We start from the raw sequence: 72,089 nt of genomic DNA on the forward strand, positions 1-72,089 counted from the left end.
ATTTCCTGCTCAAATTCTTTTGCCCAACCAGGATAAAAGAAATTTGCTGTCCCCAGGAGCCAGCAAATATGACCAGCAGAGTCTTGGCAACAATGTGTTCTTGCTATTTCCTTCACATTCTCACAAAATCTTACTTGGATGAGATATGTCTGTTACTTTCATTATTTTGATCTTTTCTTTTGTGAAATCTTACATTAAAGGGGGATCTCCAGGCTGGAGCCCCACAACTTTCTTGTCTTCCTTGCCCTTACATTTAACAACATATCTTAAGTACCTGTCAAGTATTTTTGGCAGAAGGGAGAGGGAGTTGTAAGGGGCAGCATCATGAAACTGACCTCTTTGCAGCTAAAATGCCATTACATTGTCCAAAAACACTCAGATGTGGCCACTTGACAATGCAGCAGAATATATATATTCAATATATTTTGCTTTACTCTCACTATCTCCATTGACTCAAGTTTTTAGAGTTATAGAAGAATTGAATATTTTAGTAGAATTCCATTTATCCATTTTCAGATCTGCCAAAGTGGTGTAATTGGTATTTACCTTTATTAGTTTGGATTTCCAGAGGACTTGACAACTAAAATTACTTTCATTATTTATAAAGCTTTGGTGTAAAGAAACATGTTTTCTCTACGGTCAGGAACTGTCTTGAATATTTTCATCGTTAAAAAATAAAGACACTTTGTCAACTCTTTGACAACATTTTGACATTTATCATTTTGGGAATAAATTATATTCAATATACTGGTTCTCCCAGTATTGAAAATTGTCTTTGATAGTCCTCTTTGGTGGGAATCAGAACTTCTACAAAGTGTCCATTTTAACTTAAGCACTTTTTTGAAGGTGACCCGGGAGTGCTGTCATTTTCAAAACCTTGGGCAGTTCAGACAATGAAGAACCAAGAAAGGAAATCTGAGACTGAATGTACTGGCAAGGAATCAATAATGAAAATATAAGGTGTTTTTATCAGCATTGAAAAGTATATTAAGGTATATTATAAGGTTACTAACTTTTTTCACTTCGAAGGATAGATTCTAAATGTAATTTCTTTTTACAGAAGCTCTTTAAATAAATGTCCATGCATCCATTTTCCAACATGCTGAATCCGAACACAAGATCACGGGGGTCTGCTGGAGCCAATCCCAGCCAACACAGGAATCAATCCCGGGCAGGGTGCCAACCCACCGCAGGACACACACACACAACAAGCACACACTAGGGACAATCCACCTAACCTGCATGTCTTTGGACTGTGGGAGAAAACCGGAGCACCCGGAGGAAACCCACGCAGATATGGGGAGAACATGCAAACTCCACGCAGGGAGGACCCGGGAAGCGAACCCGGGTCTCCTTACTGCGAGGCAGCAGCGCTACCACTGCGCCACCATGCCGCCCCTCTTTAAATGAATAAATACATAAATAGGTAAATAAGTAATAAATAAATATACGCACACACTTTGGCCTTAACACACACCAGAATGACTATAAAGTAAAAAAATCAAAGCAATAACCAAATGATTTGTTTGGAGTTGAACCCAAGAACTTATGAACTTGTTTACATTAGCATGTGAATAGTTTTTGGTATAAACCATGTAGAGGATTAAATGGCTCAGATTCATCTGATGTCACTTGAACAAACTGCATTTATTTTAAGAAATTAATACAGTAATCTTTAGAAAACAAAACTGGTGGCACTTCTATGCCCATCTGTTTGAAAATATTTATATGACCCAACAACTGTGTTTTAATTAAAATAAAAATCAAATACAACTCAATAGTTATAAAATGATACTTCTTCAGTGCCTTTTTTTAGATTTTGTTTTTATCTCTAATTTTTCAGTGGTGTATCAGGAGCTATTAATCGCTGCCCTCCTCTCAGCTGCTCATTTTTACTAAGTATGACTAAGTTCTTTTTCTTTCCAGTCTAGCTCAGCTGGCATTTATCAATCACTGTGATGACTCATTTTGTACGGAAATCCTGTTGTTACTGAAAACACATTGTTTAGACAGATCACCAAAACAACAGGTACCCTATTTCGATTTAATGTTTTTTAGTTTAATACAATATGACATTGCATGTAAAACTTAAAACATTTCCAAGAAGTAGGACAATTGAGGCCCAAGCAAATATTTCTGCTCAGACGTTCAATGTGAAATCTACATTTAAACTTAGATGTAAATGAAATTTAAATGAAGATAAAAAGCTACTGTACTACAACACATAATAAGAGATAGTGAAACATGGATTCCTCACATAACATCAACAATGTGTTACTGAGAACAATGACTTACTGTAAAAATGTTAAACAAAGCTATTATTTCCTTAAAAGTCCATTATGACAATAAAAATATCCTTTCAAAACAAATTATAATGATGATATATTGTTCATTAAGACCTCTGATTATAAACATACTTGTATAACAACACTGCAAAACATCATATACTGTATGACTGTAGTAATGTGCTTAAATCTGCTGTTAACTAACTGCATTATAATTATGCAATAAACATACTTTTGTAGTGCAATAGTTACTGCTGCTGCTTCACAACTACAGGGGCTTGGGTTTAGGTTTGGGTTTATCTGGGCCCTTCATATTCTAAACACTGACAGTTCTAAATTGATCAGACATGATCGAGTACAGATGTGTGTGCTTTGAGATAGAATGCCATCCAAACTGTATGGAGAATATTTAAGATAAATTGAAATAAATAAATTCAATAATAAATAAAAGTACTTTGAAATGTTACAATAAATACATATTAAGAACATGAAATGTGAGTATAAATAACTGACTGTTTTCACAAAATATATTTTTTGTTTATTTCTTTCTGTCCTGATTTTTTCATTTATTTATTTCAGTGACACAACAAACAACATGAAAAAAGTCGTGAAATAAAAACTGTCACTATCACTTGCCATGTCGAGAGGGCGGGTTTGGGCGAGTATTGCTCTCGATAGAGTGGATGTAAACGTTATGTCATCAAAGGCCACATTTACAGCAAACACTTAAGATACAAACTCCTAAAGATGAATTCTGAGTTTCTTGAAATTAAGCAGTCACTTCACACAGTAATTCTGGACAGCATTTTCTTGCACTACATGCCCGTCACAACTTTGATTATGCACATGAGACATAGGATTTCTAAATTAGGCAACACATATTGATCCATTGCGAACAATTTACCAATCAAAAAATACTACTTGCTAAAGAAAGTTTATCTCTTTAACTGCTGCTTTATTGTATTTCATCTTCTATTCAATAAAGCAGCATGCAAAGACAAACTACGGACAGACAAAAGATTAAAATACAAGGGAAAGTCAGAAATACTAATCATCAGAGCTAGAAAAACAAGTACTAAATATGTTTATTTTCTCCAGCATTTTGCTAAATTGTTTTTTTTCCTTTCCTTCTTGGCCATTTAGCCATAGGTTTTGTTATTAAGCTAGAAATTTTGGTTCTGTACTGTTTTATGTAACCTGTTATAAATAACTGTTCTATTGCTTTTACTTTTCTTTTGTAACTCTGTTTGGCCATTATTATTGTAAAGCACTTTGAGATACTTTCTAATATGAAAATTAGCCTGACGTAAAAAGTGAAAATTCACTGCAATAAGTCCCAATCCTAATTGATTGCCTTTCTATAACTAAATCACTATCCGCACAATGCGTTTAAACTAATGAGCTGTCCTCTTTCATGCTATTGATGGGACTATTATGATTTGTTCTCAATGCAAAAGGAAAAGTCCAAGACCCCAAAACATTAAATGTTTATGAAAATATTTATTTAAAAATAATGCTGAAATATGTAATAAATCATTTCAATCAAATCATCAAAAAAAGAATTCATCATAAAAAAGAATTCATCAGAAGAACAAAACAAGGACAAAAACCCAGAAGCAAAATGTCATTCCAAAATACTTAAAGACCCTTAAAGAAATGAGCTAAACTAAAAATATTTTCAAAAGTTAAATAACTTCAAGCTTTAATTTTATATACTGTATACATAAAAAAGATTTGAAAACCTCAGAAAGCTCCTTCAATGGAGGCTCAGATAATAGCCTGGTTAGCAGCTCACCTGCAATGTTACCAGGCCCCACCCCCTTGGGCTTAACAAAAAAAGGAAATAATAAAAGAAAAAGTCGAAAATGAAAGATGATAGGAAAATTTTTAATAAAAAAGAAGCTAATAAATTGAAAAATAAATGCTAAAATAAACTAACACAAGCAATGAATGAAAAGAACAAAAAAATTATAAATGAATAAATAAGTAAATAAATAAATAATAAACATGGAGGCACAGCCAGCACCTGACAATGTCGATGTCACATGCCCCAGCATCAGTACACATGACCGCTGGCAATGAATATCATTGTCAGTAAACAAAAAGTCTTTGTCCATGAATCCAGGCTGCAAAATAACATCACTTATGTTAAAAACAGATATCCAAAATGTCGACAGAATTGCAAAAAAGTAAATTCTTGCAACAAAAGAGTTAGATTTTTTAGAGTTAGAACTTGCACCTCATGAAGATGGAAAAAGGTCTAACTCTTTACAATCTTGTAAACTTTTCACATAGTGCAGCTACAACTTTGCAATGAAAAAAATGGTCACGAAAATTAATGTATAGAAGAATGTATGTAGGAATGTTTATATCAAAAATATCAAAGAAACAAAATTAATAAATTACTTTTCCCATTAGACGTTGTGAAAGCCAGCCCGGCACAGACAGACAGTGACCAACACTTCACCAAACACACTTTTATTTTGTAAATAAAGTCCGCCCAACACACAGTGCTCCTTTACCAATCACCCTCCACAGGCCTTTTTTCCAGTGTCCGTGGGCTGCCTTTCCTCTCCTCACGTGAGCTTCGTCCTGCTCCCGCTCCCGACTCTAGCTCCCTGATTGTAGGAAGGCGGCCCCTTTTATTTCCACCCAGATGTGCTCCAGGTGCTTCTTCCGGCAACACTTCCTGGTGTGGCGGAAGTGTTGCCCTTGTACCTGGAAGCAATCCGGGCATTCCTGGGGCCCGGTGGGCTTGAGCCTCCTTGCTCCTTTCCCATGGTCCCCTCAACATCCAGGACGGTTGCCCCCTCATGGCCTGGAGGACATATAGACCACCTTCCGGTCCTTCCAGGCGTCCCAGCTGGGTCTGACCCCCAGCCTCCTGTGACAATGTGCATTTTTAAGTTATGCTGAATTTTTAAAAGTGGATAAGGTTAACGGTAGTTTTTGGTTATTGTTTTGTTACATACCACAAACACATATACAGTATTCTTGAAACGTTAAAGGTACTGTTTCCTAAAACTATTGCCAGCTCAAATATATTATGCACATGAGTCTCAAAAATGGCAAAAGGGGCATGAAGCCTCCAAAACAATCACAAAAGCATGCCAGAACTTTCACTGGTCATCTCAGAAGAGGCACACCCTAACACGGAAATGCCCAAACTGCTATTTGCAGGCTGCATCCTACACATCTCCAATAATGGAGTCCTTTCTTTTACATTTCAAAAATGCATTAAAGTCTTAGAATTCTCACAAATTCCATACAAGTGAGAAACTGTAAAAAATCTGGCTTGTAACCAAAGGGGCAACAGGAATTTTGATAAATTAATATATTTATTGAAAGAGGGAAAATAATAGACAAATATTACAAAAATATTTTCAAAAGAGCAGAAAGGAATTGCCACAAAAGTCATTCTAAAGTAAAAAATCTAAATACATAATCTGAAAAGCAGACTCCAGAGATAGAGAAGAAATATAATCACAAAAATCCAAACAAAACAGTGATACTTAAAATAAACTCTTCACAAAACCTAATGAAGCACTGCTGGTTCCTTCTCTCTGTGTGACTTATAAATCAAGAGGGAGGACAGTGGCAACAGGGTGGCCCCGCCTCTTGGTGCTCCACCGACTAAGAACAAGGAATGGACACCACTTTAACCAAATATTACATAATAAACAAATAATAGACACAACTAACAGAAATAACACAAAGTATGAAAGATAATAAAAATGAAGAAAAACAGAAAAGAAATGCAAGCCAGAGAAAAATATGTAACAGTAACATAACAGAATACTGTTACAAGCAAATACAGTACATTAATGTATCTTACTAATGTATACGTCACCAAATCAAACACTGAAGCAATTCTCAAGAATGTTAAAAGTCGTGTTAATTAAAATATTAAAATTTGCATAAATAAGGCATCAGACAATAAGATACTGTATGAACATTTCAGATATAAACAGAAATCCTTAAAACTAAGCATTGTTTGGCTCACTACCCCCTTGAACTTCACAGTGCTGGATGATGTACAGGTCATCAGAGGGGCTTCTATTAGAGTGAATCCTACTGGCTGCCTTAACGTTTGAAGCTCATTAGTCTGGTGTTAATCATACAAGTAACAGGCAGCATATGGTTATTGCCGTAAACAGTTTTATGCTCCCTAAAGACATCCTTATGTCAATAACATGCCGAGAATGATTGAATAGCATGGGGAAGATCTATTTTCACGGATATTCCTTTTCAGGGAACACTAAAAAAAAACAAATACCTTTGACAGCAAAGGGAACATGCTTTATTACTAAGGACTCTGAAAATTACCTCTTCATGTGCATGGCCTTGAGCATGGGGACATGTGTTTAATTTATTTGCTTTATTTACTGCAATAGACATTTCTGCATTTTTTTTTTGTCTGTTTTGACTTTTTTATTGACTAGTAAGGAAGGATTTTTTGGGGCTTTGAGTGTTTTAGCATTGTGACAAGCACAATATAGAAATAAAATTTTTTGTGGCTAGCTAAAATTAGAAACTTACAGGATGGCACAGTGGTCGAGCTTTAGCCTCTGAGGACTGCAGACCTGTGATTGCAGTCTGGCAGGTTACTTTCTGTATGGACTTCTCTCCCAGGTATGTGTGGGTATTCTGGTTTTCCCCAAAACAGAGGAAATTAGTTTATAAATAAATGTATGCCAAATCTTATTTTGTTTCTATTTTATATATTTTACTAATCTCATCTTTGTGAAAACTACGATGTGACAGAGGCCACACTGAATTCTTTAATAACTTGGTGGTCACCAGAGGCAAGGGACATTGTCATGCTCCAGGCAGTTATGTAATGTGCCAGCTTTGCCAGGCACTATGGATAAAGCTACTTGCAGGCTCTCAGCAGACCTACAAGACTGATGACTGTCCAAGATCTTGGAGTCCTCCTAGACATCTAACCCTACAGCAGGACAATGCCACGCAGCAGATAGCAACTGTGACCAGAGTTGTTCTGAGGAATGAATGCTGATGTGCAGGCACACATTCTCTCCTAACTCACCCACAGAGTCCCTTATGATGCCCTAGATCACAACATTAAGAGACATGACCCTCTGCCTGCTGCTGGTCATCAATAGTATCAGTCTTTCCTCCATGAATCAGATATCATCCTAAAGCTGCAGATCCAGAAGATCATTGGCTCTCCTTGCGAGAGATATCAAGCATTTGCAGATTCATAAGACATGCAACAGAACTATTGTTTCCAACTATTATTGTTTTCCTGTTGTCCTCATTTGCTTATTGTTATTTTAGGAACTAAGGTTGACGTTTTAAGTCCAAAACAAGTGCTGCACTTCTTTTCGTCATTGGTATATATCAGCATGTGTATTACTCTAAAATTAAGGCTCCTTCTTGGGTTACTTTCTTTTGATCATTGTTTTTACAGCAATATCAGTGTTCAGCACTCTTTTCTCTGCTAAAAGTATTCACTACAATAGGATCAAATATCCCAAGAGTTAAAGGAAAAAAAAAAACTTCTGAAAAAGATAACAAGTATACCTACACTGCCCTTTTGACCTGTAAACCAATTAACCTTTATAAAAACTAGTCCCTTTATTTGATAACTATTGAAGTCAAGTAAAGTTCATTCTCCTGTTTTCACAACTTTATTGCTTACACAATTACAGTACCTCTGAAATTCACAGATGACACAAAGTTATATACGATAAAGTACAAACAAACATAGCAGTGGGGTTATTGAAGTTAAATTATTATGCCCTTAGACTTTAAATGAACGAATGATGTCCCCCTTTGGGACTGGACCACCTAGAACCACAAAGACCTAACATTTACAATGTGGGGGTAGGTTAATGAGAAAAGAGAAAGAGAATAAGGTAGTGCCACCGAAGGAAGCAAATATGCTTGTTCCATCTAGTTATTTTGTGTAAATATTCCCATTTGGCATGACAAAAAATGAACACATAGGTGGATGAAGAAAGCTTGAATCAGATCAACAGAACACTCAAAAACGTTTTCTGCCCAAAACTCATCCATAATCGCTTGTATGATCTGACCTAATTAACAAGTAGTGGATATAAAAATGTTATATTCATGCCACCTTTAGCTCCTGTCCATCCAGATGTTTTCTGATTCTGTTGATGTCATATATAACTGCAATACCAGACCCACAATATTAACCAACTCTGGATGGGGAGTCAGTCCATCCTAGGACTTATTACCTGCACACCCTCAGTCATATAGACAAATTTAGAATTACAGTACCAATTAAAATAGTTCACCGGGTGAAAAAATTATTCTAAACATCTGTACAAAATTTACATTTATCAAGCTTTCACTCACGCTCTCTTGCTCATCTTGTTATAAAATATCTTGAAAAGCAAAGTGTGCAATGGACAGATATGAGATTTTTTTTGAACAGTAGCTGCAAAAGGCCAAGGGAATTGACAAATCTTAGTTAAAAATACAGGCAGGGGTTATGAAACCAGGAGGCAATGCTTCATTTGTAAATCATGAGATGCTGGAGCTCAAATTGCCTCCCTGGAATGAAATGGGATGCATTGACAATGGAAATTTGGGCAACAGAAGGCAGTGCTGTTAATAATAACTTGTATCATTGGACTTATATATTGTGACGTCCAGGGGGTGCCACCAAGTCCTCAAACCCCAGACACAACCACACCAAGACAGCCCTGGGTGCAAATTAACTTTTTTTTATTCACAAATACCTCTTTCACAGTCTACACCACAATTTTCAATTCACAATGGCTCCTACTGCTCAACCAGGTGAGCTTCACCCTACGCCTACTTACCTGGATTCACCTAGATGAGGTCTAGTGGCCTCTTTTGTGTTGAGCCCAGGAGTACCTCTGGTGCCATAGCACTGAATGGCAGAAGAACTTTGGGCCCAATGAAACTGGGAACCCTTCCCCCTGCAGCACCATTTGGCGTCACCCTGGGACCCAGACAGAGTTGTCCCTCAGAACTACGAATTCCATGGAACTATGTTGGTCTCCATACTGTGTTCACGCCAGAGGAGCACTGCCATCTATTGTACTAGATGAGGAACTTCTCTTGACAAACAACCTTCACTAGTCCATCCATTAATCTTTCAACTTAACTAGGATAATAATTAGGCCCCATCTTGGCCAATTCATGCCTTATCTCATGTTGTCCTTCTGTTATGGCTTCCTGTAAGAAGCATGAAATTAGTAATGCTTACATGTTTACTTGCACGCTTAAATTAGTATTTCATCTAGATATCTTGCAGTCTTAAATTGTTCTTCTTTCAGCAATCTGTGCAGCACTCTCGTATTGGAGTTTTAGCTCTCCTCACCTTGTCTGATGTGTCTTCACCCTCTTTGCTTCACTCCCATTCCTTTTATCTCTTAACCTCAATGTCAGCATACACACCAGTTGCACCAGAACCAGCCACTTTTTTTTTTAACTACAGTGACCTGATAATTTATTTTGATTTGCCCAGATTCCAGTGTTTTTGGGGTAATTTCTTCTTTTTCATACAATCAATCAATTGACATAATGTTAACCAGGCTTCTTTTTAAAGATTAAACAAGGTCTGTTGAATAAATTTGTTTATTCAAATATTATAAAACATTAAAAGTAAATATTTCATGCAGATTTTGGTATGCATTTGGAGATCAGAACACTTAGAGCCCAAAATAGGAGGTACCAGAGCTGAGCTCCCATCAGCTCCAGCACAAATCAAGCACTGCAAGGAAGTCATACAAAGTCACACAGGGTCAAAAAGGATGGCTAAAAAATTATTAAAAGGTCTAAACACAGCACTAACCAAAGATTTTAAGTACAAAGCTAACACAAAATGTATTTTTAGAACTATCCCAAAGCAAGGATACCAGAAGGAGTATGTCTACATCTTACTATCCATTTCACGTGAACTGTAAAAAAACATTTTACAACCTAGTGAATAAGGCAAAAAATGGTGGCAATCATAACAAAAGGCAGCACATTGCTGTTACAAAAGTGACATTAAATAATAACAATATCATGAAAAATATTAATACAGAAAATAACAGTGAAAGTAAACTCAGGTTGGTAAAACAACAGAAAAATGTCGTGAAATGTAAGTAAAAACTGAAAATTAATCACAAAAAGCTTTAAAGCTCCTCACTACTCAGAGTTGGGACTTATGTGGTACAATGTAACATGTTGCTGTAATCTAATTACAGTACATTTCTCCATAATGAATAGTAGTGTAATGTGTTATAGTTTAATGTGTGTAATCACATCATCACAGTTACTGACTTAAGTAGAATTGTATTGCTTGCATTACACATATGTTTTTAAGCATATGATTTGTAAATATGGTAAATGTCTTGAAGGGCAGGCATTCTCAGATAGTATTTGACAAGATGAGTGTGGCTACCTCATCTGCTCTATGTCCCAAGTCTGATTTGCACTGCACATGCAAACTATTTTCATGCATATGTATGATACTTTGAATTTTATGACACTATTAGAGCTGTCCCAGAGATAATAATAATAATAATAATAATAATAATAATAATAATAATAATAATAATACATTTTACTTATTTGTAGGTGCCTTTCTAAACACTCAAGGACACCGAACAATAGACAAAACACAGATTATAAACAATAAGTGAAATACAAAAGTTAAAATCAGACAGAGCAATTGATGTTTGATGTTGATGGTGAGATGTTTGTTATGTTATGCCATCACATGACAGTTCATTTAATTTTGGATGGTACTGAGGTCAACTTTGTGTTAAGCAAGAAATCATGATTTTCAGTTTTTCTCTGTAAAATAACAACTTTTCATTATTGAAAAACATGATTAACAGAAGAAATGAAATTCTAGTTTAATGTACACAGAGAAAGTGAATTATAGTGTATGTATGAAAATTCTTATAATTAAATGTATGACAGTTATGTTAATATTTTTTTTCTTTGTGATGTACAGCCTCTTAATCAAGGAGTTCTTAAGGAATTAGATTTACAGAGGCATAAAGTCTTTAATGTACGATAAAATAAAAATGCTATAAGTAGGATTATATCATTTTGTAAAATCCAATGCTGTATGTTGAAATGCATTGTCATCAGGCCATATCTGTTTAAAGGTTCTTGAAAAATGAAGGTGTAAGTCATCTCAGACTCTCTCTAAATTGTTAGTGAATTTATGATAATTAATTATAAAATGTAAAGGCTCTCTATTTAACTGTTACATGCCTATTTGATGGTGTAAAGAGCATTGAGATGTTAGGACCATTTATGTATCGTTTGTCTTACACCAGCATTGCAGGTAATTAACGCACACAGTCCATAAGTGCTCCTGTCTGCTGCCCTCTGCACTAGCAATAATTTTACCATTTACCAACCCCACATTTGCTAGTATTCAGGTGATTGTTTTTATTTTTAATCCATTTATTTATTCTTTTTCCACCCAAAGCCAGGTCATGGGGGCTATAGTCATAGCAGTGAGGCCCATACGTTCTTTTCCCCAGCCACACTTGTTAACTCATACTGTGGAATCCAAAGGTATTGCTAGGCCATCTGGGAGATATAATCCTCATAGTGATACTTGGGTCTTCTCCGGGGTCTCCTCCCAGCTGGTTGTTCCTGTAAAACCTCCACAGATAGGTGTCCAGGAGGCATCTGTATCAGATGCCTGAACTACCTCAATTGGCTCCTCTCAAGGAGAGGATCAGCGGTTGTACTCCAAGCCTCTCCCAAATGTCTGTGCTTCTCACCCTATCTCAAAGGGAGAGTCCAACCACCCTGCAGAGAAAGTTGGCGTTGGCCTCTTGTACCTGCAATCTCATTCTTTCGGTCATTATCCAAACCTAGGTGAGAGTAGAGACATAGATTGACTGGTAAATCAATAGCTTTCCCTCCCACTCAACTCCTTTTTCACAGATACGGATTGGTAAAGCGACCGCATAACTGTGCTCACTGCCTGAATCTGTCTGTCAATCTCACCATCCCTTTTTCCCTTACTTGTGAACAAGACCACAAGGTACTTTAACTTGTCCACATGAGGCAGTAACTCATCAACAGGTGAGGACAGTTCAGCTTTTTCCTACTGAGGACCATGGCCTCAGTTTTGGAGGTGCCCATCCTCATCCCTGCTGCTTCACCCTCTGTTGCAAATTGTCCCAAGGCCTGCTGGTGTTTGTATCCTGATGAAGCCATCAAAAAGCAATAATGTGATTCTAAGACCACTGAACTGAACCCACTTCCCTCCCTGGTTGTACCTTGATATTCTGTCCATGAAAATCACAAACAGGATAGGAGACAAAGTATGCAGACACAGCTCTCACGTTGATTATACAAGAAATAGATAACCCTTATTAGATGCCCCAGAACCCCTAACCCTCCTTGCACCCCCTACAAAAATCCCTTGAGGAACATGGTCATATGCCTTGTACAGTCCATAAAACACATGTAGACCAATTGGGCTTACTCCCATACCTGACTCCAGAATCCTCATGAGGGTAAAAAACTGGTCCAATGTTCCAAGGCCTGCACGTAATCCACACTGCTCCTTCTGGATCTGAGGTTCCACAACTAGGAAGAGTCTCCTTCTAGTACCCTGGCATATAATTTTCCAGGGAGGCTGAGGAGTGTAATCACCTGATAGTTGGAGCACATCATCCTGTCCCCCTTTTCGAAAATGGTGACCACCACCCTGGTCATCCACTCCTATGGCCCTGCCACTGCAGAGTTGCTTACCTCAGTTACCTCAGTGACCTTCCTCAAGGAAATGGACCATTGATCTCCCATCAGATTCTGGCTCTTCCTCCTCCACTGAAGGCATGTCCATTGGGTTCAGCAGCTTCTCAAAGTGGTCCTTCCAATGCCAGACAACATCCTCAGTTTGTGTCAGCACTTCTCCACCCTTGCTGAGAACAGCATGGGTGAATCCCTTCTTTTCTTTTCTGAGTCGCCAGAACCTTGATAGTCACCTTTTGGTCTGTCGTTACCTCTCTGCTGCTTTGGGAATCTCTTACTAACCACATACAGAAGTCCTCCTTTTTGTAGCCTGATGTCATCCCTCACCTCTGGTATCCACCATTGGGTCCTTGGGTTGTCACCTCAAAAGGCACAAAAGGCCTTCAGACTGCAGCTCTTTGCAGCCACTTCCAAAATGGAGGTTTTCAACGAGGCCCATTTAGACTCTTTGTCCCTAGTCTCCCCTGGGATCTAGGGGAAAGCTATTTTGGATGTTGGAATTGAAAGTCTTATAGACAGGGGCCTACCCCACATGTTCCCAGTCCACCATTACCTCTTGCTTGGGCTTTCCAGGTCTGTCCAGGTGCCTATCCCACCATCTGACCCAACTCACCTCCAGATGGTAATCAGTTGACAGCTCTGCCCCTCTCTTCACCTGAGCGTCCAGAACATACAGCTGAAAATATGCTGATACGATTATGAAATCAATTATAGATCTTTGTCCTAAGGTGCTCTAGTACCAAGTACACTTATGAGCCATCTTATTTTCAAACATGGTGTTTGTTCATGGACAAAACAACCACTGCCCAGGTCACATTGTACCCAACCCCTATTCCTCCTGCAGGTGGTAGGTCCATAGAAGGTATTTTATTAATTATTAAGATATTTTTTATTAAGAATTTATGCTGTGAATTGAAAGACCCTACTAGCTAGTTTACAGTATATGTCTACAATGGTACACTGCTACTGAAAGTCACATACTGTAGTTTACTTGTGTAACTGTAACATTTCATGGTTGGTTATTTTCTCCTTATTAAAATGTTGAAAGAATTTTTGGATGTCATCCTTTTATTTTCTAATTCTTGCATATTTGAATGGGTTTAGAGAGTAATGTAAAAGTGAAGCAATTATTTGTGTGATTACTTTTTTTTTCCCATGAAGTACTGAGTAACGTAATCCAAATACAATCTGAAAGAAATAAATTAGTCATTTGTGTTGGATCACATTCTTTGATTTACTACCCTAACTCTGCTAGTAACTCTCCTCTAAATTTTAACACATACAGTATATCATAGAATTTCTTAATAAATTAGTTTAAGCTGAGACGATTCAACTCCTTCACTCTTTCCTTGTAGTTCTTAAGCTATAGTCCTAGCCATTTAATCTTTAAATCTTTGTACCACATCACTCTTGATGCTCTCCCTTAATACCATATGTTCTGAATGTTCACTATGGCTATTGGTGTCTTACTGATCCCCACAGCTATCAGAAAAACAACACAAATTAAGCATATCTGTTATTTCTTTATTAGTATATTTTATTTTCAGTCATGCTGCTCTTAATGCAATTCATCTCCTTCATTATTTTCTTACCATTACAATACTAAAAGTAACTGTTAGGACTGTCTATTGCATTAGTTAGCAGTAATCAAGCTGCATTTTGCCATTTTAATTTTTTTAAACTTCTACTATCTTATGTTTACAAGACTTATGGGTTTCTTACTTGTTGCCTGGTTTATATTACACACAGGTGGACATCATAAACTAACAACATGACTTTTAAACACCAGGGGTTTCATCCTAACACAGATATAAATAGCAGTAGAATCTATTATTTATTATTTTGAATTAATCTATACAAATTAGTACATTTGTGTTTTCATTTTGACTTTATTCCTTAATAAATTAATAATTAATATACCAAATATATAAAGTTTATATTATAGATATGAAGATATCATAAGATATCATATTAAAGCACAATGAAATGTGAAAACTTTACAGGTGAATAAAATGATTGGGCATGATGTCGGTGATGTTATTTCACTGTTCCAGAAGAATGGGTTCATATCTCGACATGTTTATTATCCCATCTGCACGTTCTCCCTTTATCTGTGTTGGAGTACTTCAAGGAAGCATTTCTTCCTTGCACATCTCAAAGACATGGGTATTGGGTTAATAGCAGCTTACTCTGAGAAGTGTGGACAAGTAGAAGTTATCAAGTAGTGTAGTTAAAAGTTGGGGACCTTCATATCATGACATATTTTGGAAAAATTATGTGAATAGAATGCACTGTTCTCCTCATGATATTTGGATTTGGATTATTATATGGATTTCTTCATTTTTAATTATGGTGTTTTTACTTAGGTAAAATGAAGAGATATCTGGTACGTTGACACTGGATATTAGTAAGTTTCAAACTACAACTCTATAATAAAGAAAAAAATAAACTTTAACATTAGCTTATTCTGTAAGCACTACACATAATTCAATGACAAGCATGCAGGTTGTATAAAAGAAATACAAAAGCAGATACATATTCAAAGTGATTATGCAAAGTCTTAACAACAATACCTGGTCTCTCATATAAATTTCGTTTTTAATATCTTTGCATTACCTAAATTTATTCTACTTTTTCCATTTTGCCATAATTACAGGACTTATGGGCTTTTGACTTTGGGCTACTTTCATTATCAGCTCAACATTTACAATATTTTTTTCAAACGTTAATTACAAGAATGTAAAGAACTATAATCTAAAAGACACTGAAACTGGGCAAATTCTGAAATGAATCAGTGAACAAACCATTTCTAGGAAACTAAGCCTATAATGTAATGCTAGATTTAGCACTTATTAGGGGCTTAGCCCCCCCTCTGGTAATAATATAAGAATGTTCAATTCAATCCCCCTGTGGAGTGTTGTGCGAGTTGTCCATGCATATCACAAAATATAACAGGGGGTGATGGACTCTCAAAGGTCAGGGCTGGATTCTTGAGACCACAAGACAGTGTGGAGTGAGTGCTCTCAAAGATCAGGGGATAGATGCCTTAAACCGGGGGCTAATGCCCTGGAAGCCACCCATTAATGACACCAGTTCACTGGGAAAAATCCCAAACATGACACCAGTTTACACTTATTTATCTTTTACAGATTCATTTCAATTAACAATAAAGTCATATGTCTTCAATCTCAATATCTGCTTGCAGATGAATATATCAAGTCTAAAACTGAGGAGACACCACAGCTTTCCTGCTCTCACAGTTTTTTCCTTCTCTTTTTGTGTAACTACATCATATTAAATGAGCCTTGCACTGCAGTTGTAAGTTGTTAGTACTCAGTTCTTTCAGCATACCCACCACAGGACCCTGTGAGTGCCAGGCTGCATATGTTATTTCTGTCAAACTAAAAAGAATAGAAGTATTGAATAAGCACAGGGCTAGCTGAGACAAAATCAGATTTACTTACAATAGTGTTTGTGTCAGGTAAGCAGTGTAGTCCATGATTCTGGTTTAGGTTTAGGGGCTTTGTACTATACTTGTACAGAGATGGAGGTCTCAGTGATGTAAGCGCTGACCTCACTTTACCACACTATGTGATTAAACACACATTCCCAAGAATGCAAACACTGCATACTTTGAGTATAGTCCTTTACAGGAAATATTATTATGGCTGAGTGATTGCTCAGTTGTGGGTGTCCTCTGACTGAAGGCTACTTAATTATTACCTCTAAAAAATTAAAACTGTACAGGTATTGAGAAATAAAATGCATATAAATATAACAAGAGCAGCCAGAAAGTTAAAGAATTCAGCAGTGGTACAAACTGAGGGATATTTGACAGTGCAATTTACTCTGTCTGGCTAAATGAAAATAAAATTAACCTCATTACCTATAACAAAGACAATTGTCTTGACAGTTTTAAACAGCTCCTTCTTGTGTCCCTGCTGTGGCCTGTTGCTGCTTTCAGGTCAGTATAATCAAAGATTTGAAAGCTTTGTATTAATATGTTACCACCTGTTTTCACTGTTTTGAAACAGTTTGCTGTATTTTATTGTAATCTTGCATCCCTATTAGTATTCTCACAACCATACCAAATGGCTTAAGGATAAAGAAAGATTTCCTTTTACTGTAGGTGCGTTTGCATAGATTGTGCAAAGTACTTACTTCCATAGCCATGTCTGTGTGCCTATCTGCATTAAATAACTCAGCCCCTGGTATTCCAATTTTGTTGAAATGTGGCACGCTTAATCTTGGAAATTTGTCAAGACAGTTAATTTTTTGTTGAGGTATTTCAAACAGATCACACTGTACAAAGTTTTGAAATTTCAAAATCTCCCATTGAAGAGCAATGGTGAATCTGAAAACTCATCTATCTTAAAATTGAGAACACATTCTGAGTGTCTGTAAATATGAACTGGTTTACTGTTTTCATCTTACCTTGAGAGTAGTTACTTCATCTTGTATATTTTACAATTTTATTAATTTGACAGCCTATCGGATCCCCTGTACAAGTTAGTTAAAACTCTGGAGGTAGCATGCATGCAAGCTGCTCTTACAAAAACAGCACACACATACATAATAAGTCACCTATCTGAAAATGATTAGAAGAGAAGAGAAATTCTGCAAGGGCCTCTGTGGTAAGAGAGGTCTGCAGATTGCCAGTGCATTATAAATAAATAAATGTGGAGCTCGCACTGGGGGTCTCATGCATAACACCGTGCGTAGAATTCATACTAAAACTTGGCATACGGACAAAAGCGTAAATGTGCATACATACAAAAAAATCCAGGTGCATAAATCTATGCGTACGCCAACTTCCACATTCTTCTGCTCCATAAATCCCGGTCAGTGTGAAAAGAAACTTTCGTGCACGTGCCTGTTGCTCCACCCCAACTCCTCCCATAATTATACCTCTTTGAATACGCAAATCAATATAAATATACCCTTATGTTTTGCATTCTGTGAAAAGACAATGGCAAAAGCATGGGGAAAAAGAAGAATTCCAGTGAATACCAAGTAGAGGCAAGGAAAAACGTACTATTTGTTGGTTTAAGCAGTGATATAAACAACAAAAGGAAGTTGAACGAGTGACATAGAGTGTCGGAAAAACTCAAAAGTTTAAGTTCAGAAAGTTAAGCATAGTGCCCGAAATAAATAAGAAGTGGTTAGATATCAAAGTCGCCGTGAAAAGGCGATTTGTAGCCCACCATCTGAGTGTCATATGGAACCGTATTAAGGTATAGAGAAAAAAAAAACTGGGACACAGTGTGAAAAAAAGTTTGAAATTTCCACTTTAATCGCATAGTTTATTTTGTCATTAAAGTAGAACGTCATGAACTTCATCTTAAAATCGTTTAATAGTTTCTCAATTCCCATCGTAACTAAAGTAGCACATTAAATGCTTTGTATTCTATGTACTCTTATGTGTGTGAATCAGTATGTGCTTCTTAAACGGCCTTTCTCTTACACCGACAGGACACAGAAAACATTACAATAATGATGTTACAGCTCTCTGAAGAATTTAAATACTAAGTTGTATACTTGATATCATTTTCATGATGATAGAAATTAAATCATGTATTAAACATTGAGAAACGTTGGCACAGTGGTAGCGACGAGCCGGCACCCCTTCCAGAGATTGTTACTGCCTCCTGCAAGATGCTTCCTGCTGCCTCGTGCGCTACCCTCAATAAAATAATTTATTACAGCAGTACTGTCTCTTTCAAATGTACTAACCCTCAATTCCAGTCCTTCCTTTTCTTTCTCCAAAAAAACAATCGCCACTCAGCTCTTTAGTAAATGTCAAGCCATCTGTAAGCTCAGAACGCAGATTCTTCAAAACTTTTAAGAAACATTGAAATATCTTTGTAGTACATGTTTAATTATTCCATCCGTCTATCCATCCAGGGTCACGCAAGTCCCAGCAAGCATACAGTACAAGGTAGGAACAATCCCTGAACTGGGCGCCAGCTAATTGCTACTGCTGCCCACCGAGTCCTTGCATATTTAATCATTAACAATATACATTATTTAAATGAAGTTAAAAATGTATCTGTATAATGTAATATATATACTTTAATGCATTTCATCTTTAAAATGATATCAAGAGCTCCATGAAGATAGCACCTGGAAATCTAAATCGACTTAGCAGCCAGTCATCATCATCTGTAAATACGCACTCTCAATTGAATTGAATTTCTTTATTGTTATTGTATGATACAATGAGATTCAATATGCAAATCCTCCATAAACTTATTTCCCTACAAAATGGTAAAATAACAACAACAATAATAACACAAGGCAACAAAAAATTTTTTTGTTTTGTTCCTGGCAAGACAATGTTAATTTTGTGTTGCTTGGGTCAAAAGCAACTAGTAACAATCATCCATTGAGTCAAAACATTGGTTTTGTCACTTTTGCCCAACATTTTGTATACAGTCATGGCCATAAGTTTAGCATCACTGCAGCAAAACCTTGTTTGAGTCACTGCTAATAATTCTGTCATTCAATGGCATTAAGTTATGGTGCCAAGCTGTTGTATATATAAAGTCTAAACATACACCAATGTAATTGTTTTAACATCAGTCGGATATATCGCTAGATGTCGTTGACATGGCTGCCAGATGGCAGCACCTGTATAGCAGCAGCAATTTGCTGTTTACCAAACCCGAAGTATGCAACACCTTACGGGGACTGCTGCTGCAGCGCATTGATTCCTGACATGGTATTTACTTAGCAGATTACTGTACAGAACGTTTAGAGTATTTGGATGAATTTTCCCACTGACGCTGCTGCTGTGTAAGGGTATACAGCAGCTCACCCTCTAGTTGCAGCACAGGTGCTAGGCATATCACTACTGAGAATCGAGCAATAGAGCAGATTAGATATGTTTTACATTTCTAGAGTGAGTACTAAACTAATGAGTATTTTATTCAAGCATGGCATCGAGAGGTTGTAAATATCCAGCAGATTCTTTTTGTTATATTTGCGGTGAGTTTATCAAAATGCGTGCAAAAAAACACTCATTGACTACATCTGCAAGAATGAATGCAGCATATAAAGAATACTTTGGTATGCCAGTTGGAGATCAACATAAGTCTTGGGCTCCACACTTTAGTTGCGACTGCTGCAAGAAGACTCTTGAAGGCTGGTTCTGGGGAGAGAAGAGAAGCATAAAGTTCGCAATACCAAGAATTTGGCGAGAACCAACAGATCACCTGAACAACTACTATTTTTGCATGGTAGAGCCATCAAAACGACGTTCTGGGAAAAATACATCTGCTGTGTTCTATCCTGACATCCCTTCTTTGATCGCCCCAGTTCCACATTCCTCTGACCTTCCCATTCTAGCACCACTGCAGAACATGCAGGTGTCTACGGAAGACACCAGCTCAGACAGCGACACTGATGCAGCTGACGTTTCTCACGCTGCTGATGAAAGCACTCCATACTTTCCTAACCAGAACGACCTCAATGACTTGGTGAGAGATCTTGGTCTCACTAAAGCTAAAGCCGAACTTCTGACATCCCGACTGAAACAGTGGAACTTGTTAGACAAAAGCGTGCAAGTTACAGGTCAGAGAAAACAACATCAAGCATTTTATGTTTTTTTCACCCTTCAAGATAACCTTTGCTACTGCCATGATGTGACAGGTCTATTTGATGCAATTGGGATATCATGTAACCCACAGGATTGGCGCCTCTTTATCAACAGTTCTTCCAGGAGCCTAAAAGCAGTTCTTCTCTACAATGGGAATCAGCTACCATCTATCCCGGTGGCTCACTCAGCACAGCTTAAGGAGGAATACAATAGCATCAAACTGCAGGCTTTGAACTATGAACAGTATGGTTGGGAGGTCATTGGTGATTTTAAAATGGTAGCTTTCTTAATGGGTCTTCAGGCTGGTTTCACCAAGCTTCCATGCTACCTTTGTCTTTGGAACAGCAGAGACACCAAAGAACAATACCATCGTCGAGATTCGCCAGAGAGGAGCAACTTCACTGTCGGAATTAACAACGTCAAATGGGAGCCTCTGGTGGATCCTAAGAAGGTTCTTATGCCACCCTTGCACATCAAGTTGGGTCTAATGAAATAATTTGTCACAGCTCTCGGTAAAGAGTCTGCAGCCATGAAATACCTAGAAGAATTCTTTCCCAAACTGTCTGAGGCTAAAGTAAAAGCTGGTATCTTTGTTGGACCACAGATAAACAAAATCATGGAGTGTCAGCAATTTCCCAGTACTCTCACAGAGGTCCAAAAGGCAGCTTGGAGCAGCTTCATCGCAGTAGTATGGGAATTCCTTGGAAATCCTAAGGCCGAGAATTATGTGGATCTGGTAGAGACACTAGTAAGGAACTAGTAAGGAACTAGTATCAGGCTATGGGGTGTAGGATGTCGCTAAAGGTGCACATCCTGGATGCTCATCTACAAAATTTTAAGGAGAACATAGGAGCGTACTCAGAGGAACAAGGAGAAAGATTCCACCAAGATCTCAAGGAATTCGAGCGTCGATACCAAGGACAATACAACGAGAATATGATGGGGGACTACATCTGGGGTCTTGTTTGTGACAGTAACTTAGTTTACAATCGTCAGTCTTAAAGGACATGTCATTTTTAAGTTTAATTGGACTATATGGACACAAGTTAGAAGATTTTGTAAAAAATTTGAAGTCTCTTGCAAAGGCTGTTAATGTTATCTAATGCGTGTTCTGAACTATTGATGTCCTGACCACAAAATCAAAGTTATTTTGAAATGAAAGTTATTTTCTATCATTTGGATATATATGCTAACAGGAACTAATAGTTATTTCACAGACACAAAAACTGTGTTTTAATAATAATATGATAAAAAAAAAACAATGAAAAATATACAATATGAAAGCATAAGTGGTTGTGCAATATTACAACTGTAATGCAAGTTTACAGTGAAGTAATTGTACTTCTAAGTACAAACAGTTCTACCAGTAGCACTTGATGGACTGTCTGAGTGTGTTTGGAGCTCTTGGGATGACACTGTTTCTGAACCGTGAGGTCCGTACAAGAAAGGCTCTGAAGCGTTTGCCAAATGGAAGAAGTTCAAATAGACTGTGCACATGGCTGAGGCAGCATGTGCTAGAAGCTCTATCCCAATATTTCTCCCCACTCTTAATACAATCTGCGGTAGAGCTTTCTGATCAGCTGCTGTAGAGCTGTGATTCCACACTCAGATACAGTGGTTTAAATACTCTAACGCTAAATCAGCCAACTGTGCAATGCCTTTTTGGCACGTGCAGCAGGTCTGATTGTCTAGTTATCATCCCAGGGCAGCAGTCAAGTGATCACACCTACAACACTCCCCAGTGAATAAAAGTACAAGATAGATACGGGAGGAATAAGAGATGGAAAGAATAACAGAAGTTTAAAAAAAGGAAGGGGACAGAAAGTAAAGATGGGCAGAGAGTGAGATAGGCGGTGCATGGAGAGAAGCAGGCGGGCGCAGCAAGCAAGAGCAGGAGCAGCCATAGTGCTCAGGGAGTGCTCTCACCGGGTGGAACCAGGATTCGGGCAGTGGTGGGAAAACCGCGTGCTCTCGCCAGGTGAAGCCAGGATTCAGCAGCAGTAGGAGCAGAGCAATGTTCGGAGTGGGCATGATCATGGCTGCAGTGAGGATCTGGGTCTGGAAGGGCTCAGAGGGTGTCTAAGTTTCGGTAAGGAATGACACAGGCAGGAGCAGGACTTGGAAAGGAAACCTCAGGAGGACAGATAAGGACACAAGCCAGATGAAGATAGACGTTGATGTGTCCTTGACCTGCAAGAGAAGGAGCACTGTGACTCAAAGGTTTTTAAATATATGCCTGTATGAGTTTTTAACCTCATTGAATAAAATCATTTTATGGATTCCACTTGTGATGGTCTGGGTCAGCTCCATGCCTCTCTTCTGTCTGGGAACATCTTGAACCTGAATCGTTGATAACCATGAACTGAGATGAGCCAGGTAAATGAGGACACACACTTACAGAAAGGGGCAGGTGTACAAGTGTCACTGCTTTCATTATTAAATCCAATCCAAAAACATAAAATGCAATTAGTGCAGTGAATCAAATCTTCTTCTCATAAATAAATAAAAAATCCATTAAACCAATCAAAATGTGGAGGTTAGAAAATCCAAGTCCAATAAATAAATCCTACAAAACGAGGTTAAAATCAAGAGAAAGTCTTTTTTTCTAAAAATATGAGACCCAATGTTTCATTCTAAAAACCAACATCTTCCTGGCTTACCCTCTTTGGATCCCACAGAACTAGGGTGCAATCAACCTTTGATTCCTTAGTTCGGGTAATCATTGCTGGGCCTCCTACATCCATTGAGTACCGTGCTGAGCCACACACATGCCTCCCGCCACAATTCCCTGGGCATCTACAGGAGACACTGCATAACAGACCGCTCCTAATCCCCAGCGTAGTTCAGTAGGAACACCCCTTCTTCAGCCTCAGGTTCCTCTGCCTGAGACTAATTCATGACCACCTGCCTCCATCCCTCATTAGCATCCCTCTCTTTTATTCCTTCACCATAACCTCTGTTCTCTAATCTTCTCTCACTTTCTTTTCTTTTCTTTGTTCTCTTTTTTTCTCTCTTTATGTCCCCTCTGCCATGTAGGTTACTCTTATACAGTAATCCCTCGCTATATCGCGCTTCGCCTTTCGCGGCTTCACTCCATCGCGGATTTTATATGTAAGCATATTTAAATATATATCGCGGATTTTTCGCTGCTTCGCTGGTTTCTGCGGACAATGGGTCTTTTAATTTCTGGTACATGCTTCCTCAGTTGGTTTGCCCAGTTGATTTCATACAAGGGACGCTATTGGCAGATGGCTGAGAAGCTACCCGGCTTACTTTTCTCAGTCTCTTGCACTGACTTTCTCTGATCCTGACGTAGGGGGATTGAGCAGGGGGGCTGTTCGCACACCTAGACGATACGGACGCTCGTCTAAAAATGCTGAAAGATTATCTTCAAGTTGCTATCTTTTGTGCAGCTGCTTCCTGAAACGATATGCTGCACGGTGCTTCGCTTACTTAAAAGCTCGAAGGGCACGTATTGATTTTTTTATCTGTCTCTCTCTGTCTCTCTCTCTCTCTGCTCCTGACGGAGGGGGTGTGAGCTGCCGCCTTCAACAGCTTTGTACCGGCGGTGCTTCGCATACTTAAGCCAAACAGCCCTATTGATTTGTTTGCTCCTTTGAAGAGGAAGATATGTTTGCATTCTTTTAATCTCTGTCTTGTCATGGAGCACAGTTTAAACTTTTGAAAAAGAGACAAATGTTTGTTTGCAGTGTTTGAATAACATTCCTGTCTCTCTACAACCTCCTGTGTTTCTGCGCAAATCTGTGACCCAAGCATGACAATATAAAAATAACCATATAAACATATGGTTTCTACTTCGCGGATTTTCTTTTTTCGCGGGTGGCTCTGGAACGCAACCCCCGCGATGGAGGAGGGATTACTGTATTAGCTTGATTCAGTGCAGTTGTGATATGCCGCTACCTCCGAGGTACAAATGAGAGACCTGACTGATATGTTCTCCTTTACATATGTATGAGCGATCAGTCAAGCACCCCAATCATAACCAGAGTGAAGCGTGCTCACACACACCTGCACACAATTGAAGCCTGCCCTTCTGGGACGCAATTATTTATTTAAAAATGCCACTGTGCCACAGACCTCTTTATTACACCACTCAATAAGCATGGACTGAACTAACAGTATTTACACTATTGTATAAACTATCGGATGGCTGTATTATCTGCACGGTATTATTACAGTGAAGATCGAACGTTATCAACCAGCAGCAGAACAACAGCTTGTGCCACGCTAAAACAGTTGCTTAGTGGTATAGCATTTGACAGTGTGGGGCTTCCGTCTGAAGAACCATTTTTCCTTCTGTGTATTTTGAGAAAAAAATTAAAATCTTTAAGATAAGCATCAACTTTGGTATACCTGTTATACAATAAATCTGTTCCTTTCGAAGCATTTAGTTATTTAGATAGTTTTAATAAATTTCAGTGGTTTGCCTAATAGTAATAGCTAGATGGGGAACTTAGTTCAGGTGCTTTTCTTCTTTTATGGAATAATATTGATTGTGAATTTATGCAAATATTCTTCATTTTCTTTTTATAATTATTTTTCTGTTAATTTCATTTTATTCATCATACAGTATGAGTTGGCTTTTAGTTTGTCTAATTGAGAGGTGTGGTATTAGGATTATCACTAATGTTGAGACAGAGGGGAATGTATTTTCTGCACTAAAGGCTTGTGGTGGTGGTCATTAGTAATTTTTTGGAATTTCTTTTGTTATTTAAAAAATACAACTAGTCACAGACCTTTTACAACTATTAGCAGCACATAAATGGATTCCATTTTAACATCACTTGATCTGGAACCTTCTTTGTATTGTGATGGATGGCTGGCTACATATTCCGGCCCTCACCCCCAGGCCGCCATGAGGAGCTCTCCCGACAGCATGATCGTGCCCCGAGTTCCAGCAGGGCCTCATGGACTATGTAGTGTTTATACACAGCTCTGCTGGATACCTTGGGGGCCACCGGGAGTCGCTGTAGGGGGGCTCATGGGCTCTTATGTGCCCTATAACCTGGGAGTACGTCACGGTCACGTGACAGGAAGGAATGACGTGCTCCCGGGGTGAAGAAAAGAACTGTTTACCCTGACCCGGAAGGAATACGGACTTGTGGGTAATGGAACAGAGGCACCTCCAGGTCAGGGTGTATAAAAGGACTGTGGGAAAGACACGGAGCTGAGCTGGGAGGTAGGAGGGCGAAGTGTCTGGGCGAGGAGGATTGGTTTTGTGAGAGAGAATTATTGTGATTGATGAGTGTGGAGTGGAGGGTGCTTTGTGCACATTATTGTGATACAATAAAGAAGTCTTGGACTTTTATCCAGTGTCTGGAGTGGTACCTGAGGGTGTTAGAGGTGGCTCCACGCCTCTACTGCTACAGTATGAAAGCTATTGAGCCACCATAAACCTGTTTGTGCTCCATTATTAAATACATGGAATTATAAGATGCTGTTAAAGAGCAGGTATTTACTGTAGTCTTTGAATGCATGTAAGTAAAGTTTATTAACACAGTGCATTTAAAAGAAACTTAATAATACAGAATTACAGAACCCGGGTTGTTAAAATGACATGTAAATGCATATTCCAATTAGAGAAATAAGCTATTGGTCTCAGAGACACTGTTAAAACACCAAATATTTGGCCTTGTAAACCCTTAACTGGGTTACTCTTAAAGATTTTGTAGTCTCTGCATGTCTGTTGCACTCTCTTGGCCTGTTAATTTCGCACAGACTTTCAACAACCACAGGCAACCTGCTCCCTACTCTCATTAGAGATCACAATGCCACCTGCAAACATCATAGTCTCGTCTGTCAACCTGTCAATTACCATTGCAAATAAGAGAGAGCTCAGAGGCAATCCATGATGTAATCCCACCTCTAACCTGAATGCATTCGCTACTCTTACCGCAGACCTCACCACTGTCACACTTCTCTCATATATATCCTGTAAAACTCTTACATATGCTCTACAGAGGAGTGGATGGAAGGTCAGTAGGAACAAGACAGAATACATATGTGTAAATGAGAGGGAGGTCAGTGGAATGATAAGGATGCAGAGATTAGAGTTGGCAAAGGTGGATGAGTTTAAACACTTTGGATCAACAGTACAGAGTAATGGGGAGTGTGGAAAACAGGTGAAGAAGAGAGTGCAGGCAGGGTGGAATGGATGGAGAAGAGTGTCAGAAGTGATTTGTGATGGTCTATAGATCAGTAATGAGACCAGCTATGTTATTTATGTTGAAGACAGTGGCACTAACCAAAAAACAGGACACAGAGCTGGAGTTGGCAGAGTTAAAGATGTTAAAATTTGCATTGGTGTGACGAGGATGGACAGGATTAGAAATGAGTACATTAGAGGGTCAGCTCAGGTTGGACTGTTTGGAGACTAAGTCAGAGAGGCAAGATTGTGTTGATTTGGACATATGCAGAGGAGAGATGTTGGATATATTGGGAAAAGGATGCTAAGGATGGAACTGCCATGTAAGAGGAAAAGAGGAAGGCCTAAGAAAAGGTTTATGAATGTGGTGAGTGAGGACATGCAGGTGATGGGTGTGACAGAGCAGGATGCAGAAGGAAGATATGGAACAAGATGATCTGCTGTGGTGACCCATAATGGGAGCAGCCGAAAGTAGAAGAGGACAGCAGAAGCGTCCCTAAGATAAATTTCCTGAGGAAATGCTTGGGCAATCACATTATTCATGCTCCTGGTTAAAATAATCTCTATAAATATTTGCAGAAATTGCTATTTACATGTATGTTCATGAGTTGAACTTGAAGTGTTACACTCAGTGGCACAATCTTGGGAGCAGTGTTGGTATTGCATGTTAAAAGTAATGTGAATTTCATAGTCTGATTACTTTTTAAAGTAACGAGTAACCTAGCCCAATATTTATTTTACTGAAGTACAAATATCTGCATTATTATCATCTCAGCTGTAGGGCTCGATTGCACAGCTAAGGAGAAAGGAGTGGGCTGCATGCAATCCAGAAACAGGAACTTACTAAGAATGTGTTTAATTTTAGTCAAGCTATTTGCTATAGATAGGTTCAAACAGTGTGATCGTGTGATACTGTGGCCAGTGTTCATACCACGAATCATCAATGGCTCAGATCAAGGATTGTGACACCCCATGTAGTGGCAAGGATTGGTACTAGACTACACTAGACTTGACAGATATCAGATATGGAGACACAGACACAAAAAGTTATTTCCAAAAACAATAGTGAGTTTTATGTACAGTGTACAAAAACACTAAAAATAATGTCCCAATCAAACATAGTGAAGATTGCATATACATAAAAAGAGTAGTCTTCCTAAATAAAGAAAATACTATCAGGAAGAAACTACAGAAAACCAAATCCAATGAATCCCAAAAATACTTAAAAGAAGAAAAAAAAATTCACTATAAACCCAAACTGTATAAATACCTCCATCAACACTACTATAACTAGGAGATATCTATTCTTATTTATAAAAAGAAAATATATACAAATAAGGTACAAGACGCTGTTTGGTATACTTTGAAAGATAAGCTACACCAACAATGCTGTCTACACGACTGATTCCAGAGAACAACCCCTGCATCATGACGCTCTCTTTCTCCAATAGTGGCTGATGCTGTTGCGTTCTGCACATGTACCATGCTCAATCCTGGCAAGGCATGTATTAAATAGACTAGCGGCATCGAGTGCACCTATGAAGTGCTCCACTTGGACAAGCTGGTACCTTCTCTGGAAAGTAAGTGACTTTTCTGATAACTTTATCTCTTGACCTTCTGTTGGGACCCTTCTTAAAACTAACGCATGCATGCCTAACATTAAGTGCAGGTAGATTACCACAAGTATGTACAAGTAAACTGGTTGATGGATGTTATTTACTTTACAGTACATGGAAGAGTAGATGTACTTATAAAACACAAGAACATTATCAAAGACTTCAAGTTTGTTTTCAGACTCATGGTGGCCAATGATGAGGTTTAACTCTTTTTTGCACAGTTTAAAGACGGTGGAGCGTTTTGCCAAAGCAGAACTCCAGAAGTGTACTTGAACATGTCTTAAATGGGTTACTCACTTTATTCCTGTTTTGTGTGTGCATGTAAACACACTGACTATTTTTTTAATATGACTTACTGTTACAAAAACATTTCATTAACAAAAATGTGATAACTGAGTCTTTGATAAAGTAACTAAAAATGTAAAATGCACAAACTTTCATATCAGTTAACAAAGTCCCTGAACAAACAAGAATGTTATGTCACGTGGACATTTTCTAACTTGTTTAAATTTAATGTGTATGAGCCTAAATAAGTGTTAAGACAGGGTGGATTTAGCTGGATGGCTGCCTTTTTTAGTAACATTGGCATAAATAATTTTTGCAGGAAAAAAATGAACTTTGAAATGCTGTTTACTGTATTATCATTAACTTGACAACTCTTTCTCACACATTACAGCGATAGTCTTGGTATTAATAGATAGATTTTTATTATTACCTATTACCTTTGGTCAGATTGGGTAGCTGTGTTTATGTCTTCCTTCAATACATTGTCTAAATTTCCTTTACCCAGGATCAGATCACTGAGATCTGGAGCTTATTGAGGAATAACACAATATCTGAGATGGTAGCATGGACAAGCATTTCATTTTTTTAAAATGCAATTGCAATTCAGTGATGGCTACACTGTGCTGGTGAGTGCCACAATCTTTTACATGATTACATTACATCAAAATGGATCATATGCTGGTAAGTTTGGGAGAAACTGAGAATGATATGACCAATAAGGTAGGTAAGTTAATATTGGATATTAACAGTTTCTCTAAAAGCTATTTTGTTTTCTGTGCTATTGCATTTTACCTTGCAATATTGAAATGAAGTCTTGAAATTGTACTTTATGAAATTTAATTTGTGTTTCATTTGACTCTGCTACCTACAGCTACAAATGTACATGTTAAAAATAAACAAAGTCACTTGTAGTTTTAAAATGCTGAGCAGGATTGTTTGATTTTTATTTTGCATCTACAATCACTAACAAACCTCACATAAAGATGAATGTTTTGCAGAAAGCACTAAACTTCTTTATTAGAGAATTCTGTGAGAAATTCATTATGATTAGGTATATCTAACTTGAAACAGGAGAGCTCATATTGTTTTAGATGCAATTCAATTCCATTTATTCTCATTAGGTGTGCTTCCACTTATGATCTCTTAAGGCTTTGGACATCATAATCTGAGAGTGTGGGTTCAAATCTCGCTACTGACACTATGAGCAAGTCACTTGACCAGCCTTTGCTCCCACTGGAAAACTAAAAAAGAAACGTAACCAATTGTATCAAAAATGTTGTAATTCACCTTGGATAAAGGCATTAGCCAAATAAGTAAATGAAAACCTCAGCATGCAATGCAATAATTACAAATACAGAATGAAAAAGAAATGAAAAATAAATTAAAAACATAATCTCAATATATGCAAAAATATGAATGTGGTATATAGTGTAGGCAACATGTGCCTAGGGAATGTATTCAAGAAGACTATACCAAGGCATGAAAAATGAACCCAATGGGTAGGGTGACACGGTGGTTGACTCTTTGTCTCTTTTTATCCATAAAACTTCAGAAGAATTACATAATAACCTCTGTCTCACTTCCTGCACCAACTCAGACGTCCCACCCCTTCCTCCTCACCAAGTATATAAGAACATGACTGTAGGGCATGGAGCTTGTTCTAGAGAAGAGTTTTGAGTTCAGACTGTTACAGCCCTAAGAGGTTCTCTTGTATTTTCTTTAATTTCACTTGGAATGTATGAGAAAATTCTGAAAATACATTGGACGGCCCAGCACAGACTACTCTAGATTTCCCAAAAGGGGATGGGTGGACAGTTGATCGAGGTCTCCAGGATGCTGACTGTGTCTGAATGTTTCTTTTCTAACTGATCATTGACACCACAAAGGCTTATTTTCTCCAGGGATGTTACTGACTGCAATTTTTGTTGTCCTCTGTTGTCAGCTGGCCATAATCGAGCAGTTAATTAAAGGACATGTATGGTCCACTAATTAGTTTTAAACTTCTTTGTTTTTCTGTCTGTTTAAACAAATCCATGTCTTTATGTATACTCATCATGTAATTATTAATTTGTTAAGATTATACTTGCATTTTAACAGAGAACTAGTCACAGTGAAATAATTAAATTGAATTTTGGACCTTACTTGGTGTTACAAAGGTTATCCACAACTTTTCCTCTTGTCCTTTTGTGTTATTATAACATTTACAGGTATGTATATACAGGTACATGGGCTATTAAGAAAATATTTAGTGATTTGGAAATTGTAGAGAGAGAAGAGCTGCTTAGAATAAAAAGCTTAAACCAAACAAACCAACAGGACCATATAACATTTATCCTAAAGTGCTTAAGCAGGTTTATGAGTATATATTTAAACATTGGATGTATATTTAAAAAAAATAATGTACACTGGGTATGTTCATGAAGATTGGAAGTGAATGTTGATCCATTATATAGAAAAGGTGACAGGGCTGATTCAAGAGATTATAGATTAGTAGATGTATCACCCATCACAGGTAAATTGATACAAGTACATTTTAAGGAAAAGGTTCAGTATCACATGTCAAGCACAGGAGTATTAGTAAATAGCATGGGTTCAGATGGGGCAGACACTAATATGCCGGAATTCTATGAGAAAGCAATAAAAGCATACAATCAGATATTATTTATCTTGATTTTCAGAAAGCTTTTGATAACGTCCCACATGTTCAAGATAACAGAAGAGTTCAAGTCACAGTGGGTCCAAAAGGGTTATAGTGAGTATAACTTTTTTCAGAATTAGGTAATGTGTTGTCCATTGAGGATGAAGAGTGTAGATAATTCTGATAAATTAAAATATCTACACTTTACACTGACTAAATCCTACAGCATGTTGACTCGATTGCTTCCTGTGTGTTCTTCTTGCTTCTCATGTGTTTTCAAGATCATTCTTAAACATTTTTTAAAGTTGCTGCTTGACAATAAATGTTATACCTCCTCACTTTGTATGTGGGTATATAGTAGCTCAATTAATGTTGTGACTTTATGGCTTATATCTTTATGGTCACTGTCTACTTTGGGACCCATTCACCTAAACAATATTGCTGTATGGTTCTTATTGCAAGAAACATTTACCTTTATTTGATGTAAGCCAACAGCTCTTATCTCTCCACACTGTCTCAAGGCCTCAAGGCTTCTGCAACCACTTAATTCCAATCATTCATAGTGAGAGCAACAGTGGATACCAAAGGGAGGTGGAAATGTGGTGCAGGATGATAATGTGAGCATGTAGGAACATGACAAGGAAACAGCCAGCAGGTGCTGTGTGCACTGGAATTTATAAGCATGTTTGGGATTAAGAGTCCTAAGATGTGCAGGAAGATGACAGGCTGAAAACAGTTACAGTATTCTGTGGTGCTATGATCTTAATTGTAATGGGAGTGAACAAAGCCTGCATAGGTGATGAAGATTTAATGTGGATATGAATATTTGAAGATATGCAGCCTGATTTGGAAACCTGCCAAAAAATATTTATTAGATTTTGTATAGATATATATTTGATACAAATCAATGTTTATTCACTTATTTCTTATAATAACCAATATATTTTTCAGTCTTATAACTTCTTTGTAAGTCAAAATCTTAATAGTGAACTTTATACTTCACATAATTTATAAGAAATTTAACAGAATCACAGAATGTAGTGTTGCAATGCAGATTTTATATCGTTTATCAAACTGATTGTCTTTTTATAAGTTAATATTAGCAATACAATTATGTATGACATATTTTCTTCATATATACCATAAATAACCAAGTTCTCTACTATTTAAACACTCCAAGTGTCTAAAATGCAGGCCAACTTCAGTTACTTCAGTGCAACTGCTTTAATTCTAAATGTAATAAGGACAGCTAAGGAGGATTTCTGCTCTACTAATTGTTTCTCTAAACAGTCAACTGGGTGGGAGCAGATACAGTGTAGATAATGCCTTGAAGATGGAACATTTTCAAAATCTTGAGCTTTAAGTGGTGTGTGAGAGCCATAACTACAGTGCTAAATGGCGAGATGCTAGCATTCTCTCAACCACATCAGGAGATGAAAAGAAATCATTTAATGGACTGTAAAAAAAAATCTGTAAGTAAAACTTGGTGAAATATTTGCTTCACAATTATATACAGTTCAGTCGCTTGCAACAGCAAGTCAAAAATGCTTAAGTCTTATACACAATACTGGAAGGCCATAATAAAATGAAAACAAAGAGTATAACACCAAATTAGCTAAACTGTTCACACAACATAAAAATGCTGCTTTATTTGATTGATATTTGATATTTGATATTGTTTTTTAAGGTTTAAAATAAGTGCAATAGAAAGTTAAAGCTTCTTATTTTACCAGAATAGTGAATTGGAAAATCTGCTTTACTTTATGTGGACAACAATAAAAAGAAAGCAGTTATACAAGTTTTATACAATCAGGCAATATGTTAGTTTACTTAATTTACATCAGACATCCACATATTTTCTCACTAGGGTCTTGGCAGTATGGGTGCAAGTAAGGAATAAACCTTAGAAGGCGGGCCAATCCATTGGAGGGCAATGTGCAGATTTGGTGTTGCCAGTTAAACAAACCAGCCTGAAACATCTGCATCTGGAAATCACACACAGGCACAGAGAGAACATTGAAGCAGGCACTGCCTGAATTGAGATCTTAGCCCAGGACTCTGGAGATGTGAAGCAGTAGTGGTAACCACTGCACAACCGTGCTATTCCTTTTCAGCCTATACATTTTTCATTTTCTCATTCCACTTTTTCCATTACATGGTTATGGGAGCAGGAGCCTATACCTGCAGTATAATTTTCATGGCAGGAGTCAACTGTGGAGCTATGGAAAGGCGGTCATTCTATTGCAGCATATACAACACACTTGCACACTAACTACAGGCAACCACTGTAAGACTATGTCACATTATGCAACTTTTCCAGTGATTTTCAGTCATAGCCTTCATTTAGATTACAGAAGCAGTCACCTAATATGCCATACCCAGTAACTCTAGCTAGTCTGCGACTTGCGCCATTAAATCAAATAGGTTTGATTATGGTTTTAGTTATAAGGGATGGCTCTGTGTGCATGACTGCTGACAACTAATGAATATTCATCTGGAAGTACAATACCAATAATGTAGTGATTAAGAAATAATGAATGCAAGTGTTTTGGATCTCACAAACAGAAGCTTATCTGTCTGATGTCTTGTGGTTTACATACCATGACAGAATGGGAAAAAGAAGAAAAAAGGTCAGAGATTGCAGATGAACTCGCTGTACCTCTTAACCCTTAGTACAGCACCAGCTTTGTCAGGCAGCACATTATTAGCTGTCACAAAAAAGGCCAGGAAAGACAGGGAAGGAAGGTTGGTATCAATCGGTAAATATGACATGTGCAGCAATTTTAAACTGACATAGTCCGGTGATGAGATCAGCATCTGCATTTGACAAATCTGCCACATCCCATGACTAGAAGACACATCTTCTTTTTGGTGAAACAAGTAGGTGGAGTACAGGGAAAAGCCACGTTGACATAAGAAGAGCATGTAAATTCTAATTGGGCTAAAACTAAAATACAGTTTCAGGGAGCTAAACAGTACACATCTGGAGCAATCAACTGTTCTACCAAGTATGCAAATTGAATATGTAATTAATTTATCCTGTACTAGTGTTACTTTAAAGATGACCTAGTGTGACATGTAGTCAGAAAGCATTAATGTTCATCATTATCATTAAATTAGCAAATGTTGGAATAAGATGTACAGAACAATTTTTCTGGTTAGTCATTTCGATTACCATTATTTACAGTCCAGTTTTACTTCTAGTTTTGTGCTTTTACAATCGTACTATGGTCAAAAATTTTTTTTATCATGCTATGAGATCACCTATGACATGCACTTCACATGAAAGGTGCTGACTTACCTCTTAGTTTCTTCTCCTAATGGAGGATATGAAGAAGCTTCAAAGCCAACGGTACGACTATTACCTGTAATCTTTTACGCGTTTGACTGTCAGTATTTTACTCCATGTATTCAGTGCTAGATACCTCTGTGATGGGCAGCTAGCTGACTGTAGTTATTGTTTACTTTCAGTCCTAAACTTCAAAACAGTTTACCCCCAATAGAGGACCTCTCAAAAGACACCCCTTCTTAAGCTCTTAAGGGACTATAGGAATCAATCGGGCTTCTCGGCTCAATAACAGCAATCAGACTTTGATTTAAGCTTTCACTTAATAGTTATATTTATTTGCATCAAAAACTATGCCAGCTCATATAAGCAATACAAATATTGTTCCAGGTGATCTAGTTTCTTAGCTACAATGCACACTGTGTATACTTAATTGAAAATGAAAAGAAAAAGATTTTGTTCAGAAAGTGTCAATTTTTACACCTGAGCGGAGCTTATCATAAAAGTGTCACAGAAGCAACAACTGAACTGAGGGGAAGCTCAATTTTTGCAACAAACAACTAATCTAGAAGCACTTTTTCAAAAAAGTCAAATAAAAGGAAACCACTCTCCTCCTCATGTGTTACCAAGAATGGCCACACCATTTTTCTCAAAATACACAGAAAATGTTAGTGAGTCATTATCATACGAGCTGTACAACTGCTTGTATGCAGAGTTGTCTTCTGTTAGTTTTAAATATCTAAGATCTTTTCCATTGGGAATCAAATGCTGTGCTTTCTAACTAAGCAAAACCTGAATCCTGCTTTGCCCTTCAGCTTTCCCAGAGCACACTGCACTTCTGTTCAGCATGACAAGACTTTCAGGCTTCAGCCATTTACCTTAGATCTGTCGGCCGTAAAGGCTAATGTATCTCAAAAATTTACACTATTATCATTTATGTTGTCGTTAAATTCTCACATGAAATGGTATGGTCTAACACTAAATTTAAAAAAAAAGGTTTTAAAATTGACATGTTAATTTGAAATATGTATAATAAAATAAAACAGGTCACTTAAGACTTTTGACAAATTTTGATTGCTGGTTATATACAGTAAATAGTTTTTCTTAAGTCTGCTATTAACAGCTTAAACTGAACCACTGAGTTGTCTTCCGTTTAGTTTTAGATATCTATGACTTAGAGGTTGTTAGAAAACACAGAAATCTGTTTTTAAAGAGAGCAAAATATTATTCTTAACAACAATGTGACAACTACCAGTTTTATTACCAATCTTTAGTGTAATATCTTCAGGCAAATGAGCTCCATTTTAATTTTTTTTTATTTCCTCTCAAAGACAGCCCTGTCGGGTTAGCTGATAACTCTAAATTTCCCCAGGTGAGCTCAGTGCTAGTGTGCTCCATTGGGCTGACTTTAAATTTGCCTGGTGTGAAGGACTGATGGAGTCTGGGATGGACAAACTAACATTCATCCTACTTGTTGATTTAGGCATACGCCTTTGCATAACCACAGAGAAAAATGCTTTGGACCCAGTGCCATGTTTTCATCACCTTTATGAATTTTTCATTCACAATGTCAAGTGAAACAATTTCAAGAAATAAATTATTTTTGCAGCATCCTTAAAAAATGGTTAACTTTTTCAGTAGCAGATTTAAAGTTTCGCTTGCAGTTTAAGCACAGGCTGCATGTTAGGACTAAAGGGAAAATTTAGCTTTAGGCACTCAATTTTAGAGGTCATAAACTATTATAAGGTTATTCAAGAATCAAGACAAAGTTGATGTTTAAATTTTCTTGGCTATAGGCAGACTGAAATTCTTATTTATGTTTGTTCTCATAATAATAATTCACTATCTGTAAATAACAGATTATAAAATGACATGTTCCTGTTTGAATTTGTGTAATACCTGTTTTAAAAAATCTCTTATTGTACTTCATACCAAAGAACAACAAACCCACGTGTCTTAAAGATTACTGCCCTTTAGCACTCGCATCTCTTGTCATGAAGTGCTTCAAGGGGATTATTAAAGACTCCATCTGCTGCTTCCTTCCTGTAATCCACTCCAGTTTTACCATATAAATAGGTCTACAGATGACGCCATATTGCATATTCTGCACACCCCTCTGTCCCAAATAGACAGCAACAACGGTAATTATGTAAGATTGTTGTTTATAGACTACAGCCTGGCCTTTAACACCGTTGTCCCCTGCTTATTGGTGACAAAGCTCAAAGACCTAGGATTGAACAACTCCCTCTGTGACTGGGTGCTGGATTTTCTGACAGACAGGCCTCAAGTGTTGAGACCAGACAACTGTTTCTCCAACGCTATCATTGTCAATATAGGAGTTCCACAAGGTTCTGTACCGAGTCCTCTTCTGTACTCCATTTACAGACACAACTTTGTCGCCAAACACAGCTCCAGCATTATTGTTTTAGGCTTCATTTTCAACACTGATGAGAGGCCTATCTGGGTGAGGTAGAGAACCCCTCATTGAACGTCAGCAAGACCAAGGAGCTAGTGGTGGACTTCAGGCAGAAGCACCAGCAGATTTAAAGCCCCATCAGCATAAATGAAGTTCCTGTTGAGAGGGAGAGTGGTTTGAAGTACTTGGGTGTTCATATTACCAAGGTCCAGACATGGACCCAGCACATGCAAGCTCAGTTCAGGAAGGCAAGACAGCGCCTTTATCACCTGAGAATGCTAAGGAAATTCAAGGTCTCCCCAATCATTTTGAAAACTTTTTACACCTGTGCCATAAAGAGCATCCTAATGTAGAGCTGCACATTATGGTTTGGGAAATTCTCAGTCCAAGATCACAAAGCCCTGCAGAGAGTGGTGCGTTCAGCAGAGTGAATCTTAAGGTGAGCAGTGACATCTCTGGAGAATATCTACAGTACACCAAACACTACAGGAACAGGGCAATTAAAATAATTATGGACTTAAGCCACCCCAGCAACAGACTATTCAGCCTGCTCAACTCAGGCAAGGTGTTGCACAGCTGAATGGTAGAAAACTGAAAGACTCAAAACTGTATATATGAAAAGTATACAGTATACATATATACTGTATATGTCTTATATATAAATGTCTATGCGTGAAAGTGTGTGTGTCTGTCTGTCCAGCCCGGAAATGCAAGGGTACAGCATGAAGTTCAAAGAAATCAACTCTGTCACCAAAGTGAAACTGCCAACAAAAGAGAAACTCACTTAGCTGCCAATACACCAGCGAGGTGAACACATCAGCAAAATGAAACTGCCGAGGAAAGAGAACCTCACTTGTGCTGCTAATGTACAATCGATGCAACTGATTGAGTGAAGTGCCAGAATCCATGGTTTCTAGGAGCCCGGGATTTTTACAGTACGGGCTTACACAGCTAGTATATATCGTGAAGATGCTGAACGTAGCCCCAATTGGGACATGGCCACTCCTCCAAAACCCCCTCTTAAACAGTGTTTCAATGGGAAACAAATACAGTTTTTTTTTATCTTTTCTTTGCTAGATCAGCTGCAGGCTTGCTGCTGCTGCTGAGCCGCGTGATCTGCATCTAGCGTGGGGCTTTGAACATTTAAAAGCCTGTACTGCAGCTGTCCTTTTATCTCACTGCCTTGTCTATCTTCCCCCGGACATCCTCTGCTTTATTGTGCTGTTTACGAATAAAGTTTCTGTTTCTTGAAAACCCTGAATGAATCTGTGCGACTAAGTGACCCAAGTGTGACAATATGTATATCTGCGGTGGGCTGGCGCCCTGCCCAGGGTTTGTTTTCTGCTTTGCGCCCTGTGTTGGCTGGGATTGGCTCCAGCAGACCCTCGTGACCCTGTACTTAGGATATAGCGGGTTGTATAATGGATGGATGGATGGATGGATATATATATATATATATATATATATATATATGTGTGTGTGTGTGGATAGTGTGTGTGCGTGTGTGTGTGTATGTGTGTGTGTGTGTGTTTGTGGGATGTATGTGGGGCATAGAGAAGGGAGAGAAGGGTGCAGCACAGTAACTAATACCTTTTTCTCCTGTGCCTTTTACAATGGAGGAAGCAACCACAGACAAAGTCTGATGCTGCTTCCACTCTGCCTACAGATGTCTTGTTCCTTCCATCCAGAGTGTCATGTGAGAATAAAGCAACCAAGAAACTGTTGTTTATTCTCAGACCTGCATCTGAAGAGTTACTACTGTGTCCTCAGGTGTGCACTAACAACTTTAGCACACACAACAATTGCCCTGGTACTTTCTTTCAGCTTGTTGAAGTTCTTTATTAAATGGGAATTCTGCTACCAAGACCTAACCCTATATATATATGTATGTATGTATGGATATACGTGTGTTTATATATTGTGACGGGCGGCCGGGACGCCCCTTCAACACTGGATCGGGGGGAGCAGCCATGAGATGCACTCTATGTCCCCCGGAACACAAAGTGGCAGCCCTCCTGGGTTACATCGGGGCCACAGGTGTGGCACTTCAGGACTCAGACCTGTTGGGCTCTGTGGCCACCACCCGAAGGAGCTGCATGACTTAACGAGCCTCTGTGGGCTGGAATCCTGGGGACCTGGCCATCCGTCAATATATATATATATATATATATATATATATATATATATATATATTTATATATAGTAAAAAGGCGCTATATATGCGCCTGACCCAACACAGATTGGACATGGAGGCATACGTATAAAATAAATAAACTATTTATTTTCTTCACCTGTGGGGCATGCCTTCCCCGTAATCCCCACAGGCACAACACAGTCCCAAGCACAATACACAAATACAAAAGCACTCTTTCTCTGCACCACCACTCCTCCTCCCAGGCAACTTTGTCCTCCTCCCCCCGACTCAGGCCCCTGAGTGGTGGTTGCTGGCTCTTTTTATTGGGCACCTGGAAGTGCTCCAGGTGCTTGATTGCCGACATCTGGCTGCACTTCCGGGTGTGGGGAAACCAGTGCCCAGAAGGGTCCAGCAGCTCTTGCTGCAGCACTCTCTGGCGGCGCCTTCGGAACCTAACAGGGCTGCAAAACACTCCAACCTCCATGAAGCCCTGGGGGAGTCCGAGGCACCGCTGCAACAAAGGGAGGCTGCCATCTAGCATCCAGAGGAAGATATTGTGGTTCCCATGCTTGTTCCCCTGGAACGTATGCTGCATGGGCGTCCTGGCCGGGCATGGGCCCTGGCCATCCATCACAATATATATACAGTGGAACCTCAGGTCACGACCGTAATTCATTCCAAAACTCTGGTCGCAACCCGATTTGGTCATGACCCGAAGTAACTTCCCCCATAGGATTGTATGTAAATACAATTAATCCGTTCCAGACCATACGAGCTGAATGTAAATATATTTTTTTAAAGATTTTTAAGCACAAAAATAGTTAATTATACCATAGAACAGGGGTAGGCAACGTCGGTCCTGGAGTGCCACAGTATGTGCAGGTTTTTGTTCCAACCCAGTTCCTTAACGAGAACTCAATTATTGCTGATGAAGCACATATTGCTTAAGTGACATTTTAATGCTTCATTTTAGTGGTCTCGCTTGTTAAGGTTCTCCAACCTTAATTGCTTATTTCAATCTTAAACTGCTGCATTCAGTGTTTTAATTGCTCCTTATTAGTAATAAGATGTAAAAGACAAAGCAGCCAGCAGTTCTCCAGCTAGCTTTTTTCCAATTACATCTGTGTGTGTTCATCATGCACGGTTTGATTTAATAAAACACTTAATAGAAAAATGTGACAGACTGAAAATGATCTGTTTTAGGCTTCATATCATTTGGATGATATCCTTGGAAAGGAAAAAAATCTACGATATAAAAGCCTTACATTGCACAGACTAACAAGCCATAAAATTAAATAAGGTCTGAGATTGGCAATGATTGGTTTCTAATTAAGCAATTGGGTTGGAATGACAACCTGTAGCCACTGCGGCTCACCAAGACCGACATTGCCTACCCCTGTTTTACATCTTATTACTAATAAGGAGCAATTAAAACACTGAATGCAGCAGTTTAAGATTGAAATAAGCAATTAAGGTTGGAGAACCTTAACAAGCGAGACCACTACAATGAAGCATTAAAATGTCACTTAAGCAATATGTGCTTCATCAGCAATAATTGAGTTCTCGTTAAGGAACTGGGTTGGAATAAAAACCTGCACATACTGTGGCACTCCAGGACCGACGTTGCCTACCCCTGCCATAGAATGCACAGTGTAATAGTAAACTAAATGTAAAAACATTGAATAACACTGAGAAAACCTTGAACAGAGAAAACTAACATTGCAAGAGTTCACGCTATAGCCTTACAAACCTTGCTGTAAACACTTTTTTTTAAATGAGTTTTAAGCACAGGTAAAAAAATGAACATTTGAAAAATCCGTAATTTATACAAAAACTAACCATAAACAACCAAGAAAACTAACCTTGCATGAGTCGAGTTCTGGCATGAAGGAAGTGAGGAGGAACTGGGTGGAGAGGAGATTACAGTTTTAAGGTAAAGTCTGTGACAATTCAGGTTCACTGCATGCTCCCATCTCGCTTCCGGGAGCCCTTAAACCCGTCACCGTCGGTAATGTTACCGATGAGTACAACAGTGAGGCACTACAAATGGAGCAATTGGATGGTGCAAAAAGTGCCAAGTGCTTTTATTAAAATCAACAAAACAACAATCAAAAACAAAGTCCAAATTAAATAAAGTGCAGTGCTTTCAGAATCCTTCAATAAATAAATGATCCCATAAAAACAGAAGTTAAGTGGAGGTTAAAATCCAATAGAAAAAAGTGTTCATTAAATACAACGAGGTTAACACAATGCTGAAAGCAGTCTCTTTAAAAACAAGCGTGGTGCATTCTTTAACTGCCTTCTCACGCGGCCAGCCGTCTCTCTCTCGCTCTCTCTCTTGTTCTCTCTCTCGCTCGCTTGCTCACTGCACAGGGAATGCGCAGGGAGAGACTGAACACGTGCGGAAATCATCGGCGTGTACGAACCAGAAGGGAAACTGGCTTGTTTGTCACCCAAGTGTGTGGTCGTGAACAGATGCAAAAGTTGGGCAAACTTTTTGGTCATAACCCGATTTGTTAGTGGTCCGAGATGTTCGTGACCCGAGGTTCCACTGTATATATATATATATATATATATATATATATATATATATATATATATATTTATATATACACACACACACACACACTGTGGGGAAGGCAGTTCCTGTTGGTGAATAGCAGGTGGCCTTCATATGTCATCAAAATTAAAAACAAATATAATCATAAATAAAAAAAATAAGAATGAACATACAAGAATTTGAGCCCCAGGTGGGGAAGAATCCTGGCACAAATATAACAATCCCATTCTTCCAGGCAGATCCTCTCAAGCTCCTATATTATATATATATATATATATATATATATATATATATATATATATATATATATATTGTCGCAATAACGAGACATCACACAGATAAAGGTTTGGGGCAGCCACCTGTATAATGAGGTATCCTGGCTGCAAAGTCGAAAATGCAAAATATAGAGCACTGATGTGCTTAGAACAGAGTCCATAACAAGACTGACACATAGGGGAAACGGTTAGACTTTTAAAGGGGAAGACAGGAAGTGAGGTCATAAGGGTCTGGCTCAGGATCATCTGCTATAGGTTCAAGCCTGGAGGTGACATCACAGGGGCCAGAGCCGATAAGGTCTTCTTCCATTGGCTCGGTTCCGGAAGTGACGTCATGAGAGCCAGGTGAGATCTCCCGGGAATGGTCTACAGGCAAGGGAAAAAAAGAATCAGTGTACTCTGCCACATCCCGGCATGCCTCAGAACTGCCTTCCCTCGAGCTCTTTAGCTGCCTTCCATGCGCACGTGTGTGACAGTAATGTCAGTAGGTGAGACCTGACAAACAGAAGTTGCTCAGGTGTCCATCGACTATCAGAAAGGGTTGAGCCATACAGAGAAGGCAGAATAACAGGAGATAGTGCACCGACTATACTTATGGAGAGAGAGTACTTATCTGCCAGCACTTCAAAAGGTGCTTCTCTACTGCTAAATTCCATTGACCTCAGTCTGTGACTGTCAACAAGCATTGGATCAGTGATAATGTACATCTGACCCCAGGTAAGCTTTGCGAGGTAAAACTGACGCAGTGAATGTGCAAACAAGCAGATTAAACAGCCAAGAATGCATAAAGGTACATGGAAAGAACTCACAAAGACTGTGGTAGCAGCACAACAGCCAATGGCACTTTTATGGACTATCTAACACCGGCATTGTCTGAGTGCAAAATCCATTCCTCCATCTCTTCTACCACCCTGTGTCATTATAAAATAAATATTGTCTGATGTGCAGGAAAAGTATGTCTCTAATGAGAAAGGATTTTTAGTGTGCACTGGGGAAGGGTTTGAACATTGCATATCAACCTGGAAGAAGACTTCTAACCCCGCTGCCTTTTGATACACCCCTTCTGCCTTGCAGACTACAAAATAGAACATCAACAAGTGGCCATCACAACAAAGTTGAAGTCTCACGCTACAGCTGCTTATTTGCTTTCAAAGGTGTACTGTACCTTCTTTTTACCCGGATAAAGGTTAAAAAACTCCTTGTACTTGTACCATTTTACACTTTCCTTGTCCCATTTTTTACACAGTTATGTATGTATACACTGCAGAGAACATGATGAAGTAATCATAGTATCTCCTCTGTTACAGACTAAAGACTGTTTGATAAAACTTCTTTTAAAGTGAGGTTTTCTTTTTTCAAACATGTTGCTAAACAAAAAAAATGCAAAAAATAAAAACAATGCACAAAATATATGTATACCTGAGAAACTTTTCTTATTACAAAAAATCAAACAAGTATTAACTCATTCCAGTTGTTTTATTTTTTCAGCATAAAAATTTTATAACATCTGTTTGATTAAAGTTCAGTTAGACCATCTGTCTACCTATGATACACAAATATAAATCATTTTCATTTTGAAATGTGGATAACTTCTTAAAAAGGTACTACCTCTTTCTTTCTGGCTTGCTATTTATTTCAGATTAGACCATTATGAGTGTTACAACAATAACTCAAATCAGGCTAGGTAGTTTATACATTATGCAATTTTTAATATATATTAAATACAACTGGTGAAAAACATGAGAAATGTTTGAGTGAACATCATAAACAAATGAAAATCATAAACATAGAATATGATACTAATATATACCCAAAATTCACATATTTCCTCACTGATTACCTGTTTCAATTCAAAACAATACAGTTTCCTGTAAAATTGTGTTTTACAACGACCATCAACAAAAGCCAAAGTCAGGCAGTAGGAAATCAAAAATTCATCGGAAGCAGGAATGTATTACTCATGGGCAATTGTAGCATGTTCAGGAATAAGCAGCTTTAGTGACCTAATAATATTATCCCTTAATAAAAAAAAATTGTGTCCATAAAAGTACTTAGTTACATAGTACATAGTTAACTAACAACACTATGATGGAAGCCCATATATATATAGTAGGTGAGGACAGGGATGTAGTTTGACCAGTAAACTGACAGTTTTGTCTTTAGACTTAGCTCCTGTTTCACAACCAAGGACCAGTGCAGTGCCAACAGAAGACCTACCACCACTCTAATCTACTTGACAAGTCCCCTTCTTCCATCACCAATGAGCAAGATACCCAAGATTCCTGAACTTGTCCACTAGAGGCAGTTGTTCCACCTCACCAGCAGAGAGCAATCTACTCTATTCAAAGGGAGAACCATGACCTCAGACTAAGAGGTGCTGACACAAAGACCTTCTGACCTCGGTCTGAATGCTATTTCTGGCACATGGTAGATCTCAAGTAAGATTTAAACAACCTTAAAGATAAACACTTCTTCCCCCAGTGGCAACAATGACTGGAACCATGTAAGGACTGCTGAGGGACTACATTTTGACCTCCAATTGTAACCTTCATTTACATAATCTTAGCCAGTCAAAGGCAGTTGGCGGAGTGCTCCTGTGAACTCAGTTATCTAATGTGACATACCCAATGATTGAGACTAAGTAGTCTGTGACTAATTCGGATAAACTCAAACCAATTTGATTTTTTCTGAGGGGTAGGCTGTGTATGCGTGTTGGCAGGACAGCATCTGGAATTTCAATGTATAGAATGTAGTAACAAGCAATAACAAACCATGAGATTTGAACCTTGCAAACAGAAGAGAGTTTCATCTTTCTGATGCTTTATGCTTCACATATTAAGACAGAATGGAAAAAAAATAAAAAAAAGGAGCAGAGATTACTGCTAATCTCGCCACAGCTATCTCTTCATACAGCCGCAGCTCTATCAGGCAACACACTAATGGCTGTCAGAAAAAGGGGTGACAACAGCTGTGCTGGTTGGTAAGACATGCTCTGCAATTTTAATCATGCAATTTAACACATGGCAGCGATGAGATCAGCAACTTTGTTCGAAAATCTGACATGCCCCATGACAAAAAGCGACGTAATGTGACATTGGTTTGAGACTCCTGTCTCACTGTTATCCATTTACGTTGCAGCTGAATTAGTGCTGCTGTTTTTGACAATGCACTGACCACAGTGGGGTCTGAAGAGACTGAAGCTATATCAGAAAAAGACAACTTGTCTAAACAAACCAAGTCAATCCAATTTTTTTTCTTCCAGACATGTAGATGCTCTTCAAAATGTATGAAATTGGCTCTGATTACATTTAATGTTACTGAAAAAGTAATGCTCATCACAAATCCCGACACTCTTGCAACAGAAATTGATGCCACCCTTTGGAAGGTTTCCAACTGATGCTATGCTGACAGGGGAAGTCCTGTAAATTTGTCGTTGCAATGAGTGCCTATGTAAATAGATGCTTTTGGAGACCACATGCAATTGCCTACCTTGCCTGTCCTGTCATTGCACCTCTTTTGAACAGCACATCAGAGATGCAATATGAAGAAGCAGATTGCTTGTGTAAAGTTCAACACTTCAATTACTATCCTGCATGTAAAGAGAGACAAAAGAACAGTGGCATAAAGTGATAGTTATATACGCAATTGCTGATTTTTGAGGTTTGATTCTTATGTTTATATATTACAGAAGCTAAGAATCTTTATACCCATATAGATACTCTACTTTGCAAAGGCAAGTTCACCTAAGGACTAAGGGTCATACAATGAAATATCTGTCATTGTCCCAAATTAGACCATACAATTCTTTAGATAGTGGCTTGATGAATAGAAGTATGCTATTTTGCACGATCAAGTGCATGGCTCGGTTGTAGTTGAGTGATCTTCATGGTCTGGCCGTCCTCATGGGCGTTGGCCATCAACTGTGAAGTGGTAGGAAATGTCAGTGGCGGTTCCCGGTCCTGGTACCTGGTTCTCAGTACCATTTAATTCGCTTTTGTCGCATCTTCTGTACGACTGGCGCAACCCCTGTTTGCCAGCAAATTGTATCATTGTGGTTTCAGTCTAGGAGAGTCACACCCGCATCTCCATAGTGTTGAGAGGGCGCTCAGCGCTCTTGGAGGCTAGCCAGCATTCAGCTCTATAGAGCGCAACTGGCCAGTATCACTTTGACTTGAGGCTGACCAGTATGCTTTTATCACTTAAGACTCCAGTAGTTTCTTTCCAACGCAGAACAGGGAGTTCCACAGTATTGTCTCAATTTCCACATCTGATTTTCATGAATTATTCATACATGTTGAATTTTGTTTTAGATAATTGATTTTGGGTGGAACATCTAAAAGAAAATTTCAGGCTGCATTTAAATGGTTTTTATTTAATTATTTATACATTAGGTAAAGTATAGTTAAAAGAGCTACATATCTTCTGATGTATTTTGCTTCCCTGAATAACTGCTCTATAACTTCTTCCTTCAAAGACATACTAGAATATTTACCCATTTCAGACCTGAATGAAGTCTGTTTTCAGTCTCTATAATTAATACTTCTTATGCTGAAATTGAACTCTAGCCGTGTTTGATTTCAGCACGAACGCAGCAGCTTTTCACTTCTAAATTGTGATAATAATACATAATATGCTCCATAAGAATGAATGACCTTTACAGGAACTTTAAACAGCTGGTAAAAATATAATAATTCTGCCACCACTGTTTTGTTATTAACATCTCTGTAGCAAATTTCTTCTACTCCTGGCTTCAAGATGTCCCTTTTTTTTCTATTTCGTCTTTGATTCTGCAGTACCTTAATAAATCAAGCCTATAAATTAATAGAAAATCAACTTTAAAATGCATTTGTCATACATTATGGTGCACTTTCATTATGCCAAGAAGTTTCTTTTAGACAAACGCATAGACCATTAACTGCATCAAATAGGTCTTAACACTTGGACGTGCCTATATGTTCAGTGCTGCATCTGTCCGGCCAAGATGTCCCACACAGTGTAAGGTTCTTATCTGAGCTCAGACTGACTTCTCAAAAACCAACAGACAAGTCTGGCAAAATACAATGAATGCTTGAGTTTATCTGAAATTGTGTTTCTGGTATTGCAGGCAAAATTACATGTAGCAAATGTTAAAGAATGAACTATGCCCCCGGAGCCCAGCAGAACAGGCTGAAAATTTGCTGTCATCCTTAAGAAATATTTTACAGATTGACTTTATCATAATAAAGTTAAAAAAAAAAGATAATTTGTTACATCGTATCATCCTTTTCCTCAGTTTCCAAAAATAATAACCATAAAAATAAAAATTGACTTGACGCATAGCTCTTCTGTGGCACTTGGAAATCTTCAGTCCTTGTTCTTCCAGCTTTGGCTGTGAGAGTTACAGTTTAGAGCACAGATATAAATACAGTCTCGTTCACCTTCTGTAGATCATGAAAAGCCCGCCCTGGTTTATTACAGTTAAATTAAAGCCCTCCAGTTAGTTTTGGATCTTACTGTACCAACATTTGCCCATATGCTTAAATTCTGAAGATTTCTTGTATCTCCTGTACAGAAATCACGGCAAAGTGACATATCATTTATGACCTAGCTTGGTGCTGCAACCAAGACCAACTTTTGTCTTAGTGGAGCTGCCTTCTAGTGTCTCTGGTCTACACTACAATCCTAATTCTCAACCAAAAACACTCTGAGCTCTTTGTCTCATATTAAGGCCAATAATACACTCACAGCATTCACAGATTTGAAAGGAAAAGAAGGGTAAAGCTATTGTCTATTTGAAGTAATGTTAAGGATTCCCTGCCCATTCTATCAGGATGGCATACTAGCATCCTCTCAGAAAGTCATCCTAAACTGATGGAGTAATTCATATAATACTGACTTCTTTCATTCCTTCTTTGTCATGTTTCATTTACCTTTGTAGTATGAGCCTTAGTTTTTAGGCCCCACACCACTCTCATTGTCATATAAGACAAAGACTCCAGACATAACATGAAGCATGCAGACCTTCTAGTCAGTACATATTATAGTTCTGAACTAGCAATCCAACCAGGTTTAGGTCCTGCTTTACGAATAATACTCTGGGATAGGCTTTGCCCCTTAACCCCGTTTACTCTGTTTACTGCAGTTTCTGTAACTGTTGCCATTCATACACCATGTAAGTAACATGACTTGTTACTATACATCATTTCAGCCTGACCATTGTAGCAGTAGAGGCATGTATCCACCTCTTGAACCCTCAGGTACCACTCCAAACACCAGGTAAAAGTACAAGACTCTTTTATTGTACTATAATTATGTGCACAAAGCACCCTCCACTCCACACTACTCATATAAACCAATCACTAATCAAACATAATTCCTCCACTCCCAGACACTTCGCCACCCTACCTCCCAGCTCAGCTCAGTGTCTGGGCTTTCCCAGAGTCCTTTTATACACCCTGACCCGGAGGTGTTCCTGCCCAACAGTTCACAATTCCTTATTCCTTCTGGGTCAGGGTAAATAGTCCTTATCTTCAACCTGGAAGTACATCATCTCTCCTGTTCACGTGACCAGGACGTACTTCCAGGTTATAGGGCACATATGAGTCCACGGGCTTCCCGACAGTGACTCCCAGTGGTTCCCAAGGTATCCAGCAGGGCTGTGTATAAAAACTACATAGTCCATGAGGCCCTGCTGGAACTCGGGGCACGTCCATGCTGTTGGGAGAGCTCCTCCTGGCGGCCTGGGGGTGAGGGCTGGAATAGGAAGCCGGCAATCCACCACACCATATACTGTAAATGGTGGCACAGTACTTCTGACGTCGGTGTATAATTCTCAAATACAAATCCTTCTACATATGTAGCTATTCAGGGAAAGAGTTTTTCAGGTAGTAGTGACTTCTTGCTTTGTTTTATGACGTTAAACTGCATCTGGCCCTGCAAGCAGTCCTCCAACTTGCAGGGAAATCATGAGGGTTGGTGGCAGGATTGGCACTCCAGCCACCTTAAAAAAAACTTCATGCAGCTCTGAGACGTCAGACTGCACTCCTTTCTGCTCAGCATGGGAATGGTTCTGCTGCAGCCGCCCATATGAAGTCTGTTCACATTATGAAGGGGATGAGGGAAAGCCCTCGGGAGCACCATCCCCAGAAGAATCAAAACTGTTGGAGTGCCAATGGAGTTAGGCCTATTGAGGATCAGAACTGGCATGGGGCTGAGGCATTGCCCACTACACGGCAGCACTTGGGTCCCAATTTGAGGTGGTCCATCCAGGTAGGCACGAGGAATGTCATGTCTCTCCAGCATCATAATCATCTTCCTTTGCTGTTGGAGGAGCTGCGCAAATTCCACATTTCAATGGCGGCACTCTCTGAGGTGTGCAGACCTGGGACTGGCCAGGTCTCTGTAGGTAGGTACACTCTGATAGCTATCATACTCAGGGAGTAGCTGTTGCTGTAGCGGATCGGCTCTTGGAGTCCAATGTCACATATCAAAGTCGCTGTGAAAAGACGAGTCGTAGCCCACCGTCTGAGTGTCATATGAAAGCTTATTAGGGTACAGAGAAAAAAAAAGGCACACAGTGGGGAAAAAGCATGAAATGTCAACTTTTATCTCTAAATTTCCACTTTAATCACGTAGTTTATTTTGTCATTAAAGTAGAACATAATAAACTTCATATTAAATTGTTTAATTTACTAGTTTCTCAATCCCATCGTAACTAAAGTAGCACGTTAAATGCTTTGTTTTGTATTTGATCTTCTATGTGCTCTATGTGTGTAAATCACTACATGCTTCTGGGCTTTCTCTCACAGATCCATTACATTCGTGATATTTACAGCTCTCTGAATAATTAAAATACTGAGATGTATACGTGATATCATTTTCATGATGATATGAGTTAAAGCATGTTATTAAACATGGGAACACGGTGGCGCAGTGATTGTTCATGTCTTACGCAAGATGCTTGCTGCGCCACGCGCAAAAAATACTTTATTGTAGCAGTACTGTCTCTTTCAAACGTACTAACCTCCAGTTCCTGTCCTTACTTTTCTTTCTCCAAATATCCAATCGCCACACAATCAGCTCTGTAATAGACGTTAAGCCATCTGTAAGCTTAGAACGCTGATTCTTCAAAACTTTTAAGGAACATCGAAATATTTTCGTAGTACATGTTTAATCATTCTATCCATCTATCCTTCCAGTGTCGCGTCAGCACCAGCAAGAATACAGCGCGAGGCAGGAACAATCCATGAATGGAGGGCCAGCGGCTTGCTAGCACTGCGGCACCGTGTAGTTAAAGTTAAAGTTTTATCTGTATAATATAATAAACATAGTTGCTGCATTTTATCTTAAAAGTGATATTGTCATCATATGTAAATACACGTTTTATAAAGTGGCTCAGGTTGTGCAATATTATAACTGTATCGCAAGTTTACAGTGAGGTAATTGTACTTGTAAGTACAAACAGTAATACAAGGATCACTTGATGGACTGAGTGAGTGCATTTGGAGTTCTTGGGATGAAACAGCGAGGTCAGTACAGGAAAGGCTCTGAAGTGTTTGTCATATGAGAGCAGTTCAATAGACAGCATGGCTGATGCAGCGTGTGCTTGATGCTGCATACCGATAATTCTCTTTCTGATCAGCTGCTGTACAGCTGTGATTCACACTCTCATAAAGTGATATAAATACTCCGAGTGGTGCAGTGAGAGTAATATGGAAAAAGATGATCCGATGTGGCAACACCTAACAGGAGCAGCTGAAAGAAGAAAAAGAAGGTGCAGTGAGAGTAACAATGCTAAAGCAGTTGTGGTATTTGGAATAGTTTGACCATCAATCAGATGCATTAAACTAATAAACAATATGTGGTTAATTTCAGTGTATTTATAAAGCAGCGTCAGGGATGTGGATCTAAAAAAGAAAGGATAACCACACAGGAACAGTAGCACTGCTTTGACGCTGGGTGCCGCCAGTCTGCAAAACCGAGCAGAGAACTTGCATACAACAGGGTATGAGCTACCATGGAAATGTGCATGGCTTTACGCCAAGTTTAGGTTTTATACATCGTGATCTGAACGTGGAAACGTTCTTACGCAACATTTTTGTGCATACGCACCATTTATAAATGAAGTCCCTGGTCTTTAAATTTCAAATTAATTTTTTTCAAGTCACTCTTCCTTCTGCTCACTACAGATTAATGTTGGATCGGTACATAAATTCCCCTTATAATTTTGATCACAAAAATTAACTACTGAGCAGAAGGTGCTTAAAAATTTGGTACAATTTTTCAGTACCAAAGTTAGCAAAATGCTAATACAATACAATTTAAAAATGTCATTTATCAGTAATTTTTCTGGTGTACTGCAGCAATCCTAATACAGATATATTATGCTGTTGAAGTAACTGTTTACTTCTGTTTATATTAATCTTGTTTATTTCTATTTATCTTTCTATTTTGGTTATCTCCTATTTCTCTTCTTTACTCTTTTTATTATTTATTGCTATTTCTGTCACCATATTAATATAACATTTGGTACCAAATTTTTATTTTGGGTAATCTGATTTATTTGGAATGTTAACTAATTTGTTGTAGTTTTCAATAATAATGAAGAGCTAACGTATCTTTTATTATATATTATTATTTTATTTTATTGGGGCTTCTTCTTTGCTTCAAAACATTTCCTATTCCCATTGATTTCTCTGCAAATGATCGCTTTACTGTTGTCGAGGTAAATGTTTATGTTTCAGGGATGCCTTGCTTCAAAACAAGGAATTAAATGGTCAGATTATTTTTTGATTTACAACATTTTGAAATATGTCTTCCTGCAATGCAAGTTTGTTTTTATTATGGGTGCCGCCATTGTTTGCTGCTTGGGATGTGGGATTGCCAGGCTGTTGCTATTGTGCCAGGAGTCTAAAATATAAGTTTAGTTATTTGGAACTTCAACAAATCCTGGTAATATTCATTGTGTTGTATGTTTTCCTGTTGTGTTCCTGTTATCTTTGCCTATTCTGTTTACTGTGTTTTTACGTCATCAGTGTGAGCCTCTCCCAGTGTTCATTGTGCTACTCTGAGAAGAGGTAAGCACACCGTTATTCTCTGTATATTAGAATGAATTAAATAACTATTTTTTTTGCATGTGACAGTAATGGTAATATAATCTTCTCTGTACAGTTGCTGTTTTTAAATGTTTTGAATGATTTTATATTCATTTCGGTAATGTGTTAATGTGAGTGTTGGCCTTTTCACATGGTTTTTGTTAATTGGAGGAACTGTATAGGCAAAGCTTGAACAGTCATTTTTTATGTTTCTGTTTTAATATTTAAGTTATGTTATTTTTTGTATTTGTATACTGAGCAATGCATGAATTTAGAGAGAGACAGTGATACAGTGCACCCACCACATAACAAACCAACTCAGGATCCTAGATTAGGACCCGAGTGCAGCCATGCAACCAGTGACACTTCAGCACCACACTAGTTCAGATGGAGTGGAGATTTTTTATGGTGGCTGGAGTGCCAATTCTGCCACCAATCTACATGCAGGGATGGATGCAGATTAACGTCATACCCAGGACAGAACAATTGCAGGTGAAGGGACTTGCTCAGGGGCCTTTTGGCTTTTAAGGGATTCGAACCGACAACCTTCCAATTGCCAGTGCAGATCCCTAGTCTCAGAGCCACCACTCCGCCCATGAATATGTACGTTGTAATTTAGCTTCACACCCAGTGTTCATTGTATTACTGTGAGAGAAGTAGGAATTGTATCAACAGAGCTTGAACAGTCATTTTTTTTATGTTTTCTAGTTTCCTTTACCATTGTTTGAACATTGAGAAAAACAGTGAAACGTCAATACTATTAATATGTGCATAAAGACCGTTACAATAAGGTGTGTGCTTCATCTACTTTTATAAGATCGTGCCTGGTCGTGACATTTTCTTCTGCCTCTGTATCAGTTAATAGAAATTATATTTTCATCAAATAAAAACATTTTCATTTTAAAATGACAATCTGATAACAGCTGCTACATAGTACTTCTCCACTGGTGTGATAAATCCCTGTCACTGCAACAAAAAAAAATTTATTGCATTTAGAATTTGATGACATCTAAAAATAAATTGACCCTCTCAAATAAATTTCAACAGGCAGATGTCAGCCGCTCTGGAAAAAGGCTTGAAGTGCGACATTACAGTTTATAAGCTGTCTAGTAAAAAAAGAGATGTATTTCCTGTTTAATAGATGCATGATTTTATCTATTGTAATAGAAAAACAAGCAAAAACCCTTAGCTACTTAATAAAAATGAAACCTCAAAAGTGCACCATCGATAAGGATAAGTGCTTGAATAATGTGTGAACAATTTAAATATTGAAGAATTTTTGAAAATGTACATCATAAACATTGTTAACACTTTTTCAGCTTTCTTTTCAGCAAAATGAAAAGAAAGAATTAAAGAGAACTTAAATAATTTATTTCCATCAATGAAAATATGTTTGCCCATTGTGGGTTTGACAGGATTTCCCAGCAATCCTAATGAATGGCAGACCACTTCTCTATAGCATAATAAATTAACTCTGACTGTATAATATAGTCCTCTGTCACTCTCATAATGACATGTCTATAGTACAATGACTACTCCATAAAGGGTGTTGTAAAGAATTCTTTCCCATAGTGGTTTGTGTTGATTCACTCTCAAAAGTGTTAGTGTCCTGGAAATAAGTGTGAGAATGTTCCAGGCTATAATAAGGTTGTTATACATCCAAATTCATTGGACAGCAGAGGTCCACATCAAAATGTTCTTCTGTAACCTTTAAGTCGTGTCCATACTTTTAACTGAGCTACTGAATCACTGTAATCACATTTTGTGTCTTTATGCTGTGTTGAAAAGTATGATTTCATATCTTTGCTCAAATGATTTCTGTTAAATCTGTTCTGTTTCTCTGTTAAGCAGAATAAGAAGGGGCAGCACTGACCTTTGAAATGGCAATAGATAAGATGCTACAGCTATCAGGGACAGACAGCTGCATAAAGTTCAATGTTTAACAACACAACAGAATTTTGAAAAAGGGCCACAAGAAACTGAACTTTAATATGAACATGTCATTGTATGAGGTGAATTGGAAAAAACCTATAAAAATTCTTGTGGATTGGATTAAATCTCAGGTACGTTAGGCATACCTCAGGTTGTGTCCAAGTGTCTCAATTATGCATGTAAAATTACAAATAAACCTTTATTTCTTATTTTCTGACAATTTTATTGAGCATTATTGCTTTTTTTTTTCTTTGATGGCAGCTCTTACTCCGTAGACTTTAGTAATTTTACAATGGTTGATAAAAAACATCATGGTTATGTATACATGCCTTGTGAAATGCTGTTTTCTGTATTCCCTTTCTTCTATTCCACATACCAACATCCAACAAAGCATGGACAGACAATGAGGTGAATGATGTGAAACATACTGTATATAAGAGAAAATAAAGAAGTATGGAGAAAGCAAAACTCATTCAACAAATGAATTAAAATTAGCCATGCTAGAAAATACAACCTAGCTAGGCAGGTGGATCAAGGCTATCAGGCCGGTATTGTTAAACACAATGAAGAAGCTGTATAGAAAGAGAAGCATACTGTCACACACGATAGGCTGTGTTCAGTTCTGAACTGTTTTTGTGTATACATTGAGAGGCCACGATGAAAGCGTGAGTTCAAAAAATCCCAGTGCACACTTGTAAACCAAAATAAATTATTCAAAGTACAAAAATGTTTTTCTAAACTGTCAAAATGGGTTTGTCAGTTCTCAATAGCCACAGATTTACTTTGTTTGTTGAAGCATGCAGAATGTCACCACTCTGTGATGCCACATGTTGATATTTTGTTCTATTAGCTGCTGAGAGCAAATATAGTTGAAGTTTATGTTCAAAACACCATTAAGATCTTCAAAGGCAGAGTTGAAAAGGTGGGTGATTTTCTATCTGGCTTGGGTATGTTGCACACAGCAGCCCACCAAGCAGCAGAGATCTGAATTGAATACACACTGTGGAATAGCCATCGAGGCGTGTGATGCAATTCTTGTTGACACAATTCACAAAACACCTAGAGAGTGCAGCATTGCAGCCAAGTGATGTGTTCAGCATTTTCAAAATATTCTTCCCAGAAATGGACTTGTCCAAAACAGTGCAGGTTTACCTGACGATCATCGAGAACAAAATCCACACAGAACTCTCACTCATCTATGAAAATGAACAAAGATGTCTGCCCACTTTAAAAAAGGATCAAAATATTCCTAATGATGGCTATGGGACAACATATCGATAAAGTGATTATAGAGATACCTGACTTGAGGACAAGAATCATTGAAAGATTTGTCCCTTTTAAGGACTGATGGGAAAACATCACATGTTAAACAGTTGAGTGGATTGAGTTTTGTTGAACAGACAGACAGACAGACAGACAGACAGACAGACAGACAGACAGACAGACAGATAGATAGATAGATAGATAGATAGATAGATAGATAGATAGATAGATAGATAGATAGATAGATAGATACTTTATTGATCCAGAGGGAAATTTAAGTACCAGTAGCCTAAGATTATATGAAGTTAGATAAAACATTTAAGTATATACTATACAAATAACATTAAGTAAGTACACTGGGGTTGTAATCTTACAGTCCAAAACAGGTAATGGAGATGGTGCATACAATAATGCCAGAGCAATGGAAATTCCACAAAAAGGATTTATTAATAGCAGTAACATAATTTTTACACAGCAGTATACTGTTCTTGACTGGCATAATTCAAAATACAATAGTCTGCTAATAAATGTAGCAGTTTAATTTGATACTATCATTAGTCACCTAAAAATAAATCAACTGATTTTGAAAAGAAGTATCTTACATTTTTTAACAGAATAACCAAGCAAAATGACACCTTTTATTGGCTAACTAGAAAGATTACAATATGCAAGCTTTCGAGGCAACTCAGACCCCTTCTTCAGGCAAGATGTAATGTTACATCTAACATTACATCTTGCCTGAAGAAGGGGCCTGAGTTGCCTCGAAAGCTTGCATATTGTAATCTTTCTAGTTAGCCAATAAAAGGTGTCATTTTGCTTGGCTTTTCTCTACATTCATAATGGCTAACACGGTACAACACCCTAGTTAACAGAATAATATATTGTTTTATTCATTCAGGTGAAAATTTTAACAAAGCAATTGATGTCAAAAGAAATTAAATGATTAATCCAAAACCTAGCATTAGCTTGGATTTGAAGTGAACATTTTCTGAAACACAAAACTCATTCATTCGTTTATTCTCTGACTCTTCTTATTCTAATAGACTGTTGTGGAAGCCCAGAGCCTGTTTCTGGCAACACTATGTCCTGCGCAGGAATGACTTTGAATATAATGTGCAGCTAACTCAAACACATTTTCTCAAATTCCCTCAGTCATTAACCAACCTACAGTTTAAATATGGGAGTTGAACTGGAGGACCCTGACACAATTTCCAGATTGAAGGCCAATGAGCAAACTCCCTTTAAAATGAAGTGGGCTGGAATTCAAACCCTGAACTCTGTAACAACAAGGTAGGACTCTACTTTGGTACCATCTTGCCACCCTAAAGCATTTTCAGCTACCCTAAGCCATGTGATCTCTTGTACATTCTAATGAGATTCCATTTAAATATGAAAGGTTTTCTAAAAAGTAAAAAAAAAATTTAAAAAAACCCTGCCTTGGCAAATTTTGTTTTTTATGACATTACCTATATAGGATCTGAGGCTTGAGGGCACATTCTAAATTTTTTCACCTTCAGGGAACACACTGCACCTTAACAGACCTAAACAGTCTGTAGTCTGTAGTCTTCCTCCAATGGGTTTTACACGAGAAACACCATTGAACAAGTAACCCCATTCTGTATTATGCTGGTGTACTAGTAAATACTATATCATCGTTTATGATAGTCAAACCAAAATTATGGAGTAAATTGGAATGACCAAGAAATATCTGTCATCTCACATCTGAATGAAAAATGATATAGCCTGCCCCAGTCATTTGTACAGTGTGACAAAATGATAATAAATCACCATTCAGTGATTGAATTTTTTGTGAAGTATGAAATCTCCACGGCTGACATTCATGCATGACTTTAATGTGCATATGGGCATTAATAGTGAAGAATCAAGTGTCGAGAAGATGTGAACATACATCACAAATCAACCCAACAGCTGTCTCTGCCAAACAACAACAAAAATTCACATACTAAGAATCAACATGTAGGCATCACAAAGCCAGGGCTGTGCAGACAGCAGGAACTATTTTTCAGAAGTTGGAGTGAAGTTCAACAAAAAGCCCATAGGAATGAACCATCAAAAAAGAGACCTCTTTAATATCTTTTTAGTTTCTCTAGAAGACAATTAGATCGAAACAAAATTAAATTGGGACATGTTCTTTTGTCTCATGCTTTTCAGATTTTTCTTCTGAGAAAAACCTGGTATTATCACAAGTGTCTCCTCTTGAGTTTCAGCAGAGACCTCAGCAAAGCACACAATAGGCTCAGATAATCCAAGTAGTCCCTTTACATTTTTTTTTACATTATATGCTCAGTAATATTTGGTGAAATGTATGGACAGTTGTTTCTGGTGATAAAACATGTCACTATAATTACAAAACTGTAGTCCTTGTTACTGAATTTTATTAGTTGCTCTAATTTATATTGTCATGCTCCAATTAGATTATACTCATTCTATAAGAAAAGGGAGGCAGTGTGGCAAAGTGGTTTGGACTTCAAACCTTGAGGTTGTCAGTTCAAATCCCACAACTGACACTATTCCATTACAAGCAGGTCACTTCATATGCCAGTGAGCAAATTGGAATACCAAAAGAAATGGAACTGATCCTATCTCAGATGTTGTAAGACATCTTAGATAAAGGCATCTGTCCAATAATAAGTAAAAATATAACGTCAAGACTAGAAGGAGCTCTCACAAAATATACCATGCTTTTCAAACAACATTCTCAACTTTGACTCTTTTTACCTCAGTTGTATCTTGTGTCTCCTTTTTGTCTAAAGCTGTCTAGGAGAAACATCTGTGACAAAGTTGATTTTTAAAAGAAACATAAATGAGAATCCAGACCCCCGTGACCCTGTAGTTAGGATATAGCAGGTTGGATAATGGATGGATGGATAAATGATAATCTGTGTGAAGTTTCATGAGGCCATCAAAGATCAACTTTGGAGCAGTACCATGAGGGGAATAAGATTTGCGGAAATAAGTACGCAAAGCTGATGAGATTGGATTGATACTTATTAAGTTCGTATTCATAGCGTTATTGAATCATGAAATTAATATACATAATCCTGATAATTCAAGTGTACAACATGAATGAAAAAGTATTTATCGTCCTAAACTTCTTTATTTATTTCAAAACATTCCAATATATATCAATAAATCGTTTTTTAAACAGTTAGATTCAACAATAACCTCATTCATTTGGAACTCAAAACACCCATGTATCTGAAGAGCGACCCTACAAAGACCTCAGGCAGAAGGTGGCATGGCTTTACCTAATTTTCAGTTTTATTACTGGGCAGCAAACATACAAGCCATAAAAACCTGGACATAAAAAAATGAACATACACAGGCTTGGTCCGCAATAGAAGTAAAATCCTGTAAAAATCCTGTAGTACTTCTTTATACTCCCTGCTCTGCTCTCCAATAAATGCAAGTTATCACAAATATACTAATAACCCAATTGTGCTTTACTCACTTAGAATATGGAACCAACTTAGAAAGCATTTTAAGATGGAAAATCTGAAAGTCTCTTTCAACCCTCGCAAACATATCCATTTTTTAATACCTGGAAAAGTTTTGGGATTAAAATGCTCAGAGATCTTTACATAGACAACATATTTGCATCTTTTGAACAACTACGTTCAAAATTCAACCTCCCAGCTACACATTTCTTTCACTATCTTCAAATTAGAAATTTTGTTAAACAGAAATTGCCCGATTTCCCCCACCTCGCACCCTCCACAATGCTGGAAAAAATACTGCTCAGTTTCGAGGAATTAAACACTATTTCCGCATTATATAAAATCCTATTAGAGTCCCTACCTTTCAAAGATCCAAGAGGACATTGGGAAGAAGATCTCTTAATTAATATATCAGAAAAAGAGTGGAAGGTAGCAAAGCAGAGAATTCACTCGAGCTCCATATGCGCAAAGCATAGAATTATTCAACTAAAAATTATATATCAAGCTCATCTGTCTCACTTAAAACTGTCCAAAATGTTTCCAGGCCAAGATCCAACCTGCAAACACTGCAACCAAGCTCCTGCCTCACTGGGTCACATGTTCTGGGCCTGCACCAAACTAACATCATTTTGGACCAAAATTTTTAAGTGCCTCTCAGACAGCCTTGGTATCACAATCCCTCCTAACCCATTAACAGCTGGGTTCGGTGTTCTTCCTGACGAACTTGAAGTGGAGAAGGACAAGCAAACGGTGATTGCATTCACTACACTTTTGGCACGCAGACTTATTCTGTTAAATTGGAAGAATCCTAATTCTCCTCTTATAAGTCAGTGGGAAACCGATGTTTTATATTATTTGAAATTGGAAAAAATGTAATTCTCAGTAAGAGGATCTGTACAGAATTTTTTCAAAACCTGGCAGGATTTAATCAATATTATTTTAGAATAAGAGAAATAACTATTACCGCATTTGATATGTCTTCAATTTTGTTAGGTTATAAATTGATCTATTTGTATGGAATGATTACAATAAAAATTAATAAATAAAAAAAAAAAAAAAAAAAAGAAAAAGTATATATCATTACCAGTGTTAAAAGATTTAGGATGACTACCAATAAAATAGGTTTGTTACAAATTAGATATGCTTTTTAGCGATCTTATTTTATAATTACATGGACTTTACTTTTGCACACAACTGAAAACATTGCTTAGTAAGTAATGATAAATACTTGTTCAAATATGATTATAGTTTGCATCCAAATTGTATTTTTGACGGCTTCAAATACAAAGGTGTGAATAAAACACTATGGCACTTGCATTGCCAATCTCTTGCAGACTGAACCACCCAAGTCCAACTCGGGTTGAAAACAGCCACACTGATGCACCTCATCTCATCACAAAGTAAAGGCATCCAAAGAAGATACCATCTCAGTGTTCAATTTGAATCTGAAATGTTATTGACGTTCAAGCAACAATCATTCAACAGGAAATGGTGTTTTTAAATAATTCTCATTTTTGTCTTTTTGTAGTGGCTTTTTTTTTAATATAATTTAAGATTCCTTGCAAATACTGTTATTAAATCTACCTGTGTGATTTAATACACTGGCTTACCAACAACACTCAACACGACTAATGATGTATTTACATACAATTCATACTAAATGTAAAAATCTTTATAAAATACAATTATTTCTATGTGTGGGAAATAAAATGTATTCAGCTACTAAAAAGGAAAAATAAAAGAAAAAGATAGACACTCTCTCATACAGGCTTTTTCTGTTTTACTACTTCAGGCTAACCGTTAAACCGAAACAGATTTGTTCTGCTTCTAGGATAGCCTGAGATATGACAACAGAGTGCTTTAAGCTAACGTACAACTTTTTGGCTTGGAAGACCTGTTATTAAAAATGACAAAGTAATCTGTCAAAATTCAGCAGAAGATGTGCACTTTATTTCATGTGGCCGTCATGGCTGAACATATTGGAGAAGTGGATATTGGCTCTTCACAGTCACATACTTACTGAGCTGGGTTAGTGTTACAATTCTCTGAAAAGGTACTGCCACATGCTATAAAATGGAGGTCTTCCATAGTCTCCGAGTCTTTGCTGTCCTTCCAAGCTGAAAATGGACTGTGCAACAGCAGGCCAATATGTGGACCACAAGAGTATGTGGAATAGATAGATAGATAGATAGATAGATAGATAGATAGATAGATAGATAGATAGATAGATAGATAGATAGATATGAAAGGCACTATATAATAGATGTGAAAGGCACTATATAATAGATGTGAAAGGCACTATATACAGTAATAGGTAGATAGATGTGAAAGGCACTTTATATAAGATAAGTTCTGCTTCAGTTTGTCTCCCCAAAAGTTGTGCCTACACCCACATTTTTTTCACCTGCTGCCACTAAATACCATTCATTTCAGGTGCAAATGCTCTCTGGGGTGGAGAGAAATTTGCATTTAATTAGCATGTGAATGTGAATGGGAGGTTATTTATCTGTTTCTGGTAAAAAAAAATTCAGAGTAAAGTGACAACCAACTTGTTTTGTTAATATAAGCAACGTTAACAACGTTCATTGACAATTATCCAATCACATTCGAGTAAAAAAAACTAATATAATACAAATTTGCTACCAATAAATGTGAGACTGTCCAAGGTGCAGAGAGCTGTGTTTCCAGAAAAATATGAAAGTAACCAATGAAAGGTCACCTGTTTGCCAAAAGATCAAGGACTTACAGTTGTGCTTGAAAGTTTGTGAACCATTTAGAATTTTCTATATTTCTGCATAAATATGACCTAAAACATCATCAGATTTTCACTCAAGTCCTAAAAGTAGATAAAGAGAAACCAGTTAAACAAAGGAGACAAAAATATTACACTTAGTCATTTATTTATTGAGGAAAATGATTGAATATTACATATTTGTGAGTGGCAAAAGTATGTGAACCTCTAGGGTTAGCAGTTAGTTTGAAGGTGAAATTCGAGGCAGGTGTTTTCAATCAATGGGATGCCAATCAGGTGTGAGTGGGCACCCTGTGTTATTTAAAGAACAGGGATCTATCAAAGTCTGCTCTTCACAACACATGTTTGTGGAAGTGTATCATGGCACGAACAAAGGAGATTTCTGAGGACCTCAGAAAAAGAGTTGTTGATGCTCATCAGGCTGGAAAAGGTTACAAAACCATCTCTAAAGAGTTTGGACTCCACCAATCCACAGTCAGACAGATTGTGTACAAATGGAGGAAATTCAAGACCATTGTTACCCTCCCCAGGAGTGGTTGACCAACAAAGATCACTCCAAGAGCAAGGCGTGTAATAGTCTGTGAGGTCACAAAGGACCCAGGGTAACTTCTAAGCAACTGAAGGCCTCTCTCACATTGTCTAATGTTCATGTTCATGAGTCCACCATCAGGAGAACACTGAACAACAATGGTGTGCATAGCAGGGTTGCAAGGAGAAAGCCACTGCTCTCCAAAAAAAACATTGCTGCTCGTCTGCAGTTTGCTAAACATTACGTGGACAAACCAGAAGGCTATTGGAAGAATGTTTTGTGGACGGATTAGACCAAAATAGAACTTTTTGGTTTAAATGAAAAGTGTTATGTTCGGAGAAAGGAAAACATTGCATTCCAGCATAAGAACTGTATCCCATCTGTGAAACATGGTGGTGGTAGTATCATGGTTTGGGCCTGTTTTGCTGCATCTGGGCCAGGACGGCTTGTCTTCATTGATGGAACAATGAATTCTGAATTATATCAGAGAATTCTAAAGGAAAATGTCAGGACATCTGTCCATGAACTGAATCTCAAGAGAAGGTGGGTCATGCAGCAAGACAATGACGCTAAGCAAACAAGTCGTTCTACCAAAGAATGGTTAAAGAAGAATAAAGTTAATGTTTTGGAATGGCCAAGTCAAAGTCCTGACCTTAATCCAATTGAAATGTTGTGGAAGGACCTGAAGCGAGCGGTTAATGTGAGGAAACCCACCAACACCCCAGAGTTGAAGCTGTTCTGTACGGAGGAATGGGCTAAAATTCCTCCAAGCTGGTGTGCAGGACTGATCGACAGTTACCGGAAACGTTTAGTTGCAGTTATTGCTGCAATGGGGGGTCACACCAGATACTGAAAGCAAAGGTTCACATACTTTTGCCACTCACAAATATGTAATATTCGATCATTTTCCTTAATAAATAAATGACCAAGTATAATATTTTTGTCTCATTTGTTTAACTGGTTTCTCTTTATCTACTTTTAGGACTTGAGTGAAAATCTGATGATGTTTCAGGTCATATTTATGCAGAAATATAGAAAATTCTAAAGGGTTCACAAACTTTCAAGCACAACTGTACATAGATTCTCCCATGGCCAGCACCCTTCACTTAGGAAATATAGGTATTCACACAGAAATTAAACAAGTACAAGTCAGAACCAATTTTTTATGGATGTTGATGTGCTGTGACACCATGCATCAACATGCAAATAAGTTATTTTATAATTATATCAAATTACCTAATTCATTTAAGTAGCATTTTTAAAATATTTGGAGGGAGGTGGCGCCCCAGCACCCCACATTACAAACCGCCACTGATTGTATTCATATTATTCCAACAGACAACATGGCAAGATTCAGAAAATCACTGAATGTTTAGCAGGCCAGCAACCTATTTTTTCCTTGGACGATGACTGGGATAGTAAGTCATCTTCAAAATTATCAGTGGAGAGTGAATGTGAAAGTGAGTTGGATGACAATGAAAGTTCCTTTTCTGTAGTAATGTAAGAAAAACTTAATATACAAGGATATATGGTTGTGACATTTTGTTGATTGTTCTTTGGTCAAAATGTATTTTTAGTAACATTACACAGAACAACAACAATTTAGTTTTCATATAGCCCCCTCTCCATAACCAACTCAGACCAAGGGTCTGTCTCATTCTGTTGTTCATTACAGACATAATGTCTGTGTATTATAGTGTACTATTTATGTGCAGATTAGTTTCCGGTACTTTATATACAAATGTATTATTGGTGGCAACAAAAGTGAGGACAGTCATGACCCATTATATGAAGTACAAGTTAACTGATAAAGATATTTGTGCTGGCTGATTCAACCAATGGCTACAAATTCAATTTCAATGTGTATGATGGTAAATCTCACAAACCCAATAAGTTTGGATTGTCATATGATTCAGCATAAAGCCAGCCTATCTAATCATTTACACCGACATTTTTAATAATTCTTGAACAGTGCTACAGCCAATACCTTCATCCTGCACTGAGAGATCACCAGCATAGAGGACAAGGAGCCACAAGGACTTTATTATTGTGGTAATGTGCCAACTATGTGGTGTGGAAAAAATTGGATTCTATTACAATGGGAGCACCAGTCATGTTCCTGAGGCAACTGCCACAATACTGAAAGTGACGAATGACTGAAAAACACCCAAGGCCACAGAACAAGTTGCCAGTTACAAAGCAGGGGAAAAAGAAATGTCACTTCATGGAAGTGCAGAGCCAGTGATGTGCCACTCTGCCAGACTGTGGACAGAAACTGCTTCGAGGAGTGGCACAGATATATTATCTGCAAATCTAAATGTCCAACTTACTTTCCTTATGTTGGCTAAATAGAATTGCAGCACTTCCTAAGATTTTCTTTGAGCTTTGTCTTCTCTTTGGTCTAACATAAAGGCTAGTAAAGGTATGCAATGGGGCACTTAGCCGCTGTGTATTGATCACTGTGTGAACTGAGTGACCCCAGGGCTTTTCTTATCCTTTCTTTGACTTGAAAGGTCTTTGACGGCCCTTTGTTTGGGGGCGTTAACAGGGGGCTGCCACCTTAGCTCAGGTGTGAAAGGGTGATCTGTGGATTTCAGCACACCATGCATATTGAGGAGGGTAATTCAGATTAGGCTATAGGTACTGTGCGTTCTTTTTATCATTTTGGCTATGTCTGAGATAAATTGCTAAAATGTACATACTGTATATTTATAAGCCCAACACTTTGAGGAACAGATTTCAGGAGCAAAAATGTTTGTCCAAATGTATGATTAGTGTTTACCTCAGGTTATCTTTCAGTGTTCAGAACCACCAATTGTCATTTTCCTTTATTTAAGAGCATTTTAGTACATTCAAATATGTCTGACCACCTTACATTTTACATATTATTGTAGCCGAGTACAAAAATACAAAATTATCAAAAACATAGAACAATTGTGAATCAGTGTTTGCAAAGTTGATAAAATATCAAAGCATGTTGTCACTTTACTCCTTAGGCCTTCAAGGGTTAAGTGTTGCTTTCTGACAAGTAAAAACAAAGGGAGAGAAAGAGAAGTAAAGGAGGAAGTGGCATTCCTGGGTTCAATACAAGCTGGGAGTGATGCTGGGAGTGACGGCATCCTTTGGTCAGTTTAAACACTAGAGCAGCTCAGTTAATGGGTCTCCCGTGGCCAGAAGAGAGAGGGGATGTCCACTGTATATAGTTCACTATGTATTTCGTTTCACTTATTTCTGTACAATGCTTTAAACATCCGATTCATTACATGGGCCACATAACAGTTCAGCCTGTAAATGTCATTGCTTTTGTGAAAAGTGGTTATGGCCTTTGGGATAAAGCCATATTAATAACATTTTTTTAAAAAGCTACAATAGTACTATATTACCAACTTAAATCAAGTTTAGTTCAGTTATCAGTTACTGCTGTGTGATATGTGCATAGTTCACATTGCAAGTTTACATTTCTGGTTCACTGTATGTTTTAGTTGACCTGAAGTAACCTGCTGTTTCCATACGCTAGGTTTGTTTCAATATATATATATATATATATATATATATATATATATATATATACAGTATATATATATATATATATATATATACACAGGTGGAATCCCATTATAATGAAACTCATGGGATGATAAAAATATTCTGCTATAACAGAGGGCTCTGCATCGGTCTGTCATGGTGAAAAAGGAGCTGAGCTGTAAGTCGATCTACGTTCCTACCCTTACCTATGGTCATGAGCTATGGGTAGTGACCGAAAGTACGAGATCGCGAATACAAGCGGCTGAAATGAGTTTCCTCTGCAGGGTGTCTGGGCTCTCTCTTAAAGACAGGGTGAGAAGCTCAGTCATCCGGGAGGGGCTCAGAGTTACCGCCCAACTTTACAATAAAATTCACATCATAAGTCAGTCCTAAAGACTCTGGGGGCACTGGACACTGTTGTTCTCATCAATGAAATCCTGAAACACTAACCCTACATTTGCTTTGTCTGACTTACAAATAAAGAAATACAAAATATTTATCAACTTATATACAAAATATTACACCACAATGGGATTTGACCTGTATTGCTTTTTCTCTAAACCCTCCAAAACTTTGGAAAGGTAGAAGTCTACAGATCAAAGCGTTACATTCAGATCTGTCATACAGGAGAAATTATATTTATATCTAAAATTCCCATTAATCCTATTAATAACCTGCTTCAATTAAAAACAATACATTTTCCTGTAAAATTTTGTTTTGCAATGGCCATGAACAGAACCCAAAGTCAGTCACTAGGAAAAGCAGGAATTGACTTACGGCAGGGATTCATACGTAATTGTATGAAGTATGTTCAGGAGTAAGGTCCTGGAAAAAAAAAATTATTGAGTACAGAAAAGCCCTAAATGACTTATGGAGTCCTTCTAGTACATTTGATTCGATAAACTGACAGCACCATAACCAAGACCTTAGGAAACTTCCTGGGTGAAACCAAAAAACACAGCTAGTCTGAAATAAACAGAAAAAACAAAAATAGGAAAGACAGGCAAAAAAAGTTTGCCAAAAAAGGCTGTCCAGAGCAATTAAGTCCCAATATGAGAAAACCAGTGACAGAAGCAAAATAAATCTAGAAACTAGAAAATACTCACTATGAATGCACTCTTCATACTAAATAATAAATAAATCTTAACAACATTAACAGAAAGTACAGGAAAATATAAAAAATATCAAAAACAACAATGAAAAGGAAAGCACACATAAACCAGGGAATAACCACTACCTGTAACACAACACAAAGATGGTGTTCTTAAACATTTAGATGGTTTCCTGATTTAGGAAAATATGATTGTCAAAATGATGTTCTACATGCTTAAAAACCCCCAAATGGCTAGAAAACAGTCCAGAAAAGCATTAAATAGAATGAAAAAAATTAAATAAACATCAAATCATACTAAATGTGACATTGTCACTTACAGTACGTGTTATTTTAGGTGACAGTGTGGTAACAATTCTGCCTGAGCTTTGAGATAGATACAACCTTCAGATTATATTGCTCAAATGATCTTTTGGTTAAGGACTTCCATATTCTAGTTTTGGTTCTGACATACTGATTTGTGTTTTAACTTTTCATTTTTGGACTGTGTTTTAGTTTATTTGCTAGCATTTTTGACTTCTAACATTAGACCTTTGCCTGTCCTTTAACCAAGTCTCTGTCTTCTCCTTTAAATTCAAGGTTTTGCATCTCTTTGTATTCCAAACTGTTTACTGCCTGTTGTGGTGTGAAATTTTGGATATAAGTTGATAAATGTTTTGTATGTCTTTATTTGTAACTTAGACAAAACAATGTAATATTAGTGTTGTATCACTGATAAGAACAGCAATGGTTTGATGACACCCGAGTCTTTAGAACTGTGTGAGGAATTTTATGACAGCGTTGGGGGAATTTCCAAAAACCAGTTTGGCAAGTGATTCTCTGCAGGACTCTTTCAATCAACCCCCACAGGAAAGCCAAATAACCTAGCAGGCAAGCTTCACTTGACAAATGGTTTTGGGGGCAGGTATGAAAGGTGTGCCCCCATTGGTCTGAAGTATGGCTGTTTGGGATTGGTTTGAATGAGGGGCCATTCTGTAGCATGACGCCCTATCGGTGTAAGGATTTGAACAAAGAATGTATAAATTCAGTTGCTTTATCCCTCCCTATCTCTCTCACACCATCATGATGAAGGAGCATCTCACACTCCTTGGACTGAAAAGAAGACCACACTGAGAAGTACAATTCGGCAGCCGTATTGACACAGGCATGTGGCCTGTGCTGAAGAAAGCTGACCACAAAATGACCACTTAACTACAGACATTTTAAGTAACTACAAGTCTGTGTGCCGCCTGAAACTACACATCAACATTTATCAGGTTGTATGGTTGTCAATATTCAAATGTACTTTGCTTATTGTTAGTATTTATGAATATTATCAATAATATGAGGGACGTTCAAAAAGTTTCCACACTTTTATATTTTTGTTGGAAACTGTGAAGGCGGGAGGAGTAGTAATTGGTTGTATCTGAGAATGTCATGTGACTAGTTCTGTCTGGCAAGCTGGCCGCCCTTGCAGTTTAGTATCAGAGTTGTCACCCAATAGTGAAGATGGCTAAGAGACTTATAAATTGGACCAAAAAGGGACAGCATTCTGTCATCTGCTTTTTGTTAGCAGAAGGTGTGCTGGGAACAAAAATTAATCTCCGCATGTGTGCTCAGTATGGGGATAAAGTTCTCTCTCGTAGCTAGTGTGATGGATGCAGAGTGCTCTGGATGTCCAGCTACAACCACGACCATAAGGAACGGAAAAAGAACCTAGATGTGAAAGCAGCGGTGCATCACGCGCTCGACCAAAAACATTTTTTGTTGATGGCATTAAAAAGTTGGTATGATGCTGGGAAAATTACATCACAAAGGAAGGTGACTATGTAGAAAAATTATGTAATTTGTTTTTGAAATTCTTAATAAAGAGTTAAAAAAAAGTGTGGAAACTTTTTGAACGTCCCTTGTACATTATCCATCCATCCATCCATTTTCCAACCCGCTGAATCCGAACACAGGGTCACGGGGGTCCGCTGGAGCCAATCCCAGCCAACACAGGGCACAAGGCAGGGAACCAATCCTGGGCAGGGTGCCAACCCACCGCAGCCTTGTACATTATTTAAAATGTAACTTAACTCCTGCTTGTCTTTTACTTTATGTAATTGCATGAACTTACAGATGTAGAAGGGAAGTTGGGAAGAAGTTATAAAGTACAATACCTTATAATAGTGGTAAATCTATGAGATTTGAGACATTCTGACAAAGGCTACACAAAGAATACAAAAGGAGAAAGTAGAGCAACATAGAACTCTACCAAGACAAAACACTACCTTTGGGGAAATGCAGCTTTCAAAATGTTCTTTGGTGGAGGTCTCTTAAACACTAAAGTTTGGCAGACTGCCTCCGACCCATAATTTGAGAAGCTAACCATTTTCTCAACCCTGGTGTTCAGATTCAGGTTAAATAGATTAAAATTTAGGATAACGTCAGTTCCAAAGATGTTTTATAAGAGAAGTGAACAGATTTCTGCAGACACAGTAGCAGTCATGGTCAACAAATTAGTGTTCAGCGAAGATGGCATAAATATGCCTGCTGCCTTCACAATCACAACTGAAGTAATTTAGACATGTACTTACTAAAGGAGGTTTCCAAAACTTAAAAAAGCAAAATTAGAATAATGACCCAAATGGTGATTTTCAAAAGCTTGCACAGATACCACACATATTACCTCAGCTAAAACAGATTAAGATGGAGATACGATTCTTCTTACCAGATGGTGGTAGACTACATCTTTAAGTGATAGCCAAAAAGGGCTTTTTGGAAATGAAGGTCTGCAGTTGTATGGAAAAGGCCTTACAGACTGCAGACCAAAGATTAAATATGTCTGGCGAGTCAGGATTCCCACACAGAGGGAGACCTCATGAACCATATTTATAAAGGGCACCAAAGATTAGCAAATTGACATGAAAAAAGTAAAAATGTCAGTCTGGTGACCAGTCACCACATTAGACATGAAAAGGACAGTAAAGATAAAGGAGGAATGTTCTGCATTAAGAAAGATTTATTTTAAGTTAAAATGTGAAGTCTTAGTACAAAGGTCATACTCTGGATTTCAGCAAGATTAGCAGAACTATTTACCCAGGACAGACTGATAATGTAGATGAAGCACTCTTAACTGTTATAAACTGATGAACTCAAATGCCACAGAATATCCAAGAATTCTAAGTACCATTTTCAGTTCTGTCTCAGGTTGGCCTGAATCCCGTTCACAGTATCTGTTTTGGGCTCACGTGGTACCCCCTTTGATCCTTTGAATCTTCAGGAGTTTCGACTGACTGATTTAGTAAAGTCCTGACTGTTCTGTAATCCTGTTCAGAGTTGTCGTGACGTGGTGCCTGTCCCAGCAGCACTAAACACAAGGCAGGAAGGAATTCTGAACGTGGCACCAGTCTGTTATGGGGCCCACTCATGCCCACTCCGTACTGTGCCAGTTTATAGTTTCCAGCTAACTTAACATTTGTGTCCTTTGAATGGGGGTGAAAAACTATAAGACCTGGACAGAAATCGACGAGTACATGGACAGAGGAAAAACTTGCAAACTCCACACAGGCAATGCCCAGGTCAAAATTAGAACCTGGTGGCAATGTTGAGCACTGTGCCACCCTGTGACCTCACTCTAGAAATCTGCTATTGTATAATACAGCATAAATGAGATTAAAAATATATAAATACCCGTCCAGAAGTTGTTAGTCAGGGAGAAAAATAAATATTGGAAAGTTCCGGAGTGCCAACTTGGAGGCTTATTCAGTTGGACAATGGCAATAAAGATCTATCTATCTGTATTAAATTTTTACAAAAATGCTGGCTTGTGCCTTTTTGTTAATAATTTGGCGTCAATAAATTAGGAGTATTTTTTTTCCTCCTACTAGTTTGATGTATCATATGTCTATCTTTACTGACACTTAGACTTCAGTATCTGCCCTTTGAATATTCCAGCATGACATCAAATGGAAATATTAATGCTGCCTCGAATTGCACTGAGTGGGTCCCATAAGTGTTGTAAGCAGAACAGAGAGTTTTACTTATTTATATGTTTGTTTCATAGAATTCAAGTTTTATTATTGCTCAGTAATGCTGACAGAGCTGAACTTGCAGCTCAGACATCACAGATACAAATCTCACCCTTGATGCACTGGATAGATTGGGTAACCTGCAGGCCGTCCTCATGTCTTATTTTTCAAGCTTTTTTTTTATGTGATGATTTCTCATTCTCATAAAAGATTTGTTTAGTGTTACTAGTAAAGAGCATACACTTGAATTAGTCACAAACTTACAATTTTACCAAAATAGTTTTCTTGTAATCAGTTAGTAAATGAATGCATCAATCACTCACTAAACCCTGACCCTGCTCAAAAAAGAAGCTTGCTTCATATATTATTTGTGTAAAAATGTACAGTTCTAGACTATAGCCAGCTTATTCAGTTATTCATTTTCAAATCCTATGCTTTCCAATCCAAGATCATAAAGCTCTAGCGGCTGTCCCAGAAGATTACAGTGCAAGGCAGGAGCCCACCCTGCAAGGAGTGCCAGTCTATGACACAGCACAGTGCACACTCCTCCACGCTGCCACACAGCTTAGGGTCAGCAAGCCTTTGGGACGAGGGAGAAATATGAAAACTTGGAGAAAAACAAGCAAAACATGAAGAGAAGACACAGACGCCACACAGATAGCACTGGGATTCACGTGTAGCCTCCAAAAGCATACATTTAATACAAAATCAGAATGTATACTGCAGATAAATATTAAAAATACATTCATTCAGGTGTCAAAGTGATTAGATAGATAGATAGATAGATAGATAGATAGATAGATAGATAGATAGATAGATAGATAGATAGATAGATACTTTATTAATAATTGATTATGATGTCACAGAACTATTTTAAGGAGAGAAGGCCTCTCAAGTCTCGCCAGTCCTCTTTGCCTAATTTCTCCAAAATAAATCAGGCTTTTTGTGTTAGATTTTTTTTTACAAATTCTCCTTGAATCTCCAAAAATTATAGGTGTTTTAGTTATCCAGGAATCCTGCGGTCACATTTATTTTGGTGCTTGATACATTTTTAAGAATGTCGAAAATAAATAGCGTTCTCCTGTGGCACCATTTTGGTTTTGGTTTTCTTATATGTGCAGCCATTTTGAGAAGTCTTTCTGGATGATTGCTGTTAATGCTAGGGAAGGTCAACCAGAAGTGTGTCGTGAATAAAATGTCCAGGTCTACACTATAAAGGTTGTATCATGCACTGTGCTGACTGGAATCTCCCAAAGACCTTTATTGTTTTGGTATTTTTGGTTAAGAATAATATTTGTTTCTTTTTATTTTTTGGCTACCAAACTTTCATGCACTAACTATGATAACTTCGTAACTATGATTCTTGATACACATCTGGAGCACAGACTGCTTAACTCTGGACCCCGTAGAGGTAGTAGCACAGGAAAGAATTAAAACAAAATTGAGTGCCATTATGAACAAT

Source organism: Erpetoichthys calabaricus, chromosome 1 (genome assembly GCF_900747795.2).
Source record: "Erpetoichthys calabaricus chromosome 1, fErpCal1.3, whole genome shotgun sequence".
NCBI classification, from domain to species: domain Eukaryota; kingdom Metazoa; phylum Chordata; class Cladistia; order Polypteriformes; family Polypteridae; genus Erpetoichthys; species Erpetoichthys calabaricus.